Source organism: Salvelinus namaycush, chromosome 35 (genome assembly GCF_016432855.1).
Source record: "Salvelinus namaycush isolate Seneca chromosome 35, SaNama_1.0, whole genome shotgun sequence".
In the NCBI taxonomy this organism is placed as follows: Eukaryota; Metazoa; Chordata; class Actinopteri; order Salmoniformes; family Salmonidae; genus Salvelinus; species Salvelinus namaycush.
In genome coordinates, this window is record NC_052341.1 from 21,883,548 (window position 1) to 21,951,384 (window position 67,837).

The 67,837-nt window shown below is 43.1% G+C and overlaps 1 protein-coding gene across 1 annotated transcript; it reads right to left on the minus strand.

Annotated features, from left to right (window-relative positions):
* Positions 1–19,133: 19,133 nt before the first annotated feature.
* Positions 19,134–48,207, minus strand: si:ch211-176g6.2 (ras-interacting protein 1). The gene is made up of 18 exons (XM_038974923.1): positions 48,173–48,207; positions 46,975–47,180; positions 46,594–46,768; positions 43,988–44,220; positions 43,005–43,621; positions 30,757–31,074; positions 29,677–29,825; positions 28,768–29,017; positions 28,570–28,607; positions 26,877–27,103; positions 26,625–26,737; positions 21,453–21,717; positions 21,206–21,378; positions 20,874–21,018; positions 20,477–20,664; positions 20,239–20,331; positions 19,864–20,139; positions 19,134–19,166 (listed from the first exon to the last, which is right to left on the minus strand). The coding sequence occupies exons 1-18, from the start codon at positions 48,205–48,207 to the stop codon at positions 19,134–19,136; spliced, it is 3,534 nt and encodes a 1,177-aa protein (XP_038830851.1).
* Between the last annotated feature and the right edge of the window lie 19,630 nt (positions 48,208–67,837).

Consider the following 67,837-nt stretch of genomic DNA (forward strand, 5'->3'; position numbering starts at 1 on the left):
GCTTGATTCTACATTTTTTTTAAAGTAAAAAATAATAAATTGATAAACATTTGATGTTCACACGTGTATCATTTGATTTACTGGGGCATTCACATGCTCGTGGGAAGTTGAAAACTGAGAAGTGGGAAGTCCTGTAGGCCTTCGTCATGTGGAAGGGCCAACTAGTCACAGCCTTGTCTGGCATGAACTTATTAACTTTTTGTGTGGATGGGTGTATGATGGGGTGTTATTCTATGTACAGTATGTTCTGTCAATTGAAACTGTATTTATGTGGAAGCAGCAGCACTCTCTAATGTCCAAGTCAAATTTCCCTTAAGGGACAATAAAGTGTATCGTAAGTCATACATCCAACAAGATTGTGTTCAAGTGCTTTTGAAGTAAGACATTTTTTAGCTAGCTTGATAAGCTAGCAAACATTGCTCATAATAAAGTTAGCTAGCTTGCTTAACATTGACAATATGGTCACCCTATCTACATGATCCATATTGATAAGGTGGTGATTGTCAAAAACTGATTTGTTGTCATCTTTTTGTTGAAAAGGTAAGTCAGTGTGAAATGTCACAACTAGGCAACTTGTGTAACAGAGTTTCCCGTTTGTGATTACTGGGGCGTTCATGTGCTCGTCAGAACTTCTTATTTCTGTGTTGAAATGAAAGTAAGTTATTTGCGTAGAGCTTCCTATTGGTTGATTTGGATTGTTTCCAAGCCTTTCTACAATCAGCTTCGGGACATTCAGAGTTTCCTAGTGCTGACAGGTCATGAATGCAGGGTCGTTGAATGAAACCTTCCGGCTGGAACTACGAAGGTCTGATAACTCCGATAGCATGTGAATGTCCCATAAAACTGCATAATGGAACCAAGAAAAAATTATCTACAGTGAAATTGAGATTTTTCTTTTTAAAGTAAAAAAATGCCCTGGACTAAATGATTGTAAATTATTATAAACTCAGCAAAAAAAGAAACGTCCCTTTTTCAGGACCCTGTCTTTCAAAGATAATTCTTAAAAATCCAAATAAATTCACAGATCTTCACTGTTTCCCATGCTTGTTCAATGAACCATAAACAATTAATGAACATGCACCTGTTGAACGGTCGTTAAGACACTAACAGCTTATGAAAGCTTAGGATACAGTTATGAAAACTTAGGACACTAAAGAGGCCTTTCTACTGACTGAAAAACACAGAAAGAAAGATGCCCAAGGTTCCTGCTCATCTGCGTGAATGTGCCTTAGGCATGCTCCAAGGAGGCATGAGGACTGCAGATGTGGCCAGGGCAATAAATTGCAATGTCCGTACTGTGAGACGCCTAGGACAGCGATACAGGGAGACAGGACGGACAGCTGATCGTCCTCACAGTGGCTGACCACATGTAACAACACCTGCACAGGATCGGTACATCCGAACATCACACCTGCGGGACAGGTACAGGATGGCAACAACAACTGCCCGAGTTACACCAGGAACGCACAATCCCTCCATCAGTGCTCAGTGCTCAGACTGTCCGCAATAGGCTGAGAGAGGCTGGACTGAGGGCTTGTAGGCCTGTTGTAAGGCAGGTCCTCACCAGACCTCACCGGCAACAACGTCGCCTGTGGGCACAAACCCACCGTCGCTGGACCAGGCAGGACTGGCAAAAAGAGTCGCGGTTCTGTCTCACCAGGGGTGATTGTCGGATTCGCGTTTATCATCGAAGGAATGAGTGTTACACCGAGCCCTGTACTCTGGAGCGGGATTGATTTGGAGGTGGAGGGTCCGTCATGGTCTGGGGCAGTGTATCACAGCATCATCGGACTGAGCTTGTTGTCATTGCAGGCAATCTCAATGCTGTGCGTTACAGGGAAGACATCCTCCTCCCTCATGTGGTACCCTTCCTGCAGGCTCATGCTGACATGACCCTCCAGCATGACAATGCCACCAGCCATACTGCTTGTTCTGTGCATGATTTCCTGCAAGACAGGAATGTCAGTGTTCTGCCATGGATAGCGAAGAGCCCAGATCTCAATCCCATTGAGTACGTCTGGGAGCTGTGTGATCAGAGGGTGAGGGCTAGGGCCATTCTCCCCAGAATTATCCGGGAACTTGCAGGTGCCTTGGTGGAAGAGTGGGGTAACATCTCACAGCAAGAACTGGCAATGAGGAGTCCATGAGGAGGAGATGCACTGCAGTACTTAATGCAGCTGGTGGCCACACCAGATACTGACTGTTACTGTTACTTTTGATTTTGACCCCCCCTTTGTTCAGGGACACATTATTCCATTTCTGTTAGTCACATGTCTGTGGAACATGTTCAGTTTATGTCTCAGTTGTTGAATTTCATGTTCATACAAATATTTACACATGTTAAGTTTGCTGAAAATAAAACGCAGTTGACAGTGAGAGGACGTTTCTTTCTTTGCTGAGTTTACAAACAAATGCCTGATTCCACACAGCACTACTGAGGGAATGATGCTGTTACCTTAATGGAAAGCCAAGCTTCTCTACAGACTCCAGGAAGAAACCAAGTGCAGTTGATGCTGTGTGGTTGGTTGCTGCACTGTGTACATGATCTATATGATATCATTATGAAACGGATTGTGTAATACAAAACAATAAACACATGTATACAAAAACAGCTGGGCTGTTGTATAATTCAAACCCATTTTGAATAGAAAACATTGGATTATCCACATTGAGTCAGACAAACATTACAAACTTCAAATACCATGGGAGATCAATCGGTTACCTTTCTTCAGAAGCCGTCTATACCACCAAATATTAAAAAGCCATATCTGTTGAAAGACCGTTTGACAGTTTTGTATACTTGCCAAAGAAGCAATCTTGCAGTACAATACAACAGAGGCAGCATTGTATGGGCTATGAGTTATATGACTAAATGTGCACCCCTGAGCTGAAGGGGGTCTTAGCTTACCTGATCAACTTGTGGTTGGTGTCCACATGTATGAGGGAAAGAGGACCCCGAACAGAGTATGTTCTTCTGACAACACATCCAAGTCGTGCCATTCTTTCCTGTACTCCTGCAGCAGACACGATGCACTGAGTCTCACACTCGGGTCCACTGGACTCGATGACCCAGTGCTTTCAGACGTTCTCTCACCATCCTAATTGTGGTGAACTTGTCTTGATTGTGTCCACCAGATTGTCCAGCTCCTTGTCTATAATTTGGCTGTATGTTCCCCTTACCATGATACCGTATCCCTGCATTGGTCAGTTTGTGTTGAGATGCCAAGCAGTTGCAAGGTACAGGCAGATCCATTTCAATCAGCTGTCGAAGGTGCTGTTCTGACAATCAGTTTAAGACGTCCCATTTCGCCATCCAACTCAACAACAATGGATGGGGCACATGTTTCTTCAATTTCATTATTGACTAGACTATACAGGTTGAAGAGACCCTGCACTACCTTTTGAGGCAAGGCCACTTGATTTGCTAGTGAGCTGATAAATATAAGAATTTTTTATTTTTTATTTTTTAATTATGTCAACCAAACAGCTGGTATCAGGCAAGATTTGGTCTAGACTTCAGGTATTGGAATAACTATTTAGGGTTGTCACTTTCCTCTCACACACAAATCTTTCACTACGGCTGGCAGTGGCTAGCTGTAACATCTTGTGATTCCTTCCATTTGACACTTGGCCTTAATTTTACTAGGCAAGTCAGTTACGAACATTCTTATTTACAATGATGGCCTTGGAACAGTGGGTTAACTGCCTTGTTCAGGGGCAGAACGACAGTTTTCCTTGGCAGCTCGGGGATTCGATCTAGCAACCTTTTGGTTGCTAGATCAAAGGCTACGTGCCGCCCCGTGACTGCTCTAACCACTAGGTTACCTGTCGCCCCATGACTGACTTCAAAATTGTCAGTCACGGGTCAATAATGAACGGATATTAGAAGCATGTCTATCTAATACATTTAATGACAAACCATCTAACTACTTAGATAAACATATTAACTACCTGTTGCACAACATTTGGCGCAGGTAAATAGTTTGCCATGTTCAGAACATGCGGGCACAGGGGGGAAGATTTGGTGTATAGTGGTGATGTCAGACCGTCTACTTAAGTAGGCAATAGAAGAAAAGCCTGTATAATTTATTTGTCTTTAAAATAAAAACAATAATAACAACAAATCAATACAGGAAGTACATGTGGGAACATAAGTATATATAAATAATATACAAAGGATAATTGGACTAGGGGGTACAATAACACATTACACAAGGACCAAACCTCTTAAGACTAGGGGGCGCAGTTTTCGCTTTTGGCTAAAAAGGAGTACCCATTTGAAACTGCCTATTTCTCAGCCCCCGAAACTAGAATATGCATATAATAGTCGGATTAGGATAGAAAACACTCTGAAGTTTCCAAAACTGTAATTTTTTTGTCTGTGAGTTAAACAGAACTGATATTGCAGGCTAAAACCTGAGGAAAATCCAACCAGGAAGTGGCCCTGTTCTTGAGACCTCTCTGTTCCCATGCATCCCTATTGCCCATATAAAGGGATATCAACCAGACTTCTTTTTCTATGTCTTCCCTAAGGTGTCAACAGCCTTTAGACATAGTTTCAGGCTTTTATTTTGAAGGATGAGCGTGAACGACCACATTGCGTAAGTGGATAGGTGGGGGCAACTGTCCCGGTTGATATATTATCGAATAGATATTTGAAAAACACCCTGAAGATGGATTATAAACAACGTTTGACATGTTTCTGTGGACATTATGGATATAATTTGGAATTTTTTCCGGCGTTGTCGCGAACGCTCTTTCCGGTGGATTCCTGGGCATAACGCAGCAAACAAACGGAGGTATTTGGATATAAAAAATATCTTTATGGAACAAAAGGAACATTTGCTGTCTAACTGGGAGTCTCGTGAGTGAAACCATCCGAAGATCATCAAAGGTAAACGATTAATTTGATTGCTTTTCTGATTTTCGTGACCAAGTTACCTGACGCTAGGTGTTCTTATTGTTTTGTCGAGCGATCGATAAATTTACACAAATGCAAGTATTACTTGCGCTGTAAAGCATAATTTCAAAATCTGAGACGACAGATGGATTAACAAAACGCTAAGCTGTGTTTTGCAATATTGCACTTGTGATTTCATGAAATTATATTTTATTATATACCGTTCGCGCTAGGCTAGGCTATGCTAGTCAGCGTTTCTGATGACAATTATCCCGGATCCGGGATGGGTGGTTCAGAAAGGTTAAGGGACATACATACACTTAGAATTCTAACAGCTTTTTTGTTAGCAGAGTATTTAATTGTCTTAAAATATAGTTCAATTTCTTTTTGTAAGGTAAGAAAATGTGGTGTTTTGTTTGTAAATTTACATTTGTGAGTTTGTTTTCCTTAAACTTCTTCATATGGTGGTTGGCAGGATAATATTTATGAACAATTTTAAAAGGAAACTTCCATAATTTTGTTAATAAGTAGGTATGTGTGTGGTGTTGGGGTTCGTTCCTTGATCCTTGTCAATCATTGGCTCATTGGTGAAATTAGCATTCAGACAATATCTTTAATTAAATCATTCAAAAACCTTTATTAATGCAATTGCAGACATAATTTGACAACAGGAACATAGCACACATGTTTCCGAGTAAGTTCTGCAAAATGGAAAAGAGTCTGAGTTGTTTTATTATTCCTACAGTCATATATCTTAGTGATGTCACTGCCTACGTCATTACCTTCTACTCATGAGACCAAGCCCATGCCTACACAGCTATATAAACAAGAGTTTTAGTGTTATCTAAAAGCTCAGCAGTAAATGTCCACTCCCCAAGTTGATTTATAGTGGAATGTCTGACTAGTCTCTTATCTCTTACAGTCCCCTGCAGAGTTCTGTCTCACAGTCACACATTTCTCAGACAGTTTCTTTATAAGAGGCAGAGATTAGAAAGGACTGTGGAACAATATTAAACCTTTATAATGAATATATATATTGTTAATCTGTAGTCTAGGACCCCATAAATGTAAGGAGGGAGGGGTCTTATAACCCCTCCCCTTCTATTAATACAACATAAGCATAATCAATTATTATAATACATCAAACATTTAGTACAGCCTGTCGTGTCTTTGGCTATGCCGGATTAAGTGATATGACATGCTATTCTATAAAATCATTTCTCTGTAATTCATATTACCCGATTAAGCTAATCAGGTGAATGTAATTAACTAGAAAGTCGGGGCACCACGAAATAATGTTTATAGAGCTGTTATCTTCCGAATAAACTCTTAAAGACCTAATAATCTTTTACATCAATAGCAGTCAATATTTAATCGCCACTTTATTCAGTCTCATCTGAAAGTTGTAAATTCTTGGTTATCTTCACAAACCCTGGCTAACAAGTTGAATCAACAATACAAAATTTGGTTTAATTATTTAATTACATCTACACAGAATGGATCATACATTGATTACAAATTATGTCATAAAGAAAACGTCCCTGGTGGACGGAACAGATATGACAGCTGGTTACACAAAGAGAGGGGGGTTGGGTTTGAGTGAAAGAGCGGGAAGACTGAGTAACAAAGGGAGAAGCTATGCTATTGTAAATACAGTATCTTGTGCATTCTAAATTACCGCCCATTTGAAAAGGAAAATGCTATAAATATTTACTCTGAGCTGCACTTCGGTAGATTGCTCGTAGATGGGAGGCCGGGTGGTCCAGCATGGATCTCTGGTCCTCTGAAGACTGTCTAGTGGTGAACTGGAACGTGGTAGAATGGATACTCTGTCCGTCCTCTCCTAGCCCACGTTTAGCGGGTGGAGGGGGTAGCACTTCTTTAGTGAAAAAGAGTTCAAAGTTCATACCAAGTTGCCATACTTTAAACTCATGCTATATTCTGGCTGGTATAGTCGAAATTCATCCTTCCGGCGTGTAGGTCGTCACCTTCACATTGAAATTCGATGCCAATTGCGTTAGGTTCTTGCTGATGTTGGCTTAGTTCTGTAGGTGGTCTTTGTCCTTTCAACGTGGGGATGGTAAGTCCTCACGTCCTTGGAACAGAAAGTTACATTTTCGTCAAGGGGCTTATATAGGATTGGGAGAGAGGGCTGTGTTTCATAGTTTACAACCCATGTCTGTTCACTTGGGCGGGGCCTCTGAGTGAGCAGAGTGGTGTTCTTCTGACAAACCGTTCTCTCATTAAGAAGCTAAAAATTACATTTACTCTTTTCACAAATAGTCTTATATTTAAACATTTACATTTCACAACAATTCCATGTGAATCTGATAACTAGAATGTGTAGATTTTCCAAGATACAGTTTATGTCGTCCTATCATCAGTAATCATGTCTCAGACGTCAACTGAACTGACATCATATTCATTAAGTCCCAACGCATATTTTCAACTGGTTGGATTACCGAAATATGGTTCCGTTTCCCATCTTTTGATGTCACCAGACTCTCTATGTTAACAAAGGGATTTTCAATAGTCACATCGGTAGAGTAGAGAGAGGAAAAAGGGGAAAGGTATTTATGGGGGTCATAAACCTCCCCCAACAGGCCAGCATCATGACAAGCCCCTATCATGACCCCAAGGTGAACCCGACAGTGGCAACATCCAAACCTTTTTCCAACAGATATTATCAATCAAACCATTCCAATAATGCATGACATAAGGTATAGATACAACATCCTGGTGAAACAAGGTTCGTATCGCTCTGTTGTTGAATGGACCAAAAGAGAAACAAATCTTTCCTACTGATGAGTTAGCAGGATTAATGGAAGGTAGGCTCTGAGGGTCAGGTCTTGACAGGTTCCTGAATAATAAATAAACACCAAAATATTTAGGTGTTACAGGGACCTTGTAAAGTAATTCCTTATAACTAAGTAAAAAACCCTCTGCATTTACAAGTTGGCTCACCAATAGGATATTATTTCGGAACCAATATTCTAAAAACAAAGAAGTATTTTTATACAATATATCCCGATTATTCCATATATAATATCTGTATGGAGAAAAATGATGCTTATAAATTAAGGACCATGACAAGAACCTGCCGATGAAAAGCAGAAAGTTTCACTGGAAATTTGTCAATATTATAATTGTAAACCAACATGAAGTTAAGGCCACCAAAAGTAGAGAAGACATGATGAGGAATAAAATTCTACATAGAAGTGGGTCTATTTAGGAATTGTTTTATCCAATTGATCTTAAAAGTGTTATTAAAGGTAGTAAAGTCCAGAAAATTCAGCCCACCATACTCATATGTGTTCATTACAACAGTTTTCCTAATGTAATGGGTACAGTTTCTCCACAGAAAGTTGAAAAGCATCTGGTCTATCTCCTTGCTTATTTTACCGTCAAGATATAAAGATAGAGCGCCATATGTTAGTCTAGAGATACCTTCGGCCTTGGTTATTAGGACTCTTCTTTTTAAAGATAAGTCCCTCTGTAGCCATTGCTTTAGCTTCTTCTGGGTTTTTTAATAAGAGGGTTAAAATGTAGTAAGCCTCTAGACTTCTGATCCTTAGTAATGGTTATGCATAAATATGTTATTCTTTCACTGGAATACCATAATATGAAGGTGTCACACAATCTTTGACAGCCATGAGTTCACATTTATTAATGTTAAGATATATGGGCCAAATGGGCCAAAATTCACCCAACTTATTGTGGGAAGCTTGTGGAAGGCTACCCGAAACATTTAACCCAAGTTAAACTATTTAAAGGCAACGCTACCAAATACTAATTGAGTGTATGTAAACTTCTGACCCACTGGGAATGTGATGAAAGAAACAAAAGCTGAAATATACCATTCTCTCTTCTATTATTCTGATATTTCACATTCTTAAAATGAAGTGCTCATCCTAACTGACCTAAGACAGGGAGTTTTTACTAGGATTAAATGTCAGGAATTGTGAAAAACTGAGTTTAAATGCATTTGGCTAAGGTGTATGTAAACTTCCGACTTCAACTGTACGTTCCTCAAAAAGTGTGTTTCATCAATTAATGCATCCAGGACTTCTTTAATTATTTTTGCAAGTAGTAAGGCTAATATCTTATAGTCATAATAAAGAAGACAAATTAGACGCCAGTTATCAATGAGCAGCACTTATTTTTTTAGGCTTAGGTATCAGTATTATTAACCCCTGACTCATTGTAGGAGGGGGAACATTGTTTTTAATACTCTCTAAAAAGACTTCAAATAGGAAGGGAGCTATTTGTTCAGAAAATAATTTGTACAATTCTGAAGTAATTCCATCAACACCTGGTGATTTATTGTTCTTTAGATGTTTGATAGACTCTATAATCTCTTCAACTTTGATGGGTTCATCACACTGTTTAGATTCTATATCACTGATAGAGTGAACATTATTCAGTGAGTTAAGAAACATATCTGTGGATTCCTGACAGTACGTAGAGCTATACAATTTCCTGTAAAAATTGCTACAGAATTCAGCAATTAATTTTTGGTCATCTGTAATAACACCATCAAATTTTAATTTATGGATAGTGTTATTTGTAGAGGGAAATTTCTCAAGTCAAAAGAAATAGGATGAATTCTGTTCTCCCTCCTCAATCCATTTTTTCCTAGATCTAATAAAGGCTCCTTCTGCTTTTAATCTATATATATTATCCAGTTTATTTAATCTATATATTATCCAGTTTATTTAATCTCTATATATTATCCAGTTTATATAATCTCTATATATTATCCAGTTTATTTAATCTCTATATATTATCCAGTTTATTTAATCTATATATATTATCCAGTTTATTTAATCTATGTATATATTATCCAGTTTATTTAATCTATATATATTACCCAGTTTATTTAATCTCTATATATTATCCAGTTTATTTAATCTCTATATATTATCCTGTTTATTTAATCTCTATATATTATCCAGTTTATATAATCTCTATATATTATCCAGTTTATTTAATCTATATATATTATCCAGTTTATTTAATCTATATATATTATCCAGTTTATTTAATCTCTATATATTATAATTTTGTAACTCAATCAGTTCCATCTTCTCCTCCCCCGAGAGGCCGGCTGGGGACCTATGGAAATATACCACAAACCCCCAAGGTGCCTTATTGCTATTATAAACTGGTTACCAACATAATTAGAGCAGTACAAATAACTGTTTGGTCACACCCGTGGTATACCACGGCTTTCAGCCAAACAGCATTCAGGGCTCTAACCACCCAGTTTATAAAAATACATACAGTATTACCTTGCTCCGAGCATGCACATGGAGGGTTGTATGGAACCAAATAGGTGCCAAAAGGTTGAACGTACGTATCATTAGGATCCATACGTAAAGAAAATTGTTAGAATCGTAAGAAAAGCCATGCGTGAAAGGTAAATGTTAAATTTCATCAGAAAATGACATGTAGCTAGCTAGCTAGCTAAATAACTAGCTTACACACAGTCGATCTCGGCTCGTGGCATATGATAGCTAGCTAGTATTACCTAGTTAGTTAGCTCACGTCACTGACAAAATGACACATTGTTGTGCAAGGAGTAAGTGTGTCTAGCTAGCCACTGTTGAAGTACCAATTACAGTTATGGTAATGATTAGCTACCAAGGAGGATGAAATATCTCTAAGGAGAAAGTTTACTGTCCAAAAGGTCACCCTAGTCAAGGACCCACATGCAGTACCTAGGTATTTATTATAATAAGTTATTGATTGGCGTTATTAGTTTTTCTCATGAGTTATAAAAAAGTAACTAAGTTAGCTAGCTAAGTAGCCTAACACAAGTTTAACTGACATCAATAATAACCTTGTCACTCTGTCTTCGGGTTCTACAAATAAGTTACATAATGGAGAGGCTTCAGACCAGCCTCTTGCGGGTAGTCAATTACCCACCAATCGATTTAGACTTTTTGGAATTCACCTGCAATCAAGAGCTCACTTTCATCAGTGCTGTGTCTAACGTCAGTCACATCCCTGAATATGTTTTAGGACCTTTGATGGAACTGCTGAACCGTGTCAGAGGTTGAGAAGTTGATGTACCTTAAGATGAGCCACTACACCTGGAGCAAGGACGAACCGGTAGGCCCAGACACACTGTACCTTAGAGCCAGCTCCAGGATCTGTTTGCCCAGTTTTTGCCAGTAGAAAGCCTTGCACAAGTCCTTGGTGTGTCAGAACGCACTGTTGCGACGTATGAGAAAGAACGATCTATCAGTCCAGGGATCATCCTCTCAATGGCCGACGAGGAGCTAGACAATGTACTGTAGTGTCGGCTATCAAATCCAACATTCCCCATGCAGGCTAGAGAGTTGTGAAGGGCCCAGGGCCAATGTGCACAGTGGGCAAGGGTAAAGGCATCAATGCATCGAATCGTCACAGCCAGGGTTATCCTTTGGATGACCAAGATGGGTTGTGTTGTCCGACGAACATATTCGCACCAACCACAAACTGATTAGGCAAGTTTTAGAAACAAATCTAACATGAATGTGTGTCTTTGTTTTAAATGAACTAAATGTTTTTAGAATGAAGGGATATTGTGCTGGTGCATAAAAGTCCTTCATTTAAAGATTCAGACGTTTTATTAGACCCAATCCAATGTAGACTTTTAGAACTCATTACTATTGAAGATTCATTTGGCATGAAAAATGCAAGTCACCAGTAGACAAGTGTAATATCTTGTACGTAACATATGAAATTCTGAGGCTGAATATGCAGTATACTGAATTCTCTCATGCTTTGTTGTTTAACATTTTAAATGAGTCAAGTCAATGTGCTTATACATAGCAGCTGATATTTACGGAACATCTGCCCAGTTTGTTGAAAGTGTTATTGCATCAAAGTAGTGGCCCTTTAGTATGGATTTGTTTCTTTCCTTGCCAAATTGATTTCGACACATTCTACAAGTCTACATTGGCTCAGATCATCAGTAGACAAGTGTAATGATATCTTGTATTTAACATAAGTACTTCTGAGGCTTAATATGCAGTGCACTGAATTCCCACATATGATGCTTTAACATTTTAAACTTGAGTAAACTTTACATGTACTTGTACACTGTTCTCGAAGATGTGGATGTCAATTAAGGCAGCCCTCCGCACCTCTCTGATTCAGAGGGGTTGGGTTAAATGTGGAAGACACATTTCAGGTGAATGCATTCAGTTATACAACTGACTAGTATCCCCCTTTCCCTTTACGTAGCAGCCAAAACTTGCATAACTTGTCCAGTTTGTTGAATATTATTGCATAAAGATAATGGCCCTTTTCTGTAGTCTGGCCCCGATCCAATGTAGACTTGTAGAATTTTCATTACTATTGGAGATTTATTTGGCAATTAAAGACATCAGCAGTCTAGAGGTGAAATGACACCTTGTATTTAACATACACATTTCTGGGCTAAATATGCAGAGCACTGGATTCTCACAGGATGCACTCTGTTTAAAATGTTAAACTCAAGTCAGCATTAAATGTACTAATACATAGCATCTAGGGTCTGATAGCACATACAGACTATTAATTAGAAATGTTTCATTTTTTGATGCTTACGTATAGCATTCCCTTTGAATTCTAAATCCAGCCATACACCAACTTAACTTTCCTTGACTTGCCCATTCAATGTACACGTTTCAGATAGAGTGGACCTGCAATAAAATAAAAAAAACAACAGCCGGAATAAGGGTAAGATTTGCAGTCTGTACTAACAAACTGCATGAGGGCTTATTTTACTTATAGTAAAACGTACTATGCTAAAGTTACCTAGCATAGGAACAATGGATGACAAACTGTGGCCAGATAAGCTGGCAGCAAATAACAAATGAAACATTTTAATGCACCAAACAATTTCACAGTAACCTACTGGATTTGAAACATTGTGAAACCCTTGGCCACCATAGCAAATTGCCTGTGTGAAAACATGCTTACATTCCGCATAGGTTCTCATGTGTGCAGTTGGTAACATGTCAGTTTTTGAGCAAACACTTACTGTAGGAAAACACAAACTGTGACTAGGGTTGCACACAAGACAGTCTGGAACAAACAAGACAGTTAAGATCAAACAAGACAGCCATGACCAAACAAGACAGTCATGACCAAACAAGACAGTTATGATCAAACAAGACAGTCATGATCAAACAAGACAGTCATGATCAAACAAGACAGTCATGACCAAACAAGACAGTCATGATCAAACAAGACAGTTATGATCAAACAAGACAGTCATGACCAAACAAGACAGTTATGATCAAACAAGACAGTCATGACCAAACAAGACAGCCATGACCAAACAAGACAGTCATGACCAAAGAGGACGTTGATGATAAAATCACTTCTTTCTCTTGGTCGTAAGGGCACGTGGGCTTGGCCACTCAACCCTGCATGACAGATGGGATGGTTACTCGCTCATATTGTTGTTTGCCTTCCATTGGTCCTGAAAGACAAGATTCATTCATTGCAGGGTCATACGCAGTGTTTACTGTGGTGCGTTTTTGCTTTGTCATTATGGGGTATTGTGTGTAGATTAATAAGGGGGAATTAAAAAAATAAACTATTTTAGAATAAGGTTGTAACGTAACAAAATGTGGAAAAAGTCAAGAGGTCTGAATACTTTCCGAATGCACTGGGTGTGTATATATATACACTGCTCAAAAAAATAAAGGGAACACTTAAACAACACAATGTAACTCCAAGTCAATCACACTTCTGTGAAATCAAACTGTCCACTTAGGAAGCAACACTGATTGACAATAAATTTCACATGCTGTTGTGCAAATGGAATAGACAAAAGGTGGAAATTATAGGCAATTAGTAAGACACCCCCAAAAAAGGAGTGATTCTGCAGGTGGTGACCACAGACCACTTCTCAGTTCCTATGCTTCCTGGCTGATGTTTTGGTCACTTTTGAATGCTGGCGGTGCTCTCACTCTAGTGGTAGCATGAGACGGAGTCTACAACCCACACAAGTGGCTCAGGTAGTGCAGTTCATCCAGGATGGCACATCAATGCGAGCTGTGGCAAAAAGGTTTGCTGTGTCTGTCAGCGTAGTGTCCAGAGCATGGAGGCGCTACCAGGAGACAGGCCAGTACATCAGGAGACGTGGAGGAGGCCGTAGGAGGGCAACAACCCAGCAGCAGGACCGCTACCTCCGCCTTTGTGCAAGGAGGTGCACTGCCAGCGCCCTGCAAAATGACCTCCAGCAGGCCACAAATGTGCATGTGTCAGCATATGGTCTCACAAGGGGTCTGAGGATCTCATCTCGGTACCTAATGGCAGTCAGGCTACCTCTGGCGAGCACATGGAGGGCTGTGCGGCCCCACAAAGAAATGCCACCCCACACCATGACTGACCCATCGCCAAACCGGTCATGCTGGAGGTTGTTGAAGGCAGCAGAACGTTCTCCACGGCGTCTCCAGACTCTGTCACGTCTGTCACATGTGCTCATGTGCTCAGTGTGAACCTGCTTTCATCTGTGAAGAGCACAGGGCGCCAGTGGCGAATTTGCCAATCTTGGTGTTCTCTGGCAAATGCCAAACGTCCTGCACGGTGTTGGGCTGTAAGCACAACCCCCACCTGTGGACGTCGGGCCCTCATACCACCCTCATGGAGTCTGTTTCTGACCGTTTGAGCAGACACATGCACATTTGTGGCCTGCTGGAGGTCATTTTGCAGGGCGCTGGCAGTGCACCTCCTTGCACAAAGGCGGAGGTAGCGGTCCTGCTGCTGGGTTGTTGCCCTCCTACGGCCTCCTCCACGTCTCCTGATGTACTGGCCTGTCTCCTGGTAGCGCCTCCATGCTCTGGACACTACGCTGACAGACACAGCAAACCTTTTTGCCACAGCTCGCATTGATGTGCCATCCTGGATGAACTGCACTACCTGAGCCACTTGTGTGGGTTGTAGACTCCGTCTCATGCTACCACTAGAGTGAGAGCACCGCCAGCATTCAAAAGTGACCAAAACATCAGCCAGGAAGCATAGGAACTGAGAAGTGGTCTGTGGTCACCACCTGCAGAATCACTCCTTTTTTGGGGGTGTCTTACTAATTGCCTATAATTTCCACCTTTTGTCTATTCCATTTGCACAACAGCATGTGAAATTTATTGTCAATCAGTGTTGCTTCCTAAGTGGACAGTTTGATTTCACAGAAGTGTGATTGACTTGGAGTTACATTGTGTTGTTTAAGTGTTCCCTTTATTTTTTTGAGCAGTGTATATATATATATATATATGGGGGATTGGAAATTATGCAATTACATTGATGGAAGCCACAATCTATCTGCAATATTAAAGCTGATCTACCTCCTAAAAAATATATATATACAGTATATTCCAACACTTCATTGTGGCATTGTGCATTGTCAGGCACTTACAGTTGAAAGTTTAGGCTAACACACATGATTGCATAACCGTTACAGTTCTATGAAATGAAATACAGTTTGAGTTTTAATGAAGGATTAAGGTAATTAGTAAGAGATAAAAAGATTGAGAGCATACCACAGCCTCTGCATAAAGTTACTGTGAAACAAAGGTAAATAAAAGCCCTTTTTCTCAGTTATACACTCTGAGCAGTTACTGCCTTTTTGCTTGGTAGGGCAGAATACTCCTGTGCCCTCTGGGAATATTATAACCACATCAATTAATGATTCATAAAATGTTTAATGATTCATTTTCTCTGTATTGAAGAGCTGGATAAGTATCTCCATATTAGACTGAAGAGCTTGATGTATGGCATGAAATTACAGTGTGCAAAATATGACCATAGTGCACTTGCTTATTTTCAAAAAACGATTGTGTCAAAAGTACAGCCTGTCCTGAAAGTGCACTTCATTGCTTGTCTCCAAAGTACACTGGTCCTCAAAGTACACTTCATCGCTTGTCCTGGAAGTGAACTTGATGAAGCCCACTCAGCATTTAGTGATGGTTAGTGTACTCAGTGCTGACTAAGTGCTGACACTCGCCTCCATGTCACCTGCTCTCCCTGCCCTGTCGGCATCCTCGTGCTCTCTCTCCCTCTCTCTCTCTCTCTCTCTCCCTCCCTCTACTCTGAACGCACCAGAGTGAACATGAAAGAAATATTATCTGTAAACTAATGATGAGAAAGAATGTTGATACACATATGGAGGCCAACAGGAGTCTCTGTACATTAGGATTAGACTGTTGTGATGTCATTATTCATAACCAACTAACTACAGGTCAGTTGCAATGATGGTCCTGGAGCAACATTAATTATGATGTCGTAGGAACAACACTAACATGGCGATATCAGATCGTGCAAATATTGGTGGTTAAGACTATTTAACTATCAATATTTGCACGATCTGATATCGCCGTGTTGGTGTTGTTCCCAAAACATCATAATTAAAGTTGCTTGGCAATGATTATTATATCCAGAAACATTGACTCAATAAAGACATTAACGTTAGTTGAATACGCCCGCGTGAGTACCATTGTTGATCGCTGGGTGAATGTGTGGCTAATGAACATTCCAGAGGAGTTAGTATGATAGCTAACGTTAGTGATGGTTGATTGATTCGCACTCGCAAATCGGCCCGTTTTTACCAAAAACGTTTGTTTCCACTCCCATGCAATTACTGACACTTTTTTGCAAAATATTTATTTCCACAATTACAGTTCCGCGCAAAATGACGTGTTGACGTTAAAACTATCACAATCAACAGTGATATAGCCTACGTAACACTCATATTACATTCTAGTTTTCCACTTGTTAATACATTTGAAAGTAATGAAATAGAAAGACAGTACAGTGTTTGACATGGATTATATCTACCCACAGAAGTCGAGCAACGGCTTGTGCTGGGGTACGGCAACACCACTTGGACAAGCCACACGCAGAACTGCAGTACACCGTAATACTAGAACCGGTAGTCATAATAATGGCATTTTGTTAAGTTAAGTTATAATTATGATTATGATTACATTTGCTAATGATTATTTCGGACAGCGGTGCGTGGTTGCCTGTTGTAGCATAGCAAAAAAAAAGTTTTTCTATTTTTTATATCAATATGTTGGGGGGGGGACATTTTGAGCATATTTGAAAATTGGGAAAATTGAGAATATTGGAGGTCCCCCCCAATATACACTGCTCAAAAAAATAAAGGGAACACTTAAACAACACAATGTAACTCCAAGTCAATCACACTTCTGTGAAATCAAACTGTCCACTTAGGAAGCAACACTGATTGACAATAAATTTCACATGCTGTTGTGCAAATGGAATAGACAACAGGTGGAAATTATAGGCAATTAGCAAGACACCCCCAATAAAGGAGTGGTTCTGCAGGTGGTGACCACAGACCACTTCTCAGTTCCTATGCTTCCTGGCTGATGTTTTGGTCACTTTTGAATGCTGGCGGTGCTTTCACTCTAGTGGTAGCATGAGACGGAGTCTACAACCCACACAAGTGGCTCAGGTAGTGCAGCTCATCCAGGATGGCACATCAATGCGAGCTGTGGCAAGAAGGTTTGCTGTGTCTGTCAGCGTAGTGTCCAGAGCATGGAGGCGCTACCAGGAGACAGGCCAGTACATCAGGAGACGTGGAGGAGGCCGTAGGAGGGCAACAACCCAGCAGCAGGACCGCTACCTCCGCCTTTGAGCAGGAGGAGCACTGCCAGAGCCCTGCAAAATGACCTCCAGCAGGCCACAAATGTGCATGTGTCTGCTCAAACGGTCAGAAACAGACTCCATGAGGGTGGTATGAGGGCCCGACGTCCACAGGTGGGGGTTGTGCTTACAGCCCAACACCGTGCAGGACGTTTGGCATTTGCCAGAGAACACCAAGATTGGCAAATTCGCCACTGGCACCCTGTGCTCTTCACAGATGAAAGCAGGTTCACACTGAGCACGTGACAGACGTGACAGGGTCTGGAGACGCCGTGGAGAACGTTCTGCTGCCTGCAACATCCTCCAGCATGACCGGTTTGGTGGTGGGTCAGTCATGGTGTGGGGTGGCATTTCTTTGGGGGGCCGCACAGCCCTCCATGTACTCGCCAGAGGTAGCCTGACTGCCATTAGGTACCGAGATGAGATCCTCAGACCCCTTGTGAGACCATATGCTGGTGCGGTTGGCCCTGGGTTCCTTCTAATGCAAGACAATGCTAGACCTCATGTGGCTGGAGTGTGTCAGCAGTTCCTGCATGAGGAAGGCATTGATGCTATGGACCGCCCGTTCCCCAGACCTGAATCCAATTGAGCACATCTGGGACATCATGTCTCGCTCCATCCACCAACGCCACGTTGCACCACAGACTGTCCAGGAGTTGGCGGATGCTTTAGTCCAGGTCTGGGAGGAGATCCCTCAGGAGACCATCCGCCACCTCATCAGGAGCATGCCCAGGCGTTGTAGGGAGGTCATACAGGCACGTGGAGGCCACACACACTACTGAGCCTCATTTTGACTTGTTTTAAGGACATTACATCAAAGTTGGATCAGCCTGTAGTGTGGTTTTCCACTTTAATTTTGAGTGTGACTCCAAATCCAGACCTCCATGGGTTGATAAATTTGATTTCCATTGATAATTTGTGTGATTTTGTTGTCAGCACATTCAACTATGTAAAGAAAAAAGTATTTAATAAGAATATTTCATTCATTCAGATCTAGGATGTGTTATTTTAGTGTTCCCTTTATTTTTTGAGCAGTGTATATTATAATTACGGCCCTGGTGCATGTAAACCTTACTCACTGTGACATGAGGTTACATCGAAATTGCACTTAGTTCCCAGACCACCAGGAGGCAATGTCTGACACAAAATACACTTCCAGAGACCGAGTGGCCAAACAATGCATACCAAAAGCAGTTCATTTGCATCCTCTCATGTCTACTAATTACCTAAAAAATGCAAACCCAGATAAAAACCCAGTCCTGAAAAGCTCTTACCTATCTGTTATTTTTAAGAAAACAAACAGTTCTCAGACCACCATGCTGGACTATTGGACCCAGGTGTGGAGGAGAATGTATAGAACATCATACAATTATATATGACAAAACCTGTTTTTTAGGGCAGATAGAGGAAATGATAAAAATGCCTACTCCTGTCATCTGAGCTTCATTGATTTGAACTTGGACCTTGTTGTTTTTTCTCTGAGTGAGTTATTTCAGATAGCCATCAGGGCTACCAGGGAGGTCTAAATGTTTTCAGACTGAGTTATTACCTAAAGATGAATCTCACCAAGGTTAAGGCCAGTCACTCATACAGCACGAACACCACTGGTCCTGGACAGCTGCAGGATGTTCCAGATGGGTCAGAATAGAGAAGAGTACACTTTTGGAATGATCTAAAATTACGCTTTGGTTTGTTCAACCTTTTCTATTCACTTTGTCTGAAATCAAATAAAGAATTTGTCAGATCAATGAGATTTTTGGAATTGAATGAAAGCTTCTTAGTTGCTTTCAACACCTCATGGCATGGGGATTGAAAAGCGGTGGGGGCAATGTAGCGGCGGCAGCCAATCAGAAGAGTTGGAGGCGTGGTTTATTGGGGGCGTGGCTTTCAGTTTGTTCCTTTTGTCCACCCGTGATATTGAATGTTATTCCAGTTAATCTGGTCTATTGTATTTGTTTTTCCAATTTTAACCTAAATACTGCCAGCTTCTGTAAAGATACTGCCATATGTGCACATGATACTAAACAGCCTGATAAGTTGTCTCTGTTAAGGTAGTATTTCTTATTTATTAGGTTTAACGAAAGGGGTACAGTAGATTCAGTGTTGAAAGAAATAGGTCCCAACTTGAAATATAGGTTTGGTAATAATCAAATATACCTGTTGGCATTGAATTATATATTTGGTTTCAACAAATGTAGTTTTTTTCAAATGAGAAAACCTAACTAATTTACTTGTAATCAGTTAAAGTATTTTTGGGGGGGGTTGATCCAAATAGTACTTTTTAAAAAGTGTATATCATTGTCTCTGTCACTCACCCTTGCATCCACCAGAGCCAATCCCAGTCCTCTGTCTCCTCTCTGTAGCTCTAGAGTAAACACCTCTTCATCCTCCTGATGCTCAGTCTCTGGTTCAACCAGCTCCAGGCTGTGGGGGGTGTTAGGAGGGGTGAGGAGGCAGGAGGGGTCCAGGGCAGACCTCCTCTGGGTGAGGGTGCTTAGGTCTGTCTCTCTGAACTGGAGCTCCAGACTCTTCAGCTTCTGGGTCAGTAGGGCCCCACAAGAGTTCAAATCACTTGGGGGAGAAGGGCTTTGCTGTGGGGGAAAGGGAGGAAGGTGAAGGGGAGAGGGCGAAGATAATTGAGAGGGGGATGATGGGGGAGAGGGGCTGGGGAAAGAGGCCAGAGGTAGGACCTTCTCTACGGGGGGGGGTTCGAGAGACTCCAGGGAGGCCTTTGGGAGAGTTGCCATTTTTGTCAGCTTGGCTTCCGTGGGAACACCATAATCCTGTGGGAGTTCCAGAACAAACCATATGAGTTCTAAAAGAGTTCTAGAACAAAATAGTTCCAGGGAAAACTAGTAAACCAGTATCATATAGATATAAACCCATGTCTAATTCATTCAAGCAAAAGTTGTGAACCAAATGTGTTACCTGTTGCGTGTGCGTATGACTGAAGTTCCCTGGTGACTCTTTGACAGACAGGTTGCTGATAAACTCCTGCAGCCTCCTGAGCTGTCCAGCCAGGCCTGAGTCTGTCACCTCTCCCCCGAGCCACAGGCTGAAACCAGAGCTGGGCAGCACCAGGGGAGGGTGGCTGTCAAAACTCTCCAGGATATCAGCTAGTGAGAGGAGGGCAAGAGGGGTTAAGAGAAAGTAAATCAAAGAATAGTGTAGCACAAATATCATGTAGTCATCATAGGTTTAATACTGTGTCTATGTTGCTGGTTTGCTTGTCTCAGTTTGAAATGGCAACTGTGAAAAAACAAAGCCACAAAACAAGCCAGATGTTTACTATAGTGGACTAACAGCAGACAATCAACCAACTGACCAGTGTTCTGTGTAGCTAGTTGATCCTCATCAGAAGGGGCCCAGTGTGGGGGCCAGGGTGTGGCTGGGCTGTAGCCTCTCAGCAGGTGGTGGAGCTGGGCTGGACTCAGACTGGGGAACACACACCGCAGGGACTCCCAGGAGGACTACAGGGAAAATGTGTGTGTGGAGGGGTGAGCGTGTGTGTGTCACCTCTCCCCTCTCCCGTGTGTGTGTGTGTGTGTGTGTGTGTGTGTGTGTGTGTGTGTGTGTGTGTGTGTGTGTGTGTGTGTGTGTGTGTGTGTGTGTGTGTGTGTGTGTGCGCACATGCAGGTGTGTATGAGCGTCTCTGACCTGCATTAGTTGTTCCCTTGGAGTGGCCAGTAGGTTGACAGCAGAGGAGAGTGTGTGGAGATGTTCCACAACCAAGTCACCCAGTCCAGACCCTTGGGCCCAGTCCAGTAGCAGGTCTAGGTTAGCGCTGATATGGACCCCTCTGGACCACTGGTAGAATTCATCCTCTGAACCTTCAATCACAAAAAGATCAGTGTTAATGACGTAGAAAGAGAATGTGTGTGTGTGTGTGTGTGTGTGTCCTCACCTCTCTCCATGAGTGTGTTGAACAGTGAAGCATTGATGAAGTAGAAGAGATAGGCCAGGAGCTGAGAGGAGATCTCATGGTGGAGCTGACAGTCCTGTAGCAGTCTGCTGGTCTCTGTCAGTACCTCCAGGACCTGGTCTGTCTCTCCAGGGACCTGCACACCACCACTATCCAGGAACGGCTCATTTTGCTTGGGGAGAAGCAGCCCACTGCTCCCCCTGAATGGGTCACTGTCCAGCAAACTAGGCAGAATTGGGTACAGAGTCTAGAGGGGATACAAAGATAAGATACTGTATATACAATATAACAAATTATACCGCTCCCTCTGCAGCAGAATGATTTCGCTGTGAATGTGGGTGTTTGACCAGAGATGAGGTCTGACAGAGAGAGTAGTGGGAGACTAGACTACAGTTAATGTCTGCAGCCACTCTCTCTCTTATTTCTTCTCAGCCAAAAGCCCCCTTTCTTCTGCTCTACAGGGCAGGCTAGCTATGACAATGATAGCTTTGTTCTGGCTAATTGTAGTCAGACAGATCAAGCCCCCCCTCACCCCTCCCTGTCCCTCAGCACTCTCCTCTACCCCACCCCACCCCTCTTCCCAATCTCACTTGGCGCTGGAGACACCAGCCAGCGAGCTCCGTGGATTGACATTCCTACGAGCTGAATATGTATTGTGAAAAAAGCCTGTGAATCTGGCTTGTGTGGGCTTGGCATGATAAACTGCTGAGTGGTACAGTACAGAATCTCTGAGTGACTTCCTCTCCTTCACATCCCTTTACAGTATAGTACAGCAGTATAGTGACTATATATCTCCATGCTTATTGCTCTGGTTTATTAGCCCATATACTGTACATTCATGAGTCCTAAGCCATTGCATATATCAGCGTAACATTTCCCATGACATCCAAACAGGAAACACTGGAAATTAGGAGAAATAGACCCAAACAATGTGTCCATGTTTTCAGTTGGAAAATGTAGCTCATCACCAGATGCCCAACAAAACAATGACCCACCCTCAACATGTTCCAGTGTTTCACTGTAATGCCACATGTAGCCATGGCACTTATCATGCTCTGTAGGCTGAAAGTGTGTGTGTGTGTGTGTGTGTGTGTGTGTGTGTGTGTGTGTGTGTGTGTGTGTGTGTGTGTGTGTGTGTGTGTGTGTGTGTGTGTGTGTGTGTGTGTGTGTGTGTGTGTGTGTGTTCATGCCAGGTCCTCCTCTGGGACCGGCCGATCACCAGAAGAGTCTTTTGTTTTCCAGCCCACACCAGCATCTGTTTCCCCTACACCAGATGGAATGGCACGACATGATCCCAACATAAGCACACACACTTTCATTTCTGTTATTATAGCTCTGTTTGGTTTACATTTGAATTTGCTCAGAAAACGGTAGCACATGCACAGTACAGGCCCACATGCAACATACCCACCTACCTACCCACCCACCCACCCACCCAGACCAGACCAGACCAGTAGTCTCAGAGCGGCGGTGTGACAAAGGAGAGTATTGAGAGGGAGAATTTAAATTCTGAGCTCCTGTCTCTTGAACCCCCCCCCCCCCCCCCCCCACACACACACACACACCTTGACACACAGTCACACATATAGGCAGCCCTCGATAAACACCCTTTTCCTATCAAAAATAACCCTGGCTGCCATACAAAGATGAATAGATATCTGTGAAGAAGTGGGGCTTTGAGAAGCTTTCCCCATGAATGTTAGCCTGGCACACACAAACACAAGCACACACAGCTCGCCCCTGCTGCTAACACATTCCTAGCATTGTTTGGTCCAGTCTAGCTGTCAGAACTAACTGGAGCTCTAGTCCTGACATATATGATCGATGAGGAGATCTACATCCAGAGAAACCCACCAACCACACAATCACCAGAACTACGGAGCTCTGCACAGCTCTAGGAGCAACACAATCACCAGAACTACGAAGCTCTGCACAGCTCTAGGAGCAACACAATCACCAGAACTACGGAGCTCTGCACAGCTCTAGGAGCAACACAATCACCAGAACTACGGAGCTCTGCACAGCTCTAGGAGCAACACAATCACCAGAACTACGGAGCTCTGCACAGCAACACAATCACCAGAACTACGGAGCTCTGCACAGCTCTAGGAGCAACACAATCACCAGAACTACGGAGCTCTGCACAGCTCTAGGAGCAACACAATCACCAGAACTACGGAGCTCTGCACAGCTCTAGGAGCAACACAATCACCAGAACTACGGGGCTCTGCACAGCTCTAGGAGCAACACAATCACCACCAATAAACCACTAGATTTACATGAATTTAGATATAGCAATAAGTATTACATTGTCATCCATGAATGAACATACATGACCTAAACATCTGGAAACCCTCAGGATCGTATGACTCAAATGCATCCCAGCACAGCAGAAATGGATACTGAGGCCAGGTAGTTCACAGACTAGACAACCATTTCCTTCTGCATTGTGCAAAAATATGTAAACCACAAACTTATCTAGAGTGTTGTGTGTTGGGGTTGTGTTGCAGAGCATCATGGAAGTTGTGTGTGTTGAGATGACCACGTTTCAGATAAATGGTTGACCTGTATTCCTGTCTCCCGTCTCATCATTATTGAATTGTTATAAAGGTCACCTCTCTGACCAAGGCCCTTCGGCCCCGATTGCTCAGTTTGGCCAGGCGGACAGCTCTAGGACGAGTCTTGGTGGTTCCAAACTTCTTCCATTTAAGAATGTGTTCTTGGGGACCTTCAAAGCTACAGAAATGTTTTGGTACCCTTCCCCAGATCTGTGCCTCAACACAATCCTGTCTCAGAGCTCTCTGGACAATTCCTTCGACCTCATGGATTGGTTTTTGCTCTGACATGCACTGTCAACTGTGGGACCTTATATAGACTGGTGTGTGCCTTTTCAAATCATGTCCAATCAATTGAATTTACCACAGGTGGACTCCAATCAAGCTGTAGAAACATCTCAAGGATGATCAGTGGAAACTGTATGCACCTGAGCTCAATTTCGAGTCTCGTAGCAAAGGGTCTGAATACTTATGTAAATAAGGTATTTCAGTTATTAGTTGTTGTTTTTTTGCAAACATTTCTAAAAGCCTGTTTTCGCTTTGTCATTATGGGGTATTGTGTGTAGATTGATGAGGGGGGAAACATTACGTAATACATTTTAGAAAAAGGCTGTAATGTAATAAAATGTGCAAAAATTCAAGGGGTCTGAATACTTTATGAATGCACTGAGGTAATTATTAGTCGAGTATAGTTTTCAAACTCGATCTTACCAAAATTAAAAAATAACTGTTGGCCGTCTCTTTGAGTAGGTGAATATACATAAGTTGTAATCTTGTTGACCAACATCTCAACCAAATGTTACCCAATTAAGTTAAAATTACGAAGTGTGCCCAGTGGGCAGTTACGGTTGAGTAAAGCAACACCGAGAGAACCACCAGTCATGATGGGTCCAGAACTGTTACTGGGTGACACCCTAACCCAGCCGTCATCACCTAGGGGCTCACAGTCATGTTCTCACGACACTGACTCAGCCGCAACAACACAAGTGTGTGATGAGACTGTGACACAGGCTACTCAAATACCTACACCTGTGTCAACGCCTCAGTCTAGAGACATTGTTGTTGAGAGTCAGGTTGACCGCCGTTACCCTACAAGTGTTAGGCTGGAAACTAGATGCTTGGACTTGTAGAACAATTATTGTTGTTCACAATGGGGACAATTTAACTAGGTGGGGAGGAGATGTTGTGTATTGGGGTTGTGCCGCAGAGCACCATGGGAGTTATGTGTGTTAAGATGATCATGTTCCAGATATATTGTTGAAGTGTTTCTAGTCTCCTGTCTCATCATAATTGAATTGTTAAAAAGACCTGGTTATGAAACCCAGGAGACATAACAGAGAAGGTTCTGTCTGTTGGATGAATCACTTGTCATTATCTGTAGACTGAGTCAGTTGAAATGCCAATGCACCAATGCTGTCATGTGGTTGGGAGCTTCAGTTCAATAGGTCACCGCTGCTAACCTGCTAGCCTGCCTATCCCCGAACCCTCTCCAGGAATCTATTCTGTTTCCTCTTTGGATAAATTATAGTGATGATGCTCTTTCCCTCCCACTTCCTTCCTGGACAGGAAACAGATACGGAACGGTGCCATAGCCTCGTCTGCCTCAGTAAGCATACAACTGACTTCCAGTTAGCGTAGCATTTAGCATAGGCTGCACCTAACGCTCGGCTTGAGTTAATTTACCTTGGCTAATGCTAATGCTAACACGGCTAACGCTTGACGTGGCAACCTGTACATGACTAAGTCATGTTCTCTTGGTTTGGGTGGTACTGTAGTGTGCAGTCACAGGTCACAGGCAGGGTTAGGCAGAGGGTGGTCGAGGTGGGTGAGGACTGTGTCTATGACGTCTGTTTATGATAACAACTATCCCTGACCCTCTCCAAGGAGTGATCAAAAGATGACAAAGTAAACTTCCATTGTGGAATTCTTTGTCAGACTACACACTGACTGATGGTGTGCCGACTGATATAGGGCAACCAGCTGTACCCCAGCTGCCAATAGGTCCTCTCAAACAGTATACACACACACACACCTGGCAACACTTCTAAACTCCTTAATGACAAGAGGCCTGACGTGCGCGCGCGCACGCACACACACACACACACACACACACACACACACACACACACACACACACACACACACACACACACACACACACACACACACACACACACACACACACACACACACACACACACACACACACGCACAGGCCTACAATACCCCTGCTGTCTGTCTGTGGCCAGCAATAAAGCCCCCAGTGTAGTAGTCCAATAAGGCTGCTCTATCAGAAAACCTCTCATGGCTCTACTCTATGGAGAGGACTAACTAACTGGACTCTTTGTACCGACTCCCTCTCTGTTTTTCTTTCTCAGACTAAGAGACACAACAAACCCATCAGGCCCCGAAGGGAAAAGCTAAAGCAAGGTGAGCTAACTACTACATCATGGGATATGTAGAGTGTTGCTGAGGAGTTTAGTCCTTTAAGGTTCTGCAGTTGTAGGCCAGAGTTGTGTACCCCTGGTCTAGTCTCTGGGTCTGAACTCACTCAAATGCAACTGATGGAGTTAAAAGTTCAGGTGTGTGGGATACTGACCTTGGTGAGGTAGTAGACACACTGCTGAAAGGTCAACATGATAACTTCCTCCAGAACCGTCATGGTTTCTTCACTGGCCGACCTCACACACGACAGCCTCATCTCCAACAGGGCTGACAACAAACAGAAAATATAGGTAAATGTCTTAATAGATGTTATGGATCCTACGTAAAGTTCTTAGTAGGCTTTCTTTAGACTCTTTTAGTCCCCTGGCTAGAAGGTGAGGCTAGGCTAGAAAAGCCCAAAACTAACCCATACTCTCCTCCTCCCTCTCTTCATCCTCCTTGTCATCGTGTTCCTCTCCCTCTGCCTCCACTCCTTGTTCTCTATGTGACCTCCAGGCCAGTGTTTGGGGCATCTGCTGTTGGATGTAATACAGCAGCTCCAGGGCGTTGGACATCCAGACCACCAGGGTACGCAGGCCTGAGACCAGTTCTGCCAGGTTGAGAGGCTGCTGCTCCTCTGGGTCACTACAGAGACTGGGATACCAAGGAACAGATCTGGAATCAGATCCTATGCCTATAACCATACAGTGGCAAGTACAGTACCAGTCAAAAGTCTGGACACACTTACTCATTCAAGGGGTTTTCTTTATTTGTACTATTTTCTACATTGTAGAATAATAGTGAAGACATTAAAACTATGAAATAACACATATGGAATCATGTAGTAACCAAAAAAGTATTAAGCAAATCAAAACATATTTTATATTTGAGATTTTTCAAAGTAGCCACCCTTTACCTTGATGAGAGCTTTGCACTCTTGGTATTCTCTCAACCAGCTTCATGTGGAATGCTTTTCCAACAGTCTTGAAGGAGTTCCCACATGACCACTTGTTGGCTGCTTTTCCTTCACTCTGCGGTCCAACTCATCCCTAACCATCTCAATTGGGTTGAGGTCAGGTGATTGTGGAGGCCAGTTCATCTCATGCAGCACTCAATTCGTCAAATAGCCCTTACAAAGCCTGGAGGTGTGTTTTGGGTCATTGTCCTGTTGAAAAACTAATGATAGTCCCACCTGCAAACCAGATGGGATGGCGTATTGCTGCAGAATGCTGTGGTAGCCATGCTGGTTAAGTGTGCCTTGAATTCTAAATTAATCACAGGCAGTGTCACAAGCAAAGCACCCCCACACCATCACACCTCCTCCTCCATGCTTCATGGTGGAAACCACGCATGCTGAGATTATCCGTTTACCTAAGACACAGCGGTTAGAATCATAAATCTCAAATTTGGACTCATCAGATCAAAGGACAGATTTCCACCGGTCTAATGTCCATTGCTCGTGTTTCTTGGCCCAAGAAAGTCTCTTATTCTTATTGGTGTCCTTTAGTAGTGGTTTCTTTGCAGCAATTAGACCATGAAGGCCTGATTCACACAGTCTCCTCTGAACAGCTGATTTTGAGATGTGTCTGTTACTTGAACTCTGTGAAGCATTTATTTGGGCTGCAATCTGAGGTGCAGTTAACTCTAATGAACTCATCCTCTGAAGCAAAGTTAACTCTGGGTTTTCCTTTCCTGTGGCGGTCCTCATGAGAGCCAGTTTCATCATAGCGCTTTATGTTTTTTGCGACTGCACTTGAAGAAACGTTCAAAGTTCTTGACATTTTCCGCATTGGCTGAAATTCATGTCATGAAATTCATGGACTGTCATTTCTCTTTACTTATTTGAGCTGTACTTCACATAATATTGACTTGGTCTTTTACCAAATAAGAATCTCAAATATAAAATATATTTTGATTTGCTTAACACTTTTTTGGTTACTACATGATTCCATATGTGTTATTTCATGGTTTTGATGTCTTCACTATTATTCTACAACGTAGAAAACAGTAAAAATAAAGAAAAACCCTGGAATGAGTAGGTGTGTCCAAACTTTTGACTGGTACTGTATAACTCTGTGTAATACAGAGATGGAAATATTTGGCTTTGTGCAGGCACTCACACTTCTGGTTGATTAGCAGCAAGCTCCTTGGTGTGTTCCTGTTATAAAGCATGGGGACAAAATGAAATATTAGGCCTACAAACTTTTCTGATCCAAATGTAGTTATATAATTTATTACATACACTTTAAGAGAAAATAAGAGATGATCATTCATACAGCCATATTGAATATAAAGTAACATACAGTAACGTCACTTACCCACATGGCATTCTGGACCTGGCTGGCTATGAGCAGCAGTAGTCTGCGGAGGTCTGAGGTTTGGAGGTGTGTGGCGGAATGTTCGACACACACACTCAGCAGGAATGCTACAGTCAACGGCGGCTTGTTTCTATGGACACTCCCCATGGCAACGATTTCCTTGACGACGGCATCCTCGTGCTCCACAGCGTAGAGTAGGTTCAGGTCGCGACCATCAGGTTTTTTTAGGCAAGCTGTGGCCCTTCTAGACCTGACGAAGACCATGTCAGTGGAAACGTGTCTATTTAAAAAATGTTTTAATGGTGTTAAGAATGAACAAAAATTCAGGAGAGGACCAGACTTGAATGCAACACTTTAATTAGTTGCATTGAGCGCAGCTCCCTAGCAACTCAACAAGCATTAGCTGCAACTCATTGCTAATCAGCCTCCCGACCTGTCCTCATTCTCCTTAATCACCACTGCCACCCTACTTAAAACTGATCAAACTAACGTTCTTCCTGTTTGTTCTGCAGCGTATCACGTGGCACGATGCTGTGTGTTTACGATGCTTTATCAAGTTTAGCATCTCGCCTTCTATCTAGTATCTCTTATGTTCTTCTAAGGATCTCATGGGGAGATTTCCATCACCACAGCAGCCTACTACCACTGCCCGATGATGATGTCTACCTGAGACTCCAAGCCAAACTCTACCCCTCTGGATCCTTCATCTGTAGCTCTCGGCTTCATCCAGTCCATTCTCATTCCCCTCCTGAATCCTCATTCTCATTTCCTCAATAAATATTCTAAACCCATTTCAATGTCTGGTCCTTAAACTTGTGAATAGTTTTTTAAATTGAATCTTCATAATTTACAATAACGACCTGTATCACTAAAAGCTTGGAGGAGCAGCAACCAGTGAGCAGATGTTACCTTATTTCTCTGGTCCCACTAGATTCCCTCCTAGCTGAGATACAGGTGTTGCAGAGTGCTGGTTCACTAGTAGGGAGTGTAGTGGCCTGGGGCAGAACCCCGGGAGCAGCAGTAACTGTAGGATCGGGAGAAGAAGTGGGGTCCTTCACCTAAAAACAAAATGCGTCAGAAGTCACATTTTAACCTTAAAACCTGCCCCAAAAATATCTGTTTTGTAACAAACATAGAGCTAGAACAAAATTGTTAGTTCTAAATGTTTTCATAAGCTAGGTTTCCATACAATTGGAGACTGATTTTCATGCAAATATTCTCAAATCGGCATAAAGAAAATATAATTTTCCAACCAGTGGTGTGTTTCCACCAAATGGATCAAAATCACTGCGTGATGATGTAATGCACACAAATGTACTTTTTCGCTCAAGTTTTCATACAGCGAATAAAAATCTAAATTTCAATATGTTTCCATTGCATTTTCAACTCTACCAATTTTTTTATCACAAAAACTGTGTTAAATAGCAAAACTCTGGTATTAGCCTGTGCGCTCTAGCCAACAGCTTGCAAATACAGTGCAGGTAGACTGTGCAGGTAGGCTAGTCTACATGATGAAATTATTATGGACAAGAGCTCAGATATTTGTATTTGTTAAACAGAAGCATTGATCATCATGTCACCACATTAAGACCCTCGATATTTATTGGAAAGGAGCATCAAGATCACCGTGCACTTTCACCACCCTGTGAAGTTCCTAACTTATTTCATCTGTAGTCTAATAAACTGCATGCTTTCCCGAGTCGTAGAGGGAGGACCACACAACATATCATCGCGTGACTCCAAGTTTACTTCAATATGATGGTTATTATATCAATATATGCGCATAAATACTTTTCCACTGCCATTACTTGCATAATTCATTTTCGATCCCACGATGTCAAACAAACAAATTATTTGTTGCCATTTATAAAATTGTACCAAAACTCCCTGTTTCCATCACAACTGTAGTGATTATTTTTTATACGGTATGACTTTACTCACATGACAACTGTGGATGGAAACGTGGTTATAGTGACTAAATGTATTCACCTTCTGCATAACAACCCAGGCAGTGGGGTCCTTGAACAGGAATAGGTAGTGTCGTCCCATCCCGATGACATCACCTGGACTAAGCTCTGCCTCTTTGGACAACGTCTCCCCGTTCCGTGTTACCATAGCACTGTGGAAGGGACGGAGGCGGACGGTGGAACAACCTTTATCGTTGTGGTCATGACGACATAGGCAGCAGTGAAGAGGCAGGATGTCGGGGGCAGAGAGCGGGAAGTCAACCTTTGACCTCTCCTTGTCTTCGCCACTACATCGACCAATCAAAGTGCTTGAACCGTTCAGCAGGTAGATGACGAAGTCCTGAGGAGAAAAAGAGAGAATTTGAATTGTAAAATCCCATTTACTTTATTGGGTCAAGACCCTACAGTACATCAACATTCAACCATCAGACATCATGCACCACGGCCCTCATGTGTTCCAGCCTGTAAGAACAATAGAAGTTTAAAAAGGGTTTAAAAGAACAACTCCAGATCCCCCTGATCATCAACAGAGCCCAACACCCCTTGAAGGCCCCATGTATGGATGAAGAGCCTAATGTTCCCCACCAATCTGTGGAATGGAAATTCCACAGTAACGGACTTACACTTTGACTCAGAATTTTCACTTTAAAATATATGCTAAACAAAAACCATAGTAATAGAATTTGGGTAAAATCTCCTTCATTTTTTTACACGACCACATTTTTCTAATCTCTTAAACATCTAATCCGAATTAAGATTCAAAGATGTCTGCAGAATGAATGGGGTGCCGGCTATGACATGACTTCTGTTTTGTTTGTTTGTATTTTCACAGTATCCAATTGGTAGTTACAGTCTTGTCTCATCACTGCAACTACCGTACGGACTCGGGAGAGGCGAAGGTCGAGAGCCATGCGAGCCACACTGCTTCTTGACACACCATCCAACCCAGAAGCCAGCCGCACCAATGTGTCAGAGGAAACACCATACACCTGTCAACGTGCACTGCACCCGGCCTGCCACAGGAGTCGCTAGTGCCAATTATGCGCCGCCCTATGGGTCTCCCAGTCGTGGCCAGCTGCGACAGAGCCTGGACTCGAACCCAGAATCTCTAGTGGCACAGCTAGCACTGCGATGCAGTGCCTTAGACCACTGCGCCACTCAGGAGGCCATATGACATGACATCTTAAGTTTAAAAAATATATTTTGGTTATTGAACTACAGTAGGTGAAATAGATTTACATCCAGTAACAGAATTATAATAATGGATTACATCATGGGCCCCTGATCTGTACAATAAACAAGTGTGTAATTATGGATATTATTCTCATCATGGTGATGTATCCTGAATAGGTTCACAAAGGTAGAAATATGCAATATCCTTATTTTCCATATTTGGGTATTTTTCTACACACTGGCTATTATTGTAGTGAGCTCCATCCCCAAACAAGACCACATTTGGTTGGTCCGGAACAGACCATATCTGAACCAATCCTAGACGTCTTTGTTTCACAAGTTTGGACATCACAGTACAGCACAGCAGAGTAGAGTTCAGTACCATACAGTAGAGCGCAGGAAAGTAGATATGTTCAGCACAGTACAATAAAGTACAGTATACTACAGCACATACGGTACTCTACTCTAATGTGCTCTACTGTACAGTACTGAAATCGACACTACTGTACAGTACTGTACAGTACTGAATGGTGTGGCTGTTGAATAAGTTGGGGAGACTAAATTAGTTGGTGTCCATTAAAACAACATCAAATTGATCAGAAATACAGTGTGGACATTGTTAATGTTGTAAATGACTATTGTAGCTGGAAACGGAAGATTTTTTATGGAATATCTACATAGGCGTACGGAGGCCCATTATCAGCAACCATCATTCCTGTGTTCCAATGGCACGTTGTGTTAGCTAATCCAAGTTTATAATTTTAAAAGGCTAATTGATCATTAGAAAACCTTTTTGCAATTATGTTAGCACAGCTGAAAACTGTTGTACTGTTTAAAGAAGCTGTAACGGCTGTCGTAGTCATTCTCCGCCTCAGACGAGGAGGAGCATGGATCGGACCAAGATGCGGATTGGTAAGTATTCATGTTTTAATGGGAAAACAACAAACACTACAAAATACAACAACCAACAAACGTGACTAACCTGAAACAGTCCTGTGTGGCCCAAACACTGACACAGGAACAAACACCCACAAAACACAAGTGAAACCCTGGCTGCCTTAGTATGACTCTCAATCAGGGACAACGATTCACAGCTGTCTCTGATTGAGAATCATACCAGGCCGAACACAAAATCCCAACATAGAAAATCAACCATAGACAACCCACCCAACTCACGCCCTGACCAACTAAAATAAATACAAAACAAAGGAAAACAGGTCAGGAACGTGACAGAACCCCCCCCTTAAGGTGCGAACTCCGGGCGCACCAGCCCAAAGTCTAGGGGAGGGTCTGGGTGGGCGTCTGTCCACGGTGGCGGCTCTGGCGCTGGTCGTGGTCCCCACCCCACCATAGTCAACCCCCGTTTCCGTGGCCTCCTCCCAATATTCACCCTCCATGTCAATCCCACTATTCCAAAGGGCAGTAACAGACTGAGGGGTAGCACCTGACTGAGGGGTAGCACCTGACCGAGGGGTAGCACCTGACTACGGGGCAGCACCGGACTAAGGGGCAGCACCAGGATAAGGGGCAGCACCAGGATAAGGGGCAGCACCAGGATAAGGGGCAGCACCAGGATAAGGGGCAGCTCCGGACTGAGTGGCAGCTCCGGACCGAGTGGCAGCTCCGGACCGAGTGGCAGCTCCGGACCGAGTGGCAGCTCCGGACTGTAGGGCAGCTCATGACTGTAGGGCAGCTCATGACGGTAGGGCAGCTCATGACTGTAGGGCAGCTCATGACTGTAGGGCAGCTCATGACTGTAGGGCAGCTCATGACTGAAGGGCAGCTCATGACTGTAGGGCAGCTCATGACTGTAGGGCAGCTCATGACTGTAGGGCAGCTCTAGACTGTAGGGCAGCTCTAGACTGTAGGGCAGCTCTAGACTGTAGGGCAGCTCTAGACTGTAGGGCAGCTCATGACTGTAGGGCAGCTCATGACTGGAAGGCAGCTCATGACTGGAAGGCAGCTCTGGCAGCTCCTGACTGGCTGGCGGCTCTGGCGGCTCCTGACTGGCTGGCGGCTCTGGCGGCTCCTGACTGGCTGGCGGCTCTGGCGGCTCCTGACTGGCTGGCGGCTCTGGCGGCTCCTGACTGGCTGGCGGCTCTGGCGGCTCCTGACTGGCTGGCGGCTCTGGCGGCTCCTGACTGGCTGGTGGCTCTGGCAGCTCCTGACTGGCTGGCGGCTCTGGCAGCTCCTGACTGGCTGGCGGCTCTGGCAGCTCCTGACTGACGGACGGCTCTAGCGGCTCCTGACTGGCGGACGGCTCTAATGGCTCGGGACAGACGGGCGGCTCTGAAGGCTCGTGGCAGACGGATGGCTCAGATGGCGCTGGGCAGACGGATGGCTCAGATGGCGCTGGGCAGACGGATGGCTCAGATGGCGCTGGGCAGACGGATGGCTCAGACGGCGCTGGGCAGACGGATGGCTCAGATGGCGCTGGGCAGACGGATGGCTCAGACGGCGCTGGGCAGACGGATGGCTCAGACGGCGCTGGGCAGACGGATGGCTCAGACGGCGCTGGGCAGGCAGGCAGTTCAGACGGCGCTGGGCAGGCAGGCAGTGCAGGCAGCTCAGACGGCGCTGGACAGACGAGCAGTGCAGGCGGCGTTGAGCAGACGAGCAGTGCAGGCAGTTCAGACGGCGCTGGGCAGGCAGGCAGCTCAGACGGCGCTGGACAGACGAGCAGTGCAGGCGGCGTTGGGCAGACGGCCGACTCTGACCTGCTGAGGCGCACAGTAGGCCTGGTGCGTGGTGCCGGAACTGGTGGTACCGGACTGGAGACACGCACCTCAAAGCTAGTGCGGGGAGCAGGAACAGGGCACACTGGACTCTCGATGCGCACTAAAGGCCTGGTGCGTGGTACCGGAACTGGAGGCACTGAGCTGGAGACACGCACCATAGGGAGAGTGCGTGGAGGAGGAACAGGGCTCTGGAAACGCACTGGAAGCCTGGTGCGTGGAGTAGGCACTGGTGGTACTGGGCTGGGGTGGGAAGGTGGCGCCGGATATACCGGACCGTGAAGGTGGACACGCGCTCTTGAGCACCGAGCCTCCCCAACCTTACCAGGTTGAATGGTCCCCGTAGCCCTGCCAGTGTGGCGAGGTGGAATAACCCGCACTGGGCTATGCAGGCGAACCGGGGACACCACCTGTAAGGCTGGTGCCATGTACGCCGGCCCGAGGAGACGTACTGGAGGCCAGATACGTTGGGCCGGCTTCATGACATCCGGCTCGATGCCCAACCTAGCCCTCCCAGTGCGGCAAGGTGGAATAGCCCGCACTGGGCTAAGCACGCGTACTGGGGACACCGTGCGCTCCACCGCATAACACGGTGTCTGACCAGTACGACGCCCTCTCACTCCACGGTAAGCCCGGGGAGTTGGCTCAGGTATCCAACCCGGCTTCGCCATACTCCCCTTTAGCCCCCCCCCTCCCCCCCCCCCCCCCCCCCCCAAGAAATTTTTGGGTGAGCCTCTCGGGCTTCCAGCCTCTCTTACGTGCTGCCTCCTCAATCCACCGCTCCTGGGCTGTGGCTGCCTCCTTCTCCTCCCGAGAGCGGCGATTCTCTCCAACCTTTGCCCAGGGTCCTTTTCCGTTCATGATTTCCTCCCATGTCCATTCCTCTTCTTTCCATTGCTGTTGTTCTTGCCTTCCTTCGCCAATCCGCTTGGTCCTGTTTTGGTGGGTGTTTCTGTAACGGCTGTCGTAGTCATTCTCCTCCTCAGACGAGGAGGAGCATGGATCGGACCAAGATGCGGATTGGTAAGTATTCATGTTTTAATGGGAAAACAACAAACACTACAAAATACAACAACCAACAAACGTGACTAACCTGAAACAGTCCTGTGTGGCCCAAACACTGACACAGGAACAAACACCCACAAAACACAAGTGAAACCCTGGCTGCCTTAGTATGACTCTCAATCAGGGACAACGATTCACAGCTGTCTCTGATTGAGAATCATACCAGGCCGAACACAAAATCCCAACATAGAAAATCAACCATAGACAACCCACCCAACTCACGCCCTGACCAACTAAAATAAATACAAAACAAAGGAAAACAGGTCAGGAACGTGACAGAAGCAATACAACTGGCCTTCTTCAGACTAGTTGAGTATCTGGAGCATCAGCATTTGTGGGTTCGATTACAGGCTTAAAATGGCCAGAAACAAAGACCTTTCTTCTGAAACTCATTAGTCTATTCTTGTTCTGAGAAATGAAGGTTATTCCATGCAAGAAATTGCCAAGAAACGGAAGAGCTCGTACAAAGCTGTGTACTACTCCCTTTACAGAACAGCACAAACTGGATCTAACCAGAATAGAGAGGAGTGGGAGGCCCCGGTGCACAACTGAGCAAGAGGACAAGTACATTAGAGTGTCTAGTTTTAGAAACAGACACCTCACAAGTCCTCAACTGGCAGCTTCATTAAATAATACCCACAAAACACCAGTCTCAACGTCAACAGTGAAGAGGCGACTTCGGTATGCTGGCCTTCTAGGCAGAGTTCCTCTGTCCAGTGTCTGTGTTCTTTTGCCCATATTAATATTTTATTTTTATTGGCCAGTCTGAGATATGGATTTTTCTTTGCAACTATGCCAGCTCAATAAGTTTAAACAGGAAAACGGCAAGATGACAAGAACTGTTCGTTGGGAGCTTCATGAAATGAGTTTCCATGGCCGAGCAGCCGCACACAAACCTAAGATCACCATGCGCAATGCCAAGCGTCGGCTGGAGTGGTGTAAAGCTTGCCACAATTGGACTCTGGTGCAGTGGAAATGCACATTGTATGCACACTAAGCACATTGTATTTGGTACAAATCATTCCCTAAGCTCTAGACCTCAGCTGAATCTGGTAATGAATGGTGTGGCTGTTGAATAAGTTGGGGAGAGTAAATTACCTGGTGTTACCTTAGATTGTAAACGGTCATGTCAAAACATATAGATTCAATGGTTGTAAAGATGGGGAAAGGTTCTGTCTGTAATAAAGAGATGTTCTGCTTTTTTGACACCACACTCAACAAAGCAAGTCCTGCAGGCTCTGGTTTTGTCTTATCTTGATTACTGTCCAGCCATGTGGTCAAGTGCTGCTAAGACCTAGTTAAGCTGCAGCTGGCCCAGAACAGAGCGGCGCGTCTTGCTCTTTATTGTAGTCAAAGGGCTAATATAAATACTATGCATGCCAGTCTCTCTTGGCTGAGGAGAGTTGAGGAGAGACTGACTGCATCACTTCTTTTTATAAGAAACATTAATGTGCTGAAAATTCCAAATTGTTTGCATAGTCAACTTACACACAGCTCTGATACACAAACTTATCCCACCAGACATGTCACCAGGAGTCTTTTCATAGTCCCCAAATCCAGAACAAATTCAATAAAGTACAGTATTATATAGAGCCATTATTGCATGGAACTCCCTTCCATCTAATATTGCTCAAATGAACAGAAAACCTGGTTTCAAAAAACAGATAAAGCAACACCTCATGCCTATCCCCTATTTTGACCTAGATATTTTGTGTGATTGTATGTATTGATATGTAGGATATGTGTGCTGTTTTTAAATATATGTAGTTCTGTCCTTGAGCTGTTCTTGTCTATTAATGTTCTGTATTATGTCATGTTTCATGTTCAGTGTGGACCCCAGGAAGAGTAACTGCGGCTTTCGCAAAAGCTAATGAGGATCCTAATAAAATACCAAATACCAATTACTTTACTGTACTGTTCTATACTGTACTGTTCTCTACTGTGCTCTACTGGACTGTACTGTTCAAACTTGTGAAACATAGACATCAATAATTGGTTCAGATTTGGTCCAGCCAGGGCAGACTGACCCAATTTGATCTACTTTTTAACGTCCGTGGACGGTTTGGTCGGTGCTCAGTGAGTGAGGATGCTTGTTACAGTAAATGCAAAGCGGGTAGGTGGTAGGTGTCAATAAGAGCCGGGAGAGGCGACATTAACTGAAGAGAGAAAGAAGAGAGAGAGAGCGGCAGAGAGAGGGAGAGTGAGAAGGATGGGTTGTCTGTTTTCAGTCTTGCTTTGACCACCAGACGACAGAAAGATACAAAATGGATTAAATTAAAAACATTCTCACCCATCTACAGTACCAGTCAAAAGTTTGGACACACCTACTCAATCCAGGGTTTTTCCATTTTCTTCATTGTACAATAATAGTGAAGACATCAAAACTATGAAATAACACATATGGAATCATGTAGTAACCAGAACATTTTTAACAAATCTAAAATATATATTATATTTGAGATTCTTCAAAGTACAGTAATCTGGTTGATGACAGCTTTGCACACTCTTGGCATTGTCTCAACCAGCTTCATGAGTTAGTCACCTGGAATGCATTTCAATTAACAGGTGTGCCATGTTAAAAGTAAATTTGTGGAATTTCTTTCCTCCTGTGTTTGAGACAATCAGTTCTGTTGTGACAAGGTAGGGGTGGTATACAGAAGATAGCCCTATTTGGTAAAAGACCAAGTCCATATTATGGCAAGAACAGCAAAAAAATTTACCTTTATTTAACTAGGCAAGTCAGTTGGGAACAAATTCTTATTTACAATGACAGCTTACCGGGGAACAGTGGGTTAACTGCCTTGTTCAGGGGAAGAATGACAGATTTTACCTTGTCAGCTCGGGGATTCGATACAGCAACCTATCGGTTACTGGCCCAACGCTCTAACCACTAGGCTACCTGCCACCCCTAATAAGAGAACCGACAGTCCATCATTAATTTAAGACATGGTCAGTCAAGACCGGTGGAAATCCATCCTTTGGTCTGATGAGTTCAAATTTGAGATTTTTGGTTCCAACCCGCCGTGTCTTTGTGAGACGCAGAGTAGGTGAACGGATGATCTCTGCATGTGTGGTTCCCACCGTGAAGCATGGAAGAGGAGGTGTGAGGGTGCTTTGCTGGTGATACTGCCTGTGATTAATTTAGAATTCAAGGCACTCTTAACCAGCATGCCTACCACAGCATTCTGCAGCGATACACCATCCCATCTGGTTTGCACATAGTGGGACTATCATGTGTTTTCAACAGGATAATGACCCAACACACCTCCAGGCTGTGTAAGGGCTATTTGACCAAGAAGGAGAGTGATGGAGTGCTGCATCAGATGACCTGGCCTCCACAATCACCCAACCTCAACCCAATTGTGATGGTTTGGGATGAGTTGGACCGCAGAGTGATGAAAATGCAGTCATCAAGTGCTCAGCATATGTGGGAACTCCTTCAAGACTGTTGGAAAAGCATTCCAGGTGAAGCTGGTTGAGAGAATGCCAAGAGTGTGCAAAGCTGTCATCAAGGCAAAGGGTGGCTACTTTCAAGAATCTCAAATGTACAATATATTTTGATTTGCTTAACTCTTTTTTGGTTACTACATGATTCCATATGTGTTATTTCATAGTTTTGATGTCTTCACTATTATTCTTCAATGTAGAAAATAGTAAAAAATAAATAAAAACCCTTGAATTAGTACGTGTCCATCTTTTGACTGGTACAATACCCGATAATGACAACGTTAAAACATGTTGGACATTTTTACAAATTTATTGAAAATGAAATAAGTATTCACACCCGTTTGCTGTGACACTCCAAATTGAGCTCAGGTGCATCTGATTTCCTTTGATCATCATTGAGATGTCACTACAGCTTGATTGGAGACCTCCTGAGGTCAATACAAGTCTGTATATAGATTTTTCTACTGTATTATTGATTGTACTTTTGTTTATTCCATGTGTAACTCTGTGTTGTTGTATGTGTCGAACTGCTTTGCTTTATCTTGGCCAGGTCGCAATTGCAAATGAGAACTTGTTCTCAACTAGCCTACCTGGTTAAATAAAGGTGAAATATATATATTTTTTTAAATCAATTGTTTGGACATAATTTAGAAGGAAACACACTTGTCTATATAAGGTCCCACAGTTGACTGTGCATGTCAGAGCAGAAACTATATCATGAAGTCCAAGGAACCTTCCGTAGATCTGAGATATAATTGTGATAAGGGATATATCTGGGGAAGGGTATAAAACAATTTCTAGAGTGTTGAACATTTCCAAGAGTACATTGGTGTCCATCATTGAGAAATTGAAAAAATATGGAACTACCCTGACTCTGCCTATAGCTGGCCATCCGACCAAACTCAGCAACCGGGCAAGAAGGACCTTGGTCAAGAAGGTGACTAAGAACCCCAATGACCACTCTGACAGAAGTACAGAGTTCCTTGGCTAAGATGGGAGAACCTGCCAGAAGGACAACAGTTTCTACAGCACTTTACCAATCTGGGCTTTAAGGGAGAGTGGCCCGATGGAAGCCACTTCTGAGAAAAAGGCACATGACAGCACACCTGGAGTTGTCAAAAAGGCACATGAAAGACTCAGAGCATAAGGCAAAATATTCTGTGGTCTGATGAGACAAATTAAACTCTTTGGCCTGAATGCATGAAGAATACCAGGCACAGCTCATCACCTGCCTAACACCATCCCTACCGTGAAGCATGGTGGTGGCAGCATCATGCTATGGGGATGCTTTTCAGCGATAAGGACATGGATAACTTTAAGGATAAGAGGGAACAATTAATGGAGCCAACTACAGGAAAATTGTTGATGAGAACCTGCTTCAGAGTGCAAACCACCCTTGTCCAGACTGCAAACGTCATTGTCCTGTTGGAAGATTTACAGTCCAACAGGACAATGACCCCAAGCATACAGCCAAGCCAAAGCAATGCTGGAATGGCGTCAGAACAAGAATGTGAAAGTCTTTGAGTGGCCCAGCCAAAGCCCAGACTTGAATCCAATTGAAAATCTGTGGAAAGACTTGAAGATTTCTGTTCACCGCCAATCCCCATCTAACTTAACAGAGCTTTAGAAAATCTACAAGGAAGAATGGGAGAAAATCCCCAAATCCAGATGTGCAGAGCTGATACAGACATACCCAAGATGACTACAAAGTATTGACTCAGGGGTGTGACTACCTATGTAAATTACATATTTCTGTATTTCATTTTCAATACATTTTCAATTATTTATAAAAACAGGTTTTCCCTGGATCATTTTAGGTTATTGTGTGTAAATTGGTGAGAGAAAAAATAATAATTTAATCAATTTCGAATTCAGGCTGTAACAACAAAATGGGGAATAAGTAAAGGGGTATGAATACTTTCTGAAGGCACTGTATGAGCTGAACATAACAGTATGCTAAGGGAGAACAGTAGCAGGTGACCCAACTGTTGTATGTGACTACTATGGTTTCCCATTGTAGCCAATTCAATTGCAGAGTAATATCTTAAAGATATGTGGGTTTTTGGTAATGTAATTACAAGGCATAAGGCAATGTTTTTTAACTCAGAGAAGGCAAATTATTTCTCCAAAACGAAATATAAATATTGATATCAGTTGGCAGGGGTCTTTACTTCAACATTGTGTTTTGATGTATTTCTAATACTTAGAAAAAATCTAGAATATATATTTTTTAAATGAAGACCCCTTTTCCATCTGTTTGACCAGAAATCAAAGCCTTTGCTTATTGCACATTTTTAGGATGGAAAATGGTTGAAAATGTATATATGCCTTAATTTCTCAATTTGACATGCTCCTATGAACTTCACATGCTGGTCATTTATGAACATTTGAAAATCTTGGCCATGTTCTGTTATAATCTCCACCCGGCACAACCAGAAGAGGACTGGACACCCCTCATAGCCTGGTCCCTCTCTAGGTTTCTTCCTAGGTTTTGGCCTTTCTAGGGAGTTTTTCCTAGCCACCGTGCTTCTACACCTGCATTGCTTGCTGTTTGGGGTTTTAGGCTGGGTTTCTGTACAGCACTTTGATATATCAGCTGATGTAAGAAGGGCTATATAAATACATTTGATTTGATTTGGTGTTCATGGGTCCTATTACATAGAAATTACCAGAGAGAGAGAGAGAGAGAGAGAGAGAGAGAGAGAGAGAGAGAGAGAGAGAGAATTTAGTTTTAGAATACCTGGCAGAACAAACCGTATGAGATGAGTTCAATACCAAAACACCTAGCATTCAACTTTGTATTTAGCCTCTATCCAAGATTAAATGTGTGTTACACATGAGTGAGTTTGAAACTATTATATTTGGATGATTCACCCTTCGTGTGAGATAACAAATGGATTACTCTGGGAACAATAAACAAATACATTCAAAATCCTAGGTGCTGACCTAAGATTACTTGTGTTGCGTATGTGTGCACATCTTGCATGAACGTGTGCGTGTGCATGCGTGTGTATGTATCCCGCCCTGAATCCGTTATAGCCCACTGTAATCAGTCAGGAAGCAGTGCCACTGTTGCACCACTCTGTATCCGGATCTGTGTTTTTACACACGTTTCTGCTCACGCTGGCATTTCCAAGAAGGATTCTCTCCACTGTTTGTCCCTAACTGTCTCTGTGAATTTTTCCAGTGGGAAAATGGGATTGCTTGCCTGGAATCTCATATGTTCCAACTGTAATGTTTACTGTGAGCCAGAGATAGCATGTCAGGGGCGGACTGGGACCAGAACTCGGCCTTAGCATTTCTAACACACCGTCCATTTTTTCCCTTGATGCCCCCATTATTAGCCAAATAATGATAAAAAGGCCAACTGGGCTAAAAATGGACCAGCCCATCTGGCATTTGCCTGAAATTCCAGATGGCCGGTCCGCCCCTGCAGCATGTGATGGAACATCACCAATGTGTGTGTGTGTGTGTGTGTGTGTGTGTGTGTGTGTGTGTGTGTGTGTGTGTGTGTGTGTGTGTGTGTGTGTGTGTGTGTGTGTGTGTGCCCAATGCGGTGAGTAAGAGCAGGCAGAGTTTGAGGACAAAGTGGAGCCACGAGGGAGAGAATAATGTGATAGATTCTCTGTCCATTGTGCACAGACACCTTGAGAGAATGAGAACATTGTTATCTCTTTCCATATGGAGCAGCAACCACAGAAAGAGAAGGAGGGAGAGAACGGTGAGGGAGAGAGGAGAGGAGAGAAAGGGGAGAGAGACAGGGGAGAGAGGTGTTCAAGAGAGGGATTGATGAGACTCAATGTGTGTGGGGTACTCGTGGGGTGAGTGAATGGGGTACTGTGTGTCCTACCTGTCTGTTGCTGTAGCCCTGTAGCAGCAGTAGGTAGGGGCAGTCTTGGGGAGGGTGAATGGAGTAAAGTGTTATGTTATCGTCACTGCTCTCTGTCTCCTCCCTCTCTCTCTCCCTCTCTATCTCCATCTCAGGGGAAGGACAGAGGGGCTCTGTGTAAGTCTCTGATCCAGGGTCCTCCAGAGGGGAAACATTGGCGTCAACGTAGCTCTCTCCATCTCTCTGTTTGAGGTTCTTATCGGGGTTCAATTTGTGATTCCGTTCCACATTCTGTTCATGGTCCTGACTGTGACACTGATTGTGGTTCTCGTCTTGACTGGGAGTGTGGAACTCATTTGGGTTCTGACTAAGGGGCTCAGTAGGGTTCTGTTGGTGTTTCTGTTGTGTTTCTGTGGACTGGGATGAGAGGTCTGCTTCACTCTGGCTCCTCCACAGACCCGGCCCCCGTTCAGACTTGTTCTGGCCCCCACATACCCTCCCACCCCTTTCCTTTTGGTTCCGAGCCCCACACACACCCCTCTCTTGGGTAGAGGTCACATACACACTCCTCCTCTCGATCAGGGCAGAGGTGACTCGAGAGCGGCTCTTCTGGAGTTTACGAGCCTGGGCGTTGATGCCTGAGAGACAGGAGAGAGTTTGGATATGTGTGTGTGTGTGGCTGCCAAAGTCAACATGCAGAAGCTAACGTGCAGGAAACAGACTGCAGTGGTGGATATGATGGTTGGGAGAGAGAAACGTTCAACATTAAAATGGTAAAACAGTAAAACACAGGCAGGGGGCTATCATAAGAGTTGGTTTAACCATTCATAAGACAAACACATAACAGGATGTACCTCTACGTCATTTTGCTGTCCCTTAGTCCCTTCCCCCTAGCAAAGACCCTACCCTGGTATCATATCCCACATTAATCAATCAATTAACTACCAAAGAAACAAAGAAAACCACTAGTACTGCAGACCTTGCAGTCTCCCTATCAGTCCTACCAGCAGTGACCGTGTCCTTGTCTCTTGATCTCTTTTCCTCCACACTGGCTCTCCTCTGGATCTCAAACCGCCTCGCCAAACCCTCCCTGGGTTTCCATAGTGACTGCAGGAGGAGGGGCTTCTCGTTGTCACTGACGACCCGGAAGCATTCCGTCTTCCACTGGTGGTCACCCACGTAGCCAATGGAGTCGCAGAGAACATATGACTCCGCCTCTTCCTTGTTCAGACCGTACCTGGGCAATTAAAGGAAGTGAAGCTGTTTATAACAAGGATAGTATTTACAACGAACAACTCTTGGAGGACAATAGGAACGGACTTCAGTAGGCTTAGTCTATGTCTGGTAAACTGTCTCTGCATGTGCATTAACACGCCAAGCTCAGAAACCCACCCTGAGTATCTCCATTCTGTTTCTGGTTATAATACAGTATATTAAGTAAGGTGAGAGAGTGAGAGTGAGAGTGAGAGTGAGAGAGGCTCTCAACAGCATGGTTAAATTGGTCAGCCTTCACGGTTTGTGGTTCTCTCTAGAATGTTCCATAACGCCCATGTAAACGCTAGATCTGGCACACACACACTCAATGCATTATACTGAAGATATAGCCAAAACAAAACATGACACACCACACACACCGGACATGTACACTCAATGCACTATACTGCAGTTATACTAAACAACTACCCTTGAGAACAATATATACATTTGTCTGAATTCTATTCCTTGCATAGCATAGGCTCAACACCAGCGTGAAGGATGTGCATTAGTCATCTACTTCACAATGGGCGCTCTGGTATAGTACTTACAGTTCACAGGCCCCTGACACTGGATAACAAGCTGCACATGTCACGTCGTTAAAACAATTGCCAAACAAGTTTCATATACGATCAAAGACTCCGTATGTCATTACAGTATATTTATGATTCTCCGTAAGTACAGTACCAGTCAAAAGTTTGGACACACCTACTCATTCAAGGGTTTTTCTTTATTTTTACTATTTTCTACATTGTAGAATAATAGTGAAGACATCCAAATGGTGAAATAACACATATGGAATCATTCAGAAAACAAAAAAGTGTTAAACAAATCAAAATATATTGTACATTTGAGATTCTTCAAAGTAGCCACCCTTTGCCTTGATGACAGCTTTGCACACACTTGGCATTCTCTCAACCAACTTCATGAGGTAGTCACTTGGAATGCATTTCAATTAACAGGTGTGCCATGTTAAAAGTTAATTTGTGGAATTTCTTTCCTTCTTAATGCGTTTGAGCCAATCAGTGTTGTAGTGACAAGGTAGGGGTGGTATACAGAAGACAGCCCTATTTGGTAAAAGAGCAAGTCCATATTACGCCAAGAACAACTCAAATAAGCAAAGAGAAACGACAGTCCATCATTACTTTAAGACATGAAGGTCAGTCAATGCGTAAAACTTCAAGCTATGAGGAAACTGGCTCTCATGAGGATTGCAACAGGAAAGGAAGACCCAGAGTTACCTCTGCTGCAGAGGATAAGTTCATTCGAGTTAACAGCCTCAGAAAAAAGCAGCCCAAATAAATGCTTCACAGAGTTCAAGTAACAGACACGTCTCAACATCAACTGTTCAGAGGAGACTGCGTGAATCAGGCCTTCATGGTTGAATTGCTGCAAAGAAACCACTACTAAAGGACACCAATAAGAAGAGACTTGCTTGGGCCAAGAAACATGAGCAATGGACATTAGACCGTTGGAAATCTGTCCTTTGGTCTGATGAGTCCAAATTTGAGATTTATGGTTCTAACCGCTATGTCTTTGTGAGACGCAGAGTAGGTGAACGTATGATCTCTGCATGTGTGGTTCCCACCTTGAAGCATGGAGGAGGAGGTGTGATGGTGTGGTGGTGCTTTGCTGGTGACACTGCCTGTGATTAATTTAGAATTCAAGGCTCACTTAACCAGCATGCCTACCACAGCATACTGCAGCGATACACCATCCCATCTGGTTTGTGCTCATTTGTTTTTCAACAGGACAATGACCCAACACACCTCCAGCCTGTGTAAGGGCTATTTGACCAAGAAGGAGAGTGATGGAGAGTGATGGAGTACTGCATCAGATGACCTGGCCTCCACAATCACCCAACCTCAACTCAATTGAGATGGTTTGGGATGAGTTGGACCGCAGAATGAAGGAAAAGCAGCCAACAAGTGCTCAGCATATGTGGGAACTCCTTCAAGACTGTTGGAAAAGCATTCCAGGTGAAGCTGGTTGAGAGAATGCCAAGAGTGTGCAAAGCTGTCATCAAGGCAAAGGGTGGCTACTTTGAAGAATCTAAAATAAAAAAAATATTTTGATTTGTTGAACACTTTTTTGGTTACTACATGATTCCATGTGTTATTTCATAATTTTGATGTCTTCATTATTATTCTAAAATGTAGAATATAGTAAAAATAAAGGAAAACCTTTGAATAAGTAGGTGTGTCCAAACATTTGACTGGTACTGTATATAGGACATAGAATACCATAACAAACAATGGAAGGGGACGGTGATAGATCTTTAAATCTACCCAAAGTCTAAGAAATCTAAGACAACATGCATACACACAAGCGCACAAACACACGCACACTCCCGTACCTCTCCAGTGCCTCTTTGACCAGCTCCTTAGCACTGGAGTGTGTTGTTGCCAGGACGCTCTTGTAGTTGGCCCCCTGGCAGATCTCACTGCCAAAGATCTTCAGAATGCCTGGGGCCGTTATCTGATTGGACAGTTCAGCAGGGTCGTCTGTCATTGATGCATCCCCGGGAGAAACTAGATGGACACGTCAGGAATAACAGTAGTGACTACATCATCAGAACTGGTAAGCAAGTGCACTTCATTTATTTTAGGCTGGGGTCGGGGTTAAGGTTTAGACTGCTTGCCAGTCAGATGCTTTCTGCTTAAGCCAACTCGTTTGTCATTGTCAAGGTTAGTGTTAATGTTTATAAAAATAACATTTTGATTAGAAAAAGGCATACTTCTGTCATTCGACTCCTTCCAAGCATGGCTAGGTATTCCAGGTAACCCGGGTAAGGCCATAGCGGTGGCGTTATGGGCGGAGCCTCGCTGGAACACAGCAGACAAGCGGTTGGTATGATGGCGGATGCGACTCCTGGATGGCTGTCTGATGACTACCACGCCCACACTGTCAGCTGACCTGGTACTGGAACCAGAGGAGCCTGACCTGAGGGGGGGGGGGGGGTTGACGGACACAGATCGAGATAATGAGAAAGAGAGATAAAGGGATAGAGAACTATATAGAGAAATCGCTCTGTCAGTAAGCAATGTTGTCCCACCAATAGGAGTGTTACAAAATGCTAGAATGACACACTGTAGAACTCTAATTAAAAAACCCTCCAGAAAATCTAAAGAATAGTAATCTAAATCCACTGTGTCACTTCCTCATGATATCTCTACCCTCTTTGAGAAAGGTATCAACATTGAGTCTCAACTAGACATTACCATCCATCCATCAACAGTCCCCAATCTTACTTTACTGTGCTATGCTCAGTCTGTTAATGAGATAATATGGTGTTGTTAGACCTATTTCTGCAACAATCCATGTAAGCTTCTTATTTTAATTGCTCAATGCTTCATTGTTAAGGGAATTTGAGTTGTTTCTTTCAGATTAACGTTTATAGAGCCCCACAGTATATGGGTCATAATACCCATAAAACCTAGTGATTAAAACCAGAAATTTTCTAAGCATTAATTTTTCCCATAGGGGAATTTAGAACCACTTCAAACAAGGTCTCTGTTTCATGTAGGTTTTCCCTGGCGTGACATTTTAATAACCGTGTAAATCTCTCTTGGACAAGGTGACATTTCTCAATATACTATTCTCTATTTACTATCTGAATCGAAAAAGCCAATTAGCATCAAAATAGACATCATGCAAAACTACAAATCCCTGCAAGCTCCGGCACCTTTGCTGCCAGCTACTACCTACCTTGATCTAAAACGAACTATATATTTTACATTTTCATTTACTCTTCCACATTTGATTTAACTCATATTTGTTGGCTTATTTATTCATTTGGTCTTGTATCTTGTACAGAATACTATCCTAGTAGCAGTCAGATATTTACAATGTGCCATGAATACTAGGCTAGTTTCTTGCCAAAATGTTAGCTAGCTAGCAACCTAGATGACAATAGCAACATACCCTTATTTTACCAGAACCTCTTCTTCTTTAGCCAGTGAAGATCCATATTTAATCCCTTATGTCTGCCAACAATATGAACGAGGTGAAATCTATTTCAATTCACTGTGTCAGAATGCACTGCTGTATTAAAGCAAGATAGACGAAAGTCGTCTGTTCTTTCGACCAATTGATTGGTAAACATTTTAAAATGTATATTTTCCATATATAGACTGTGTTTTAATAAAAATCAACTATATATATGCATTGAGCTGGTCTGATGCTTTAAGTGCACTGTTTGATGAGATAAGACACAGAAATCAACCATCCTCCTCCCGCTCTACCTGGCTTTCGCAGATTCTGCCATTACTCTCCTGAAGTTGGCGGTAATAGGCTACACGAGAAGTCGGCAACCTTTCTCATGTGGAATGCCAATTTAAACCAAAACTTGTTTCTCACAAGTCTAGCATAGGTTGTGAGCTCTGCAAACAACTGGTGGCGTGTATTCATGGATGCCAAGGGAAGCCAGGCTTCCCCAAAAAAATCATCAAGAAAAAAAGAAAACATCTATAAAATAATTGATGTTATGACTCTCTGTGTTTCATACATTTCCTTTAATTCGCAAGAGGCTGAATGTATCTCACTGGAGAAAGCATCCGAGCAAGCCAAAAAGCGCCCCACTGTCTCTCTACGTGTAGGCCATCTATCTGATGCTGTCTGGACCAAACGAGTATGACATTATTGCCGCCCGTAGCATTGAATGCATTTGGCCTCCCTTGATTAAAAAATATATAAAATAATAGCCAATCAGCGTCGAGCTCAACTTTGAATGGTCCTGGCTCACTAAAATAAAGTGTCAAGGGAAGCCTGTTTGGATTTGGCGTCACTCCTATCAAATCACATTGAGAGCATACATCATTGACATTAACATGATTCTGGTTCTGATCCAAGCATTCATTCATACATTGTTGTGCCCCTGTTCTGAGAAGATGGAAGTTCAATATGCAGCTAGATGTAAAAGGCTAATGTTAACTACCTAACATTACCCATGAGTGGAAGTTAGTCTATCAAGCAAGCATTTTGACCTCATCCCGTCAGTTGAGGATGCCTGGTCATTCTTTAAAAGTTACTTCCTCACCATATTAGACAAGCATGCTCCGTTCAAAAAATGCAGAACCAAGAACAGATATAGCCCTTGGTTCACTCCAGACCTGACTGCCCTCGACCAGCACAAAAACATCCTGTGGCGAACTGCAATAGCATCGAAGAGCCCCCGCGATATGCAACTGTTCAGGGAAGTTAGGAACCAATACACGCAGTCAGTCAGGAAAGCAAAGGCCAGCTTTTTCAAGCAGAAATTTGCATCCTGTAGCTCTAACTCCAAAAAGTTCTGGGATACTGTAAAGTCCATGGAAAACAAGAGCACCTCCTCCCAGCTGCCCACTTCACTGAGGCTAGGTAACACGGTCACCACTGATAAGTCCATGATAATCGAAAACTTCAACAAACATTTCTCAATGGCTGGCCATGCCTTCCTCCTGGCGACTCCAACCTTGGCCAACAGCCCCGCCCCCCCCGCTGCTACTCGCCCAAGCCTCCCCAGCTTCTCCTTTACCCATATCCAGATAGCAGATGTTCTGAAAGAGCTGGAAAACCTGGACCCATACAAATCAGCTGGGCTTGACAATCTGGACCCCCTATTTCTGAAACTGTCCGCCGCCATTGTCGCACCCCCTATTACCAGCCTGTTCAACCTCTCCTTCGTATCATCTGAGATCCCCAAGGATTGGAAAGCTGCCGCGGTCATCCCCCTCTTCAAAGGGGGAGACACCCTGGACCCAAACTGTTACAGACCTATATCCATCCTGCCCTGCCTATCTAAGGTCTTCGAAAGCCAAGTCAACAAACAGATCACTGACCATCTCGAATCCCACCGTACCTTCTCCGCTGTGCAATCCGGTTTCCGAGCCGGTCACGGGTGCACCTCAGCCACGCTCAAGGTACTAAACGATGTCATAACCGCCATCGATAAAAGACATTACTGTGCAGCCGTCTTCATCGACCTGGCCAAGGCTTTCGACTCTGTCAATCACCATATTCTTATCGGCAGACTCAGTAGCCTCGGTTTTTCTAATGACTGCCTTGCCTGGTTCACCAACTACTTTGCAGACAGAGTTCAGTGTGTCAAATCGGAGGGCATGTTGTCCGGTCCTCTGGCAGTCTCTATGGGGGTACCACAGGGTTCAATTCTCGGGCCGACTCTTTTCTCTGTATATATCAATGATGTTGCTCTTGCTGCGGGCGATTCCCTGATCCACCTCTATGCAGACGACACCATTCTGTATACTTCCGGCCCTTCCTTGGACACTGTGCTATCTAACCTCCAAACGAGCTTCAATGCCATACAACACTCCCTCCGTGGCCTCCAACTGCTCTTAAACGCTAGTAAAACCAAATGCATGCTTTTCAACCGTTCGCTGCCTGCACCCGCACGCCCGACTAGCATCACCACCCTGGACGGTTCCGACCTAGAATATGTGGACATCTATAAGTACCTAGGTGTCTGGCTAGACTGCAAACTCTCCTTCCAGACTCATATCAAACATCTCCAATCCAAAATCAAATCTAGAGTCGGCTTTCTATTCCGCAACAAAGCCTCCTTCACTCACGCCGCCAAACTTACCCTAGTAAAACTGACTATCCTACCGATCCTCGACTTCGGCGATGTCATCTACAAAATAGCTTCCAATACTCTACTCAGCAAACTGGATGCAGTTTATCACAGTGCCATCCGTTTTGTTACTAAAGCACCTTATACGACCCACCACTGCGACCTGTATGCCCTAGTCGGCTGGCCCTCGCTACATGTTCGTCGTCAGACCCACTGGCTCCAGGTCATCTACAAGGCTATGCTAGGTAAAGTGCCGCCTTATCTCAGTTCACTGGTCACGATGGCTACACCCACCCGTAGCACGCGCTCCAGCAGGTGTATCTCACTGATCATCCCTAAAGCCAAAACCTCATTTGGACGCCTTTCCTTCCAGTTCTCTGCTGCCTGCGACTGGAACGAATTGCAAAAATCTCTGAAGTTGGAGACTTTTATCTCCCTCAACAACTTTAAAAATCTGCTATCAGAGCAGCTAACCGATCGCTGCAGCTGTACATAGTCCATCTGTAAACTACCCACCCAATTTACCTACCTCACCCCCCATACTGTTTTTATTTATTTACTTTTCTGCTCTTTTGCACACCAGTATCTCTGCTAAATTGTAATTACTCGATTTATTGCCTACCTCATGCCTTTTGCACACATTGTATATAGAGTGTATATAGATTCTCTTTTTTTCTACCATGTTTTGACTTGTTTATTGTTTACTCCATGTGTAACTCTGTGTTGTTGTCTGTTCACACTGCTATGCTTTATCTTGGCCAGGTCGCAGTTGCAAATGAGAACTTGTTCTCAACTAGCCTACCTGGTTAAATAAAGGTGAAATAAAAAAATAAAAAATAAATAAATAAAAATTTTAGCCAGGTAGCCTAGGACAACAAAAACTAAAAGCGTGTACAGTATGACAGAGTGATAGACCGTTTCATCAACATGACGCGCGCACACACACACACACACACACACACACACACACACACACACACACACACACACACACACACACACACACACACACACACACACACACACACACACACACACAGAGAGAAATCAGAACCATGGACAGCCACATCATATTTAGCTGACGTTGATTGGACTAAATTGTTTTTGGAATCTTTTAGTTGTCACTGTATTAGACTAAGCACATGTGATTTTATGATGTTGAAATGTTGAAGTTGAAATGGTGCTGGAATAGTTTTTATTTATTTATTTTACATTTTTTAACTAGGCAAGTCAGTTAAGAACAAATTCTTATCTACAATGACGGCCTATCCCGGCCAAACCCTAACCCAGACGACACTGGGCCAATTGTTCGCTGCCCTATGGGACTCCCAATCACGGCCTGAAATCGAACATGGGTCTGCAGTGATGCCTCTAGCACTGAGATGCAATGCCTTAGACCGCTGCGCCCCTCGGGAGCCCAGTTGAGGCAGTTCCTGTTTCCTTTGTGACTTGCGGTAACTCTCCATGGTTCTAAATCAATAGTTGTTTAGTGGTCCGAAAATGGCGGAAACATTAACTTGCTTGACAATGCTGTAGGTCATGTAACTGTCTGTTACATGCAATATGCTTTGTGGACTTCACCGGACAGAGGTTGCTCTCCGGTTTTGTGATGAAACAAAGGTGTGGTTGAATATATTCTGCCACTGTGTCTTCTTATTGTCTCGGCCTTTAGGCCTATATATCACGGTCGCAAGGCATATGAACTAACAGGTTATAGAGCAAACATCGCAAGGAAGATGTCAAGGAAGTGAATTTGTATTTATACAGGACGTACCGCCCACCAATCATGTCAATGCGGAGCTATACAGAGCCCTCTGCATTGTTCCAAAATTTGAGAGGCGGACGGCGATGCGGTACGGAGCTAGATTTGGCCTCTGCTTGCCTCCGGAGGCTCTGCAATTGCGTCACACCCGCCATACGAAGCCTCCGACCACATTAATGGATAAAGCACAAATTGGCTTTTAGTCTCGGCCTCATCAATGGATTAATACACTGAGATGGGCACGAATAAGACAGGTGTCTCGTGTGCTATGAAAAATATATATATTTGCTATGACTCGACAAGAAATTACTTGGTCGACCAATAGCCTACCGCCCAAACAATCAACCAGTCGACTAATTGGGGACATCCCTTCTGCTTTTCCATTTTAGGAATTAGACCAGCACAAATAACACAAAATGTAAAACAGCATATTGACCAAGGAGCAGAGTTCATCTTGCCAACCAATCAAACAATGTTTTAATGACAACATCCAAGCTGACAACAACTGGGACCACTGGTCTCTACCCACGGTACCCAGATTTTTATTGAGGTTCAATTGGCATTTATTGCGGCCAGTGTGTAAGGGCCTTTAAATGTGTTAATGAGTCTAAATGTTATCAAATCAGGAGAAGAACAAGTGAAGGAAGGAGCATAGGTAAAATGGAGAGAAAATAAGATAAAGATTTCCAAAGATAGTTACAGCTTGCTAGGGTAGCTTCAAATCAAGTAGTACTTGAAGTATTATACCAACCCCTCACCCACAGACACAAACAAACATTATCAAGAACGCCTGGCTTCACCATCTACGCTAGCTAGCTAGTTAACTAGCAAGCGAGACTGTTGGTTTATAAAGGCCAAAGAAAACTATACATTTCTCATGCATGTAAATAGCTAGACAAATTGATGGCTAATGTAGCCATCTAGCCAGGCTAGTCTCACTAACTAGCTAACCATGCTAGATAACATGTATTGTGTAAATTTAAAACTTGCTCAAGACAGTTTACATATTTGTCAATTTATAAAATGTAGCCAATGTATTCATTATTAAATTGAGCAAACATTAGATAGTTAATCCAGAGATTCTTAGCTTTGCCTTGATTCGGCAATCTCATCGGACAAAACAGAGATGCTTGTTCTAGGTCCCAAGAAACAAAGAGATCTTCTGTTGAATCTGACAATTAATCTTGATGGTTGTAAAGTTGTCTCAAATAAAACTGTGAAGGACCTCGGCTTTACTCTGGACTCTGATCTCTCTTTTGACGAACATATCAAGAATGTTTCAAGGACAGCTTTTTTCCATCTACGTAACATTGCAAAAATCAGAAACTTTCTGTCCAAAAATTATGCAGAAAAATGTATCCATGCTTTTGTTACTTCTAGGTTAGACTACTGTAATGCTCTACTTTCCGGCTACCCGGATAAAGCACTAAATAAACTTCAGTTAGTGCTAAATACGGCTGCTAGAATCCTGACTAGAACCCAAAAAATGTATCATATTACTCCAGTGCTAGCCTCCCTACACTGGCTTCCTGTTAAGGCAAGGGCTGATTTGAAGGTTTTACTGCTAACCTACAAAGCATTACATGGGTTTGCTCCTACCTATCTTTCCGATTTGGTCCTGCCGTACATACCTACACGTACGCTACAGTCACAAGACGCAGGCCTCCTAATTGTCCCTAGAATTTCTAAGCAAACAGCTGGAGGCAGGGCTTTCTCCTATAGAGCTCCATTTTATTGGAATGGTCTGCCTACCCATGTGAGAGATGCAGACTCGGTCTCAACTTTTAAGTCTTTACTGAAGACTCATCTCTTCAGTGGGTCATATGATTGAGTGTAGTCTGGCCCAGGAGTGTGAAGGTGAACGGAAAGGCTCTGGAGCAACGAACCGCCCTTGCTGCCTCTGCCTGGCCGGTTCCCCTCTCTCCACTGGGATTCTCTGCCTCTAACCCTATTACAGGGGCTGAGTCACTGGCTTACTGGTGTTCTTTCATGCCGTCCCTAGGAGGGGTGCGTCACTTGAGTGAGTTGAGTCACTGACGTGATCTTCCTGTCTGGGTTGGCGCCCCCCCTTGGGTTGTGCCGTGGCGGAGATCTTTGTGGGCTATACTCGACCTTGTCTCAGGATGGTACATTGGTGGTTGAAGATATCCCTCTAGTGGTGTGGGGGCTGTGCTTTGGCAAAGTGGGTGGGGTTATATCCTTCCTGTTTGGCCCTGTCCGGGGGTATCATCGGATGGGGCCACAGTGTCTCCTGACCCCTCCTGTCTCAGCCTCCAGTATTTATGCTGCAGTAGTTTATGTGTCGGGGGGCTAGGGTCAGTTTGTTATATCTGGAGTACTTCTCCTGTCTTATCCGGTGTCCTGTGTGAATTTAAGTATGCTCTCTCTAATTCTCTCTTTCTTTCTCTCTCTCGGAGGACCTGAGCCCTAGGTACATGCCTCAGGACTACCTGGCATGATGACTCCTTGCTGTCCCCAGTCCACCTGGCCGTGCTGCTGCTCCAGTTTCAACTGTTCTGCCTGCGGCTATGGAACCCTGACCTGTTCACCGGACGTGCTACCTGTCCCAGACCTGCTGTTTTCAACTCTCTAGAGACAGCAGGAGCGGTAGAGATACTCTTAATGATCGGCTATGAAAAGCCAACTGACATTTACTCCTGAGGTGCTGACTTGCTGCACCCTCGACAACTACTGTGATTATTATTATTTGACCATGCTGGTCATTTATGAACATTTGAACATCTTGGCCATGTTCTGTTATAATCTTCACCCGGCACAGCCAGAAGAGGACTGGCCACCCCTCATAGCCTGGTTCCTCTCGAGGTTTCTTCCTAGGCCTTTCTAGGGAGTTTTTCCTAGCCACTGTGCTTCTACACCTGCATTGCTTGCTGTTTGGGGTTTTAGGCTGTGTTTCTGTACAGCACTTTGAGATATCAGCTGATGTAAGAAGGGCTATATAAATACATTTGATTTGATCCAGATCATCATGGCTCTGGTGAGTGATGTGAAGCTTGAGACTGTCCCACCCTGATCTGTTTCACCTGTCTTTGTGATTGTCTCCACCCCTCCTCCAGGTGTCGCCCATCTTCCCCATTATCCCCTGTGTTCTCTGTTTGTCTGTTGCCCGTTCGTTTTGTTCGTAAAACCTACCAGCGTTTGTTTCCCTGCTCCTGCCTGTTTTCCTGCTCCTGTTTTCTAGTCCTTCCCGGTTTTGACCCGTTCTGCCTTCCCTGACCCTGAGACTGCCTGCCGTTTTGTACCTTACCCTCACCGTTCTGGATTATTGACCACTACCTGCCCTGACCCTGAGACTGCCTGCTGTTCTGGACCTTTTACACCCTTTCTGGATTACCGACCCCTGAGTGCCTTGACCTGTCGTTTGCCTGCCCTGTGGTTGTAATAAACTCTTGTTACTTCTACACTGTCTGCATCTGGGTCTTACCTAAACTTGATAGAGACAGGCATTTGTAGTTATGTATGATAGCCACATTAGCAGCAAATTAGCATTTTTTTTTTTAGGGGGTTAAATACTGGCGAATATATTGATAAAACTCACCTTGTCTGAGAGAGATTTACATGGTTATGGTCAAAATGTCAAGTCTACATGAAACACAGCCCTTATTTGAAGTGTTTAAAAAAAATCCCCTATGTGAAAAATGAAAGGTGGAAAAACCATTGGAATCATTTCCATGTTTGACCACATTTGACCTTCTTCTCACACGGCACACCTCTTATATCTCACACAGTACTGCTTTTCTTTTTCTAATTAGTCAATTGTATAGTCAATGCGTTAACTTTTCAACTGTGCTCCAAATCATTTTGAATCCGGAGCATCTGCACCTGCAATTCAACATCACGAGTGGAACCTCTATCATTGTACTGTCTTACCACAGCACAGTGAACCGCAGCACATTGAAACATTTGATTGGTCTAGTTATGAAAGGGATCAAGGGGATTGGATGCCAAAATTTTTTTTTAGAAACACCCCTCAAGATTAGAGCACACTCCGCTGTGATTGTAAAACTGTAAAATGAGCAGCACAGTAGCACTACATTGTATGTACAATGTTGCCAACAAAATGAGGTTTCTGTTACTCCTGTCCCTATTGCAGAATGCAGCCTTTTGACAGCATGTACTAAAGTCAAATGAATCCACACCTGCATTAGTCCATGACAGGCTCGTTTGGTGATCGGAATTGAAGCTGTCACAACGAAAAGGCAGCAGAGACCTAAAGTATGTTTTATCAGGGAAGTTTGGTAGGGTGACATCAGAGGCGGCCCCTCATTCAGGGCAGGTGGGGCTTTCCTGTTTTGCATGTTATTTTGGTATTAATACGTGTCACATATCAGTTTGTAAACAATGTAAAAAATATATATATATCATTGAGTTAATAAAGCCATATACAAACATGGTCTCTTTTTCTGGAGTAAGGCAGTTCCAAAATGCAGGTGTTTCAGCCTAGGTCAGTGCTTTCTGTGGTGGTGGGGCAAGCCAGCAGAAAATACGGAGCGTTGTGCCGTGATTGGCTCAGTGTTCGGTCACTGGGTAGAGCTAGAAAATGCAGGCCCCTTGGGTGCTGCCATAGAGTAATATTAAAAAGTGCCCATACAAGAAGGCTCAAGGTCATTGGCCACAGATAAAATGACGTCAAATCATATATCTACAGTGGCTTTGATTGGACTGATCATGTCAACATCATACCTTCAAAATCTTAGCTAGCAGTCATCATCATAAATAAAGTCGACAATCTACTGGCAAATCCTTTTTAATCCTTGCCATATAAAAATAAATTATAGATAAAACTTATCGGTGCTCATCGGCCATTGGACAAACATTACACAACAAGTTGGAAATCGCTAATTCAACAATGAGTGGGTAGGAAGGAATCAGTGGCTAACTGCAAGCATCTCAAAGCAATCATTAGCCTGCTATTCAGTGTAGTGGCAGTGTGGTCCCAAGTCTAAGATTTTTTTTTAATGTGTATTTTTTTTTCTTCTTCAATTTAACCTTCATTTAACTAGACAAGTCAGTTAAGAACAAATTCTTATTTACAATGACGGCCTACCAAAAGGCAAAAGGCCTCCTGTGGGGACGGGGGCCTGGGATTAAAATAAATAAATACAATATAAACATAGGACAAAACACACATCACAACAAGAGAGACAACACAACACTACATAAAGAGAGACCTAAGACAACAACACAGCAAGGCAGCAACACATGACAACACAGCATGGTAGCAACACAACATGACAACAACATGGTAGAAACACAACATGGTAGCAGCACAAAACAGGATACAAACATTGTTGGGCACAGACAACAGCACAAAGGGCAAGAAGGTAGAGACAACAATACATCACACAAAGCAACTGTCAGTAAGTGTCCATGATTGAGTCTTTGAATGAAGAGATTGAGATAAAACTGTCCCGTTTGAGTGTTTGCTGCAGCTCATTCCAGTCGCTAGTTGCAGTGAACTGAAAAGAGGAGCGACCCAGGGATGTGTGTGCTTTGGGGACCTTTAATGGACTGCGGTTGAAAATTAGCCAGCTGGCTAAAACCGGCACTTTTACTGAAACGTTGATTAATGTGCACTGTCCCTGTAAAAATAAAATAAATAAACTCAAACAGAATGTGACTGGCAGAACGGGTGTTGTATGTGGAGGATGAGGGCTGCAGTAAATATCTCAGATAGGGGGGAGTGAGGCCAAAGAGGGTTTTTTAAATAAGCATCAACCAGTGGGTCTTGCGACGGGTATACAGAGATGACCAGTTTACAGAGGAGTATAGAGTGCAGTGATGTGTCCTATAAGGAGCATTGGTGGCAAATCTGATGGTCGAATGGTAAATAACATCTAGCCGCTCAAGAGCACCCTTACCTGCTGATCTATAAATGATGTCTCCGTAATCTAGCATGGGTAGGATGGTCATCTGAATCAGGGTTAGTTTGACAGCTGGGGTGAAAGAGGAGCGATTACGATAGAGGAAACCAAGTCTAGATTTAACTTTAGCCTGCAGCTTTGATATGTGCTGAGAGAAGGACAGTGCACAGTCTAGCCATACTCCCAATTACTTGTATGAGGCCTCAAGCTCTGAACCCTCAGAGGTAGTAATAACACCTGTGGGGAGAGCGGCATTCTTCTTACCAAACCACATGACCTTTGTTTTGGAGGTGTTCAGAACAAGGATAAGGGTAGAGAAAGCTTGTTGGACACTAAGAAAGCTTTGTTGTAGAGCATTTAACACAAAATCCGGGGAGGGGCCAGCTGAGTATAAGACTGTATCATCTGCATATAAATGGATGAGAGAGCTTCCTACTGCCTGAGCTGTAGGAAGAAGCAGATGTTCTGACTTTATACACTGCACTCTTTGAGAGAGGTAGTTAGCAAACCAGGCCAAAGACCCCTCAGAGACACCAATACTCCTTAGCCGGCCCACAAGAATGGAATGGTCTACCGTATCAAAAGCTTTGGCCAAGTCAATAAAAATTAAGGGTCTCTTTTCCTAGTTTAAAATTATAAACATTCAACATTGGCCATGCTGTCAATGAAGCATGATTGGTGCCTCGCTCAAAACAACTGTTAACTTGGAAATGCAAAATCTGACTTTAGTGAGTTCAAGCAACTGGGAACTCGGGAAAAACGAGCTACGACTGGGAAAATGTGTTTTGAACTTTCATCCAACTTGGAATTGTAAATTCGGAACTCGGTCCTCTTTCTAGAGCTACGACCTGAAGAGCACAGACGTCATCATGATTCTACTTTATTTGGTATATTTTCACCTATTTATTTCACTTACTGTTCTGACTTGGTGGTGCACATCTAGCCTATAACCTGTTTTTGAGAAATGTAATCATCGAATATTGTAAGAGCTTTCATTGTCTGCATATATGCCGCATTAATTTATCCTACGGTTCTGACTTGGTGTACAGGGAGAACACTGTAAGAACGGCACATGTTCTGAATTCTGTTGCTGTACATTTCAAAAGTGCTGAACAAATAGTTATATTGACTACGTCCATCATTGCTCGTTCATGAATGTCTTAATTGAAATTAAGGATTGCCTCTTATCCGCTTGTCGTTCCCTAATGCCATAGTTTGTACATCTCAATTGTCAGTAGAAACCACAGTTGTTTAAGCAAGTCAGCCATATCAGATATGTTTTTTTTAAAGGCAGTATATGAGGCTGAATGAACTGTTTCGCTGCCAGACAAGGCTCCGCTGATAGCCAGGTGTAGCAATGTTAAGGTGTTGGGACTTCTGTTAGGACTCTGCTGTTGGAACAGCTTAATGTAGGCCCTAACAGATTGTGGGCACCGTTTGCCACCATTATAGTGCAATTAATGTATTGTTTAGTGTTGTGTTGTGTAGTGGCTTTGCTGGCATGCATCCCCCATTTATTTATTTTTTTAATTGCCAGTGGGTGACATGATTTTGTAACTATGAATATAATTTTGTCAAATAGATTGTGAACCCAAAAGTTCAAGTTTGATTCTAGAGCGGGAACAATACATCGAAAAATAATTTGGTTAGGGACATGCACGGTCAGATTTATGTAATCTTGTCTTCAGAAGATGTAATTATATATTTACCTAATTTAGTCTGATCAGTGGAACAATTCTCATTTTTAACAATGGGCTAAAATATAGGGTAATTAGTGTGCTTGTCAGCAAGAACACTACTATTACTCCGCACACTTATTTTATTATTCCACTTCTTCACAGTTTTGCCAGTCTATTCACATATTTGAAATTTGATATGCCTACTTGTGTCTGAAAATTAATGATATGAGGCTATGTATTTTTGCAGCCATTCATGGGCAGTTTTGAATAAGTCATACAAATACGCATTGGATATTAAATGCTCCAGGAATCAAATGTCATTTTTGACATTTTAGTATTGTGCACATGCTAGGCAGAGATGTTAAGGGGACTCACAACTTCTGTCTGTGTAGAGTAAGATAATGGCAAGGATCTTAAACTAGTATGTGTAAATCACCTGAATATTGATATTCATTCGATTTTTCTTAAAGGTTGGGTGATTTTGAGAAATGAATTGTTATAACAACACCCAGCACTTGGGAACACAGATCAGGGGTGGCCAGCCCTTCTGGAGAGCAAGCAGGATTTTATTCCAGTCCTATTTTAAAGAGATCATTCACCCAAATTACAAAATGTTTGTGTTCTTACCTTGAAAGCTGTCTATTGACAAGGAGACTGCAATCTATGATTTGGTTCCCCACTGCCATCAACCATTAATATTACTATTTCCTGTGCAGAGCCTTGGTGTAGTGGTGACACTCCTTGGCACGTGTCGCATACAACTTTCCACCTGAGAACAGGGATCAATCCCTGCTTCCAACCTTCCTACAGTTTCTCCCATTTGCCTGTCTCCCCATTTCATTTCATTATAGTCTGAATAAACTGTCAAACCACCCCCCATCTAGGGGTTGGGCCAGGGGGTAATGGAAATTCAAATAGCAAATCTAACTCCCAAGTTTTTTTCAAAAGTTGACAGCCCTGGTATTATAACTCATACTGTGGTACTCTATTGGAAAGGTTCTAAAAATTCCATAACCTTTAACCCCGTGGATGATATAGCAAATTCCGGGGTACCATGAGCGACATGCACCTACAACATGCATCTACAACCTTGAAACTGTACATATTATTAATGTTAGCTCTCTGTGAACATCTAATGGCCAGCCGTGCTGTCCTGTTCTGAGTCAACTGCAATTTTCCTAAGTCCCTCTTTGTGGCACTTGACTACATGACTGAACAGTAGTCCGGGTGCGACAAAATTAGGGCCTGTATGACTGCCTTGTCGATAGTGCTGTTAAGAAGGAAGAGCAACGCTTTATTATGGACAGACTTCTCCCCATCTAAGCTACTGTTGTATCAATATGTTTTGACCATGACAGTTTACAATCCAGAGTTACTCTAAGCAGTTTAGTCACCTCAACATGCTCAATTTCCACATTATTCATTACAAGATTTAGTTGGGGTTTAGGGTTTAGTGAATGATTTGTCCCAAATACAATGCTTTAATTTTTTGAAAAGCATTGTAGTACAGTAGGCCAACATGCATTGCTTACTGTGAAGAGCCATCACTTGGTTTTCTCCCCAGCTTTATGAAGCGCCGTTTGGGTGAACAGGCAGGTAAACCCACGGAATGGAGAGAGTTTGTCTTGGGAGGCAGAGGGCTCCGGTCCAAAGTCATCTTTGTGGAGTCCATTCCAAGCCCCTGATCAAGGCTCCAAGAGCGTTAAGCGCGTTGGTCTAAAATTAATATTCGTATTCTTTAAAAAATAAATAAATAATATAATAAATATGTAACAAACACTTTTGAAATCAAACAAATGTGCAGAGTTGAGGAATTGCTCTTGGTAGTTTAGTTTTCTTTCATTCAACAGCGCATGCAACTTCGAACGCGCCACTCCAAGTTCTGATGCAGCTGTTCCAGTCCCAGTTGTGCGGAGCAATTGCCAACACCCGTTTCAGGAGAACACCGAATGACTTGTAACACTAATCAGAGAGTGGAAAGTCAGAATCATCACCGTCCAAAAAAACGGAACATCTGTATTTTACAGTTAAGTCATTTACGCATTTTACCGCGAAGCTGCTCCTAAAGTACGAGATCGCTACATCTCCGTAGCCATTCAATTTGAGGTCTCAGTACCAAGAACGCGACAGGCGGGAAGGCGACTTTGGATGGTGCGCGCTGACAGAAGGAATTTCAGAGTGCAACTGCGTGGGAGCGCACGTGCTAAGTGGTCGTCAGCCCACCACTGCCAACCAAAGTGAAGTAACGTAGTAGTTCAGTTCTTCTCTTTTGTTCTCTTTACACGATCCCCTACAGCCCTATAGGCTAACCATCCTCAGAAAATGGGTTGAACTTGACAGTGAAATTGAATAGGTATTCCCCTGTTCGTCACGGCACTTTGGGTGCAGTGGAATTTAAGATACTCCAATTTGTTTTCATTTTTTTGCGCTGAGAACTCCACCTGGTGGCGAACACGCTTCACATCATAGATAACCTCAGATCCAAATGCCTGCCTCTCTCTCATCAATTATCATGTAGTATTTCATCTGTAGTGTCGTTTTGTTAGGTGAGATCATAATGCATAGTAATTTAGATACACTTCAGTTGTGAAGTAGTGTAAGGTATACTAGATGACAATGTTTGAGCACTGTGGACATCATCATTTTAACCAGGGTTGGGAAGTAACGGATTTCATGTAATCTGTTACATGTAAATAATCACAAAAAACTGTAACTGTAATCCGTTACGTTACCAGCAAAAGTATTGTAATCAGATTAGATACTTTTGAAAAACTAGATGATTACTTCGAGGATTACTTTCAATTGAGAAAGGATGTTAGCGATTTTTTTTGGACACTTCTTTGTTTTAGCAATGACATTTAAATCACCATTGAAAAAGGCGAAAGTTTAAATTTGTTCCACCTGAGCAAATCTGACCACAAGTCAGAGACCACTATGATGACACACCAAATGTGTTTGATGGATCGCGGGAAAAGAGCAGGAATGGGCTTTTGTAGGCTACAGTCCAAGCTATGTCTTCCAATGGTGCGACTGCTGTATCCAAAAATGATCCAATTTGAATTAACGCTTGGAGGTAAGGATGACTGCAGGGGTGTAGTCTACAGCGATACGGACATCACGTATTATTGATATCTACATAGCGCAAGGATGTGAATCACACTGCTGCTCTCTCATTTAGCTATTTGTGCCTTAGGGATTGTGGTTGTTGTGGATGGATGTTCATAAATCTATATGTGTATTTGAAACCAATAATGATTGAACTCAAGAAGTTTAAACTGCCTATTGTTACAGATACAAGTATTCTGTGTGTATCCTGTGTGTATTTCTGTTCTCTCCTTCTCCCCTACTCACAGGTGACAATCATCATTCCCCAATCAGTCATCAATCAGTCACTAATCGGAAGACACCTGCTCCTTTTCCCTTACCCAATCACAGTCACTTTCCCTTGGTTTAAAAACACTGTCAGTTGTTTTCTCTAGAGCTCAATCTCTCTGTCAATGCCATCTGTCTGTAGAGCTCTTGTTTGGTTTGCAGCTACATGTCACTTTGTCCCCACCTGTGAGTATTGGTTTTGTTATGTTGTTTGTTTGACGGTGGGAAAAGGGGGTAACCAGACAGGTCGCCCATGGGCATACATTACCCGTAGGAATACTTTGTATATAAACACTAGTTAGAACTGGGCGGACTGCCCCCTGTATTTTTGGTTAGTTAGTTAGCTGTTGGTGACGTAGGCTAGTCTAGCTTAGGGGTGTTTTTGGATAATTATTATTTCTTTCCTTGGGTCCAGCTCAGCCCCTTTTCCTGCTCCCCCCCCCCCCCCCCCCCCCCCATTACCGTGTGTTTTCAAATAAACCATGTGTGTTTGACGGTCATTTAGTTGTCTGTGGTTATTTCGTTCTCACTATCTTTTTCACTATTATAATTTGCATGAGTTATGTTACGGGTCTCGTTACCATCCCCCCTTGACTGTCGGGCCAAAAGGGATTCGTAACACTATCAATAATTGTTTTTGAAACCAGTGGACAGCCAGTGAAACATGCGCTCTTGCAACAGCTGCATAGTGCGGATCCCAGCCTATAGAGTAAAAGTCGGGCTTTTATTGTTCAATGTAATTCATGCTGAATTTTCTAAAAATCCATAGACCTAATGGCACATGCTAAAACTTGCAAACTTTTGATATACTTAGAGGCAATCTGTAGTTGCTACATCCATTTTTGGACTTATAAATTATATATACAGTACCAGTCAAGTTTGGACACCTACTCATTCAAGAGTTTCTTAATTATTATTCTACAATGTAGAAAATAGTAAAAATAAAGACATCAAAACTATGAAAAGCAGCCAACAAGTTCTCAGCATATGTGAGAACTCCTTCAAGACAGTTGGAAAAGCATTCCTCATGAAGCTGGTTGAGAGAATGCCAAGAGTGTGCAAAGCTTCCATCAAGGCAAAGTGTGGCTACTTTGAAGAATCTCAAATAAAAATATATTTGGATTTGTTTAACACTTCTTTAGTTACTACATGATTTTATGTGTTATTTCAGAGTTTCAATGTCTTCTATTATTCTACAATCAAAATAAAGAAAAACCCTCCAATGAGTAAAGTAGATGTGTCCAAACTTTTTACTAGTACTGTGTATATATGTTATATATACAACTTTTGAACGGTAGTATATATATACTACCGTTCAAAAGTTTGGGGTCACTTAGAAATGTCCTTGTTTTTTAAAGTAAGCAGATTTTTTTTTTTGTCCATTTAAAATAACATCAAATTGATCAGAAATACAGTGTTGACATTGTTAATGTTGTAAATGACTATTGTAGCTGGAAACGGCAGATTTTTTATGGAATATCTACATAGGCGTATGGCGGCCCATTATCAGCAACCATCACTCCTGTGTTCCAATGGCACGTTGTGTTAGCTAATCCAAGTTGATCATTTTAAAAGGCTAATTGATCAATAAAAACCATTTTGCAATTATGTCATCACAGCTGAAAACTGTTGTACTGATTAAAGAAGCAATAAAACTGTCCTTTAGACTAGTTGAGTATCTGGATCAGCATTTGTGGGTTTGATTACAGGCTCAAAATGGCCAGAAACAAATAACTTTCTTCTGAAAGTCGTCAGACTATTCTTGTTCTGAGAAATGAAGGCTATTCCATGCAAGAAATTGCCAAGAAACTGAAGATCTCGTACAACACTGTGTACTACTCCCCTCACAGAACAGCTCAAACAGGCTCCAACCAGAATAGAAAGAGGAGTGGGAGGCCCCGCTGCACAACTGAGCAAGAGGACAAGTACATTAGAATGTCTAGTTTGAGAAACAGACGCCTCACAAGTCCTCAACTGGCAGCTTCATTAAATAGTACTCGCAAAACACCAGTCCCAACATCAACAGTGAAGCAGGGACTCTGGGATGCTGGCCTTCTAGGCAGAGTTGCAAAGAAAAATCAATTTCTCAGACTGGCAAATAAAAAGATTAAGATGGGCATAAGAACACAGACACTGGACAGAGGAACTCTGCCTAGAAAGCCAGCATCCCGGACAAGGATGACATTTGGCTTCTGATGTGATTGGGCTAAAGCCAAATCCAAACTGGCTTCCCTTGACACTTTTTTTGGTGCGCCAGGACCATTCACAGCTAAACTCATTCAGTTTACCGAAACGCTGATTGGCTGTATAAAAAATGAATACTGACATTAATACCTTAATTTACCTGTAAAAATAGAGTGACTTGTAGATTTACTGTATTTTCCGCAACTAGACAAAAACCTCCAAGGGACCATGACACAAGGTTCTAAGATGTCATAAAAACTTTATTGGGGACGTCCCTGGAACAAACCGAGAACAAAACAAAACCTATTCTCAATGAGATTTGACACCTGAGTTTTCACATGTGCAAAAATGTGGTCACGTGTAGTTTCATGGTATCACATGTAAAAATGTTACATCCCCATGTCACATTAATTTCACATGAGATCATGTTTCCACAAGTTGTCACAGGTGGTTTCATGTTATCACATGTTGCACATGTTATCACATTAACTTCACATAGAATCAAGTGATCACGTGAGATCAAATTTGATTACATGAGATCACATGTGAAACACATGATCGTGTGAAATTCATGTGGTTTTTCTGTTAGGGACATTTCAGATTTACATATGATAATTTTTTACAGAGTAGTTTGGATGTAGTGAACTCCTTTTTCAAAGTAACTTTAGTTAGGAAAACTATATTTTTCTTATGGGTAACTTTTTAGTGTTTAACGTCTTTCAGTGTGAAGTAATTGGTAGCTTGGTAAACTATCTTTTCAGAGTAGCTTCTCCAACACTGTCCTATATAGTGTGATGGCTTGTAATAACTGAATGAGCACTCTGATGATAGCTGGTTTAATTTTGTGTCTCCCTGCCTCTTAGTAATCTCTCTATCTCTGCATCTCTCCTCTCCTTTCCATCTCTCCTCTCCTTTCCATCTCTCCTCTCCTTTCCATCTCTCCTCTCCTTTCCATCTCTCCTCTCCTTTCCATCTCTCCTCTCCTTTCCATCTCTCCTCTCCTTTCCATCTCTCCTCTCCTTTCCATCTCTCCTCTCCTTTCCATCTCTCCTCTCCTTTCCATCTCTCCTCTCCTTTCCATCTCTCCTCTCCTTTCCATCTCTCCTCTCCTTTCCATCTCTCCTCTCCTTTCCATCTCTCCTCTCCTTTCCATCTCTCCTCTCCTTTCCATCTCTCCTCTCCTTTCCATCTCTCCTCTCCTTTCCATCTCTCCTCTCCTTTCCATCTCTCCTCTCCTTTCCATCTCTCCTCTCCTTTCCATCTCTCCTCTCCTTTCCATCTCTCCTCTCCTTTCCATCTCTCCTCTCCTCTCCTTTCCATCTCTCCTCTCCTCTCCTTTCCATCTCTCCTCTCCTCTCCTTTCCATCTCTCCTCTCCTCTCCTTTCCATCTCTCCTCTCCTCTCCTTTCCATCTCTCCTCTCCTCTCCTTTCCATCTCTCCTCTCCTCTCCTTTCCATCTCTCCTCTCCTCTCCTTTCCATCTCTCCTCTCCTCTCCTTTCCATCTCTCCTCTCCTCTCCTTTCCATCTCTCCTCTTTCCTCTTCTAATGTTTGAATGAAAACCTGGAGATAAAAGGGCAGGAAATGCAGATTATTTAGTTTCCCCACTGGGCACAGACATCAGTTCAACGTCTAGTTTTGATTTCCATTTGGTTGAGTTGTCAACTATCGTGAAATCAACTAAAAATGTCACTGGATTTAGTTTAAAAGTTGGGTGAAAAAAATACAAAATTCCCTTACGTTGATGACTTTTTTCAAATCCAACCAGTTTTCCACATTGATTCAACGTCATCACATTGATTCTTTTTGTTAAAATGACATGGAATCAACGTTGATTGAACCATTTTTTCCCAGTGGGTGCAATGTTTTGGCCCTAACTTGTTTACAAAGAGCACCCTTTATTTCCATATTAATCTCACCACATATACCGTTCCAACTATCCACTTTCTCCACAGTTCAATATTTACAGTGCAAATGCCAAGTCAATCTTAATTTCCTCTCTAATATTGATTATTTGTATATTCATTCAATCATTAGCAATACATCTAAAAGCTTTCCCACTGAGTCTAAAGTCATGGTAATATAATTCACTGAGTCATTCCAGTGTCATATTGCAGCATAATCGCTTTTCAACATCATTTATCACCACT

Excerpts from the sequence above, each read along its gene's own strand:
- si:ch211-176g6.2 (XM_038974923.1), bottom strand. The coding sequence starts at position 48,207 with ATGGATCTTCACTGGCTAAAGAAGAAGAGGTTCTG. Across the intron at positions 43,622-43,987 it reads CAAGGACACGGTCACTGCTG|GCATCAACGCCCAGGCTCGT; the intron begins GTAGGACTGATA and ends CCTGTCTCTCAG. Across the intron at positions 21,019-21,205 it reads CAAGGGAACAACTAATGCAG|TCCTCCTGGGAGTCCCTGCG; the intron begins GTCAGAGACGCT and ends TTTTCCCTGTAG.